Source organism: Silene latifolia, chromosome 3 (assembly GCF_048544455.1).
Source record: "Silene latifolia isolate original U9 population chromosome 3, ASM4854445v1, whole genome shotgun sequence".
Lineage (NCBI taxonomy): Eukaryota > Viridiplantae > Streptophyta > Magnoliopsida > Caryophyllales > Caryophyllaceae > Silene > Silene latifolia.
The window spans coordinates 152,515,809-152,587,446 of record NC_133528.1 but is presented as its reverse complement, the minus strand read 5'-3'; the positions used below and the strand labels follow the sequence as shown (position 1 = coordinate 152,587,446).

General features: G+C 39.9%; 4 protein-coding genes and 2 non-coding genes across 9 annotated transcripts; 2 read left to right on the top strand and 4 right to left on the bottom strand.

Moving 5' to 3' along the window:
- Positions 1-13,623: 13,623 nt before the first annotated feature.
- LOC141646484 (putative jasmonic acid carboxyl methyltransferase 2) lies at positions 13,624-16,848 on the bottom strand. The gene is made up of 4 exons (XM_074454359.1): positions 16,658-16,848; positions 15,911-16,315; positions 14,905-15,165; positions 13,624-14,080 (listed from the first exon to the last, which is right to left on the bottom strand). The coding sequence occupies exons 1-4, from the start codon at positions 16,775-16,777 to the stop codon at positions 13,736-13,738; spliced, it is 1,131 nt and encodes a 376-aa protein (XP_074310460.1). The 5' UTR covers positions 16,778-16,848; the 3' UTR covers positions 13,624-13,735.
- Positions 16,849-19,773: 2,925 nt separating this feature from the next.
- LOC141648543 (putative jasmonic acid carboxyl methyltransferase 2) lies at positions 19,774-21,846 on the bottom strand. Of its 3 annotated transcripts, none has more exons than XM_074457269.1 (4): positions 21,619-21,846; positions 20,876-21,280; positions 20,391-20,651; positions 19,774-20,269 (listed from the first exon to the last, which is right to left on the bottom strand). In XM_074457269.1, the coding sequence occupies exons 1-4, from the start codon at positions 21,691-21,693 to the stop codon at positions 20,261-20,263; spliced, it is 750 nt and encodes a 249-aa protein (XP_074313370.1). In that variant the 5' UTR covers positions 21,694-21,846; the 3' UTR covers positions 19,774-20,260. The 3 variants fall into 3 exon arrangements, with proteins under 3 accessions (XP_074313370.1, XP_074313369.1, XP_074313368.1); XM_074457268.1 differs by having other exon boundaries at positions 19,774-20,227; positions 21,619-21,845; XM_074457267.1 differs by having other exon boundaries at positions 19,774-20,242; positions 21,619-21,843.
- Positions 21,847-27,163: 5,317 nt separating this feature from the next.
- LOC141648531 (S-adenosyl-L-methionine:benzoic acid/salicylic acid carboxyl methyltransferase 3-like) lies at positions 27,164-66,530 on the bottom strand. Its single transcript, XM_074457262.1, has 4 exons — positions 65,779-66,530; positions 65,112-65,516; positions 64,660-64,920; positions 27,164-27,607 (listed from the first exon to the last, which is right to left on the bottom strand). Exons 1-4 carry the CDS (start codon positions 65,851-65,853, stop codon positions 27,263-27,265), a joined length of 1,086 nt encoding a protein of 361 aa, XP_074313363.1. The 5' UTR covers positions 65,854-66,530; the 3' UTR covers positions 27,164-27,262.
- On the top strand, positions 53,612-53,718 carry LOC141650080 (small nucleolar RNA R71). Its single transcript, XR_012546142.1, has one exon. It is a non-coding gene; the product is annotated as a small nucleolar RNA R71 (small nucleolar RNA).
- LOC141650747 (small nucleolar RNA R71) lies at positions 61,675-61,781 on the top strand. Its single transcript, XR_012546764.1, has one exon. It is a non-coding gene; the product is annotated as a small nucleolar RNA R71 (small nucleolar RNA).
- Positions 66,531-66,629: 99 nt separating the features above from the next.
- On the bottom strand, positions 66,630-70,413 carry LOC141648530 (putative jasmonic acid carboxyl methyltransferase 2). Of its 2 annotated transcripts, none has more exons than XM_074457260.1 (5): positions 69,551-70,413; positions 68,712-68,836; positions 67,691-68,095; positions 67,332-67,592; positions 66,630-67,078 (listed from the first exon to the last, which is right to left on the bottom strand). In XM_074457260.1, exons 2-5 carry the CDS (start codon positions 68,784-68,786, stop codon positions 66,734-66,736), a joined length of 1,086 nt encoding a protein of 361 aa, XP_074313361.1. In that variant the 5' UTR covers positions 68,787-68,836; positions 69,551-70,413; the 3' UTR covers positions 66,630-66,733. The 2 variants fall into 2 exon arrangements, with proteins under 2 accessions (XP_074313361.1, XP_074313362.1); XM_074457261.1 differs by having other exon boundaries at positions 69,595-70,413.
- Between the last annotated feature and the right edge of the window lie 1,225 nt (positions 70,414-71,638).

The following is a 71,638-nucleotide window of genomic DNA, read 5'->3' as shown; positions in this document are numbered from 1 at the left end:
ATAGTAAAATTTTATCGGGAACTGAAAATGAGTTAAAACTAATATTCTAAATGCAAACATATCTAACAATTACATCTAAAAATTACCGTGTTGTAGCACGGGGTCTATATTAGTTTTATATTAATAACTCGATATCGTATCTTATGAGTAACACTGACACATTTAAATATCTTAAAGGGTAATTTGATAACTTATACCTTGAATAAGTCACTTTTTCAAATCTTATACCTAAGATAACTTTCTTTAAAATCTTATACCTAAAATAACATTTTCTTCCAAACTTGATACCAAGTCTGAAAAAAAGCCTTGATTGACAATTTTAACCTTACTAATTAAACATTGTCATCATTTGCCTCACCCATTAACACACATATCTACCGTTGCCACCACTGAAAACAGTCAAATTAGTAAGGGCAAAATCGTTAATTTAGGGATTTTTATAAGATTTGGTATCAAGTTTTTAAGAAAATGTTATTTTAGGTATAAGATTTTAAGGAAAATTTTCTTAGGTATAAGATTTGAAAAAGTGAGTTATTCAAGGTATAAGTTATCAAATTACGCTATCTTTAATAATGATTTTGAACTATTCTAATGTAAAACCGTTTACTTGACCTTTTCTGCAATTCGACATTTCCTAATATAATCAGAAATATATACTCCCTCAAATTCCATATTTTCTACACATTATTTGTGGGCACGGATATTAAGGAAATGAATAAAATAAAAATAAAAAGGTTTGGTGGGGTTTGGGATAGAAGAATGGGATGAATAAAATAAGAGTAAAAGTTTCCAAAATAAGAAAGGCGAAGAAAACCCGAATAATTCGTTTTAGAAAATAGGGAAAAAAATATGTAATAGAAGAGAGTACTAAGGTAAAGTGATGAGAGGTAGACCTGCAATACAGAGTTCGTTGCATAGCTGGTGTGACCGGTACCTTTCTTCATGTGAAAAACCTTTTTTAGATCCATTTCCTTAGTAACTTCCATGTATAATTTGCTGGAAATTTAATATGAAACTTCTACGATTAACAAGATATTGATCGACAAATATGTAAAATCGGAGTAACGTACTCAATACACTCTAGAGTATATACCTTCAAAACAATTACTCGTAAATACCCCAGAGTCTCAGATAGTATCCCTAAAATAACTCTCTAAATTATTAGTTGAAAAAGCCCGCTATATCGCTTCACACACTAAAAGTCTAAATGTAGAATCAGGGATGACTCCTTAATATAGGATCAATCTTTACTATTCCTTGTTTAAACATGCAGCAAAAGTTTATTGACTTTCCCAAAAGGGTTAAGTTTTTCTTCTTGTTTCTATTGATCTTTAGGTTGTTAAGTTTAATGCATTGTGCCATCCATCATAAATCAAACTTTGATGGCTTGTATTAAAGTTTATGATAACGCAAATTAGACCATCGTATAGCACCGATTATATAAAAGTGACCATTTAAATAAATAAATAATGGTCATTTTATGTTAAAAGTGATCACTTTCACTTTTTAAAAAAACTAGGTTTGGTGTTCGGCCTTGTCCGAGCTACCTCTATTTATCATCAAATTTTATTTTTAGGAAATGAAACTGCGTTAGCCTTGCTTAACTCATACGTTTACCAATTATACTGAAATGTTAAAATTTATCAACAAATTATGAGACACATTTCCACGATTAATATTATTACGTTTACTAATTATACTAGGAGCAAAGCATTTGGCCCTGAAGAACAACCCATGTCGGCCATCATAAGGAATTCTGGCTTTAAGGTATTATAGACTTCCCTTATGCCTTCTTCAATTACCGGCCCTGTCTGTGCTGTTACATTCTCTGTTACAACGCAAAATCTTAAGATTTTAGGGCGGAAAAAAGATCGACAAAGAGATGTTTGTTCATGTTTAAGGTTAGCTAAAACTATAGCTAATTGGAGAAACTTGCATCTTTGTCATGTTTCCTGTTATAGAATATATACCAATAAATAAATCGTCACCCTTCTCGAACTATGTTAATGTAAAACCATTGTACATAACATTTTTTCAAATTAAACATTATGTTATATAAAAAGTCAATAGAGAGGTAGACCTGCACGAGAGATTTTCAATGCAATTGGTAAATACCACCAATAATACCCCACAAGAGATTTTAAATGCAGTTGACTAATTCTTTGTTTTACAGTTTTGATCAATATCAAATTTCCTAGAGAGAGAAATTTCCTTGTTTTTCAAATGTCAGGTCCTATCAATGGTCTCCCGCCGGAGGCCAGCCCTAATTTTGTTCTACCAAACGGTAACGAGTCCCATCCAGGTAGTCCAATCCCACCTTTGGTTAAGAATGCAAAAAGGAAAACAATGCATCTTAATGAGTTCCTTGCAGATCCGCCGTCTCAAACTTGTTCTGCTGAGAAACCCACAGGCTACAACTCCAATCATTTTCAACCAGAGCGTCCAGTCAGTACAACCATGTCATACAGGGAAATGGTGCAAGGTTTTTCCCCGGGGACATACTCTTTCGAAGACCCCTTGTCAGGGGATCTCGATGTCGATTCTGAAGACGATGTCGAGGTTTCAGATGAGGAAGAAGATAAAACTTGCCCACGAATCTGTCTCACGAAGCAGGAGAAGGCCCTTATTCGGAAGCCATGGCGTCATTCACTTATTGTTAAAATGTTTGACAAAAACATTGGATACCTCTCGCTAATGAGGAAATTGCAAGCCAAATGGTCGATTAAGGGTAAACTAACCTTAACTGACCTTTCGGGCTCATACTATGTTGCGAGATTTTCGTCTAAACAAGATTATGAGTTCGTCGTTACCCAAGGACCTTGGATGATAGACGACCATTATCTAACTATAAGAAAATGGGTCCCTAACTTTGTGCCATGAGAAGATAGTATTAAGTATTTGACGGCTTGGGTCAGAATCCCTAATTTGCCAGTAGAATACTTTAATGAGAATTTTCTCAGAAAAGTTGGTTCGAAGATAGGAAAGGTGATTAGAATCGACAAGAACACAGCCTCTGCCGAAAGGGGACAGTTTACAAGGTTGAGCGTCGAGGTTGATATCTCGAAACCATTGCTATCAAAGTTCCGATTATATGGCAAAGTTTACTACATCCAGTATGAAGGTCTGAAGATGATTTGTTTCAAGTGTGGGAAGATGGGTCATCAAGTTGCAGAATGTGCAAAGGAAAGTGATCTAGTCTCTACCATGAACGTTGATTCAAGTAACACAACAGCAGACTCTCCCTCCTCACATTCAGGGGGTCACTCATTGGAGGCAGGGCTTCGTCCGGAGGAGGAATCCGATTTTGGTGATTGGATGATGGTGAGAAAGACGCCACGCAGAAAAGTGCAAGGAAAGTCCACCATGCCCACGGTTCAGGCTATACAGCAACACCCTGTACAGGGTACCTTTGAGTTTGGGAGTACATCTAAGGATAAGACAGGGTCGAGGTTCGATGCCCTTAACAGTTTGGGTCAGGGTGAGAGTAATCTTGGTAAATCTCAGGGAATCTTTACCCAGCCAATCCAAGCTCAATTAGCCAAAAATACTACCTCTAATAATAATAATATTATTCCTAATTCCAATCAACTGCCCAAAAGTAGAGAATAATATCTTCCAAATATATTGCTACCAATAAATCAATCCCAACTATTCAGAAAAAATCTTCCAAAAATCAACCTATTACTATCGAAAATAATATCCTACGTGATATCACCAACAATAGCACCAATCAAACCAAAAATCAAACACCCTAAATATTGTTCAAAATTTCGGTGCAAGCAAGAAACAAGTTAATAACCCTACCAGTCCAACTATTGTGCAAAAGGAGAATTTAGTACAAAATATTGAAAGTCCTATTCTAATTCAGGATGATGAACTACTCGACAGTGGTCGAGCTTCGCCAGGATCAAGGACACTCGTTAATCGACTTAACCCAGGTCCTAATGATACCTCCTTATCAACGGTTCATGTTCACGACCTGGGAGGGGATGGCCGTACCCTTTATGGGGGTGATGGCACGGAAGTCCCCAACAATGAACTTGACATTCGAACTGGTACAGGAGAATCCAACGAGTCTGTGGATCGAAATGTCGATTCCATGGAATGTTAACGAGGTATTATCTCTCGTCAGTCGATCTTATGTTTCTCAGTTACCATCTTTACCATATTTTATGTCGGATCGAATACCGAATTTGACCCCAAACTTACCTCACATTACGTGCATGGTATGGAATTTCCAAGGCTCTGCTAGCAAGGCTAAACTTGCAGCTTTAAAAGACATTATTCGAACTTATAAACCCTCTGTTTTCGCTCTTGTTGAAACTCATATGGGTGGAGAACATGCAGATAAAGTTCAAAAGATCGTCGGATATGATAGTCACGCTAGAGTTGATGCAGTAGGTTTTCGTGGAGGTATTTGGGTGTATTGGAAATCTGATTTGGTCAATATTACCCCGATTACCAAGCACCCTCAATATATTACAATGGAGATAGCTCGAAATAGTGAAACACCTTGGTTTTTCACTGCTGTATATGCTAGTCCGGACCCCCATAATAGGAAAGAGTTATGGTCAGAATTAGAAACCTTTGCGAGGCAGAATAATCATCCTTGGATGGTCGCAGGGGATTTTAATGAGACTAGGAATCTCTCAGAGAGACATGGAGGGGATGCTAATATGGCTCGTCGATGCGATTTATTCAACAATTGGATAGAGAACTGCGAATTAGTCGAATTGGAATTCTCGGGAGCTGCACATACTTGGTTTCGTGGTAATAGTATTGAAACGAGACAAAGCGCTAGATTAGACCGAGCACTTTGTAATAGTGATTGGAGTATGCTTTTTGGTGATGCGAGTGTTAAACACCTTCCGGCAATACAATCTGATCATTGCCCACTTTTAATTTCGCCAAACGGTTTTGCCTCACTTAATTCTATTCAAAGACCGTTCCGTTTCCAAGCCGCATGGCTTACACACGAGAAATTTCAAGAGTTTGTAGAGAACAATTGGCAAACTAACGGGAGCTTAACCACCCAATTAAATCAGTTGTCTTCTAAGCTGCAGACCTGGAACGAGGAGGTTTTTGGGAATATTTTTAAGAAAAAACGAGAATTAATTGCAAGGATTAATGGCTGCCAAAAAAAATTGGCCGTTATCAGAGACAAGGGGACCATTGTTTTAGAGGCAAAGCTTCGCAAAGAGCTGGACGAGATCTTGGAACGCGAGGAAATATTGTGGTACCAGAAATCGCGGGTCGATTTTATTCGGGACGGAGACAGAAATACCTCTTATTTTCACGTTAGTACTCTAGTACGACGTTGGCGTAATCGTATTAGGTCCTTAAAGAACAGAGACGGAGTATGGGTTGAGGACAAGGAGGAACTTAAATCCTTAGTAGTTAATTTCTATAAGGAGCTTTATACACAAGAGGATGAGTACGACGAGAATGCTGATATACCATATGATCTTTTCCCCGAACTTAGTAGGGACGATTTCCAATGGCTTACTCGACCTTACACTGAGGCTGAAATTGAAAGTGTTGTACACAATATGGGGGCTCTTAAAGCGCCTGGCCCCGACGGATTTCAAGCATTGTTCTATCAAAAAAATTGGGAAGTGGTGCGTCAGTCGGTTTGTGCGACGCTAATTAAGGCTCTCGAAGGGAAGGGCTTTCCGGAGAACTTTAATGATACACACATTGTCCTCATTCCTAAGGTATCCGGCCCTGAATTCATTACTCAATTCCGCCCTATAAGTCTTTGCAATGTATCCTATAAAATCGTTAGCAAAGTGTTGGCCAACCGAATTAAACGAGTCCTACCTCGCCTAATCTCGGAAACACAAAGTGGCTTTGTGTCAGGCCGACAAATCTCCGATAATATTGTGGTTTTCCAAGAAGTAATTCATACAATGAGAAAGAAAAAGGGAAATAGAGGCTATATGGCAATAAAAATAGACCTTGAAAAAGCTTATGATCGTCTTTGTTGGAGCTTTATTCGAGACACACTTAATGACATGTGTATACCCGGCTACCTTGTTGACGTTGTCATGGAGTGTGTTACGACCTCTAGGATGCAGCTGTTGTGGAATGGTGAACCAACAGTAATGTTCGAACCTACGAGAGGAGTTCGTCAAGGGGATCCCCTTTCCTCATACCTTTTTGTTATGTGCCTAGAGAAATTGCAACAGCTTATTGACGCGGAAGTTCGAAATCATCAATGGAAGTCTATTCCGGTATGTAAAGATGGTCCTCAAATATCTAATTTATTTTTTGCGGATGACATGGTACTATTCGCAGAAGCTAATGTTGATCAAGCAATTATAATTTCTAAAGTATTAGATGTGTTTTGTCGAGCTTCAGGCGAGAAAGTAAGCATTGCCAAATCTCGTGTTTTCTTTTCATCTAACACGCGACCGGACATTCAGAATGCTGTTTCAAATACCTTGGGTTTCGATATTACTAATGACCTTGGCTCGTATTTGGGCATGCCCACCATTAATGGTAGAGTTACGAGAAATACTTTCTCTAATATTGTTGAGCGGTTTAATCAAAGATTAGCCGGTTGGAGTACCAAGCATCTTTCCCTAGCGGGTCGGGCCACACTAGTCCAGTCCACTTTATCATCCATGGCTAATTATAGCATGCAGACGGCGAAGATACCTCGGACAACTTGCGATTCGTTGGATAAAAAAACTAGAAGGTTTCTATGGGGAGGTGACGAGAATAAGAAAAAGGTTCACCTCATCTCTTGGGAAACTATTTAAAGACCTAAAGCAACAGGAGGACTCGGCATTACATCATCTCGCCAAGCCAACGCAGCCTTCTTAACGAAATTGGGATGGAGAGTATTAGCGGAACCACAGAGCCTATGGTCGCGTGTTATTCGAGCCAAATATTGTAATGGAAGGTGTGACGTTGATATGTTTAAATCCAAGGCTAACATGTGTAATGTGTGGGCGGGTATTTCATCGCAAGCTAATAATATTATCAAGGGTACAACTTCAGCGGTTGGGAATGGCCATCGAACTCTCTTTTGGGACCACTCGTGGGTCGAGGAAGGCACCCTATCTGACCGGGCAGTCATCCCTATCCCGGAGACTCTTCTCGGAGCAACGGTCAGTGACATGTGGGACGAGGCAACTGGTTGGAAGTGGGATATTTTTGCCAATTACTTACCGAGAGACAACCTACTGAAGATCGCTTCTTTCTCGCTCTCATCAGACCCCAATTTAGCGGACTCCCTCTATTGGAATGGGACATCTCATGGTAAGTTCACCATCAAATCTGCCTTGAATATCATAAAGGCATTAGACCCATTCCCGGAGGTCAATTAGGTTCAATGGCACGTCATTTGGAAGCTGTCGGTTCAACAACGAATCAAGTTTTTTATTTGGTTGGCTGCACATGGAAGAGCTATGTGTAATGTGAATAGGGTCAGACGCAACTTATCAGACGATCCTAGTTGTCCGCGATGTCAAGCAGAGGAGGAAACTATGGATCACGTCCTTCGTTACTGTCCAATCTTGCGTGAAATCTGGTCAGCTCTCGGTATTTCTGCTTCCTCTGCCTCCTTTTATCTTTCGTCTTTCTCGGATTGGATATCTTCAAATGCTACTAATAACTTAAACACGGGAATACAAGATTGGTCCATGAAATTTGCAATCACATGTTGGTGGATTTGGAGGTGGAGAAACAATGTCGCCTTTGGACGGTCTCATGAGAACCCGACCTTTCCAATTGAATTACTTCATCAGCAATTCGAAGTCTCTAAACATGCCTTCGACAAGTTCTCTCTGTTTATCCCTAGTACCGGTTCCCTACGCAAAGAAGTTTTCATTCGCTGGCATCCTCCTCCTCACGGGTGGGTCCTCCTCAATACGGACGGAGCATCTAAAGGGAACCCGGGTCCAGCTGGTTGTGGTGGATTGTTTAGGGACGAAACTGGTAACTTCATTTCAGCCTATTTGTTCTCTGCTGGCGTTTGTACCTCAGTGAGAGAGGAAATGTTGGCTCTTGTTGCAGGACTCGAAAGAGCGAAGGTGCTAAATATTGACAAACTCCTTGTTCATATGGACAATGCTACTTGTGTAAAGCTCGTTTTGGAAGACCAACTCGTCAGCAATAGCATCCGTCATCTCGTCACTAGATGCAAAGGCTTAATCCATGATCCCGGGTGGACAGTCAGGCTCTTACACGTCTATCGAGAAGCTAATAAAGCAAGTGATTGGTTAGCCAATCAAGGAATCCAGTCGTCTACTACTATCACGCACTTCGATGTTCCGCACTCTGCTCTTCGTTCCATCCTTCGCGAAGATATTATGGGTGTAGCTACTCCTCGTTTAATTACTTAGTTTCGGGCTATGCCGTGCTTGTAGTAGTGTGATGTTTAGGAGTTCGAGAGTTTTGATAGTGGCATGATGATGTTCATGAGTGTAAGTAAACTTCGAGGACGAAGTTCCTTTTAAGGGTGGTAGAATGTAACATTCCGTTTGATGTTAGGGGTATTTTGATATTGGATTGGCTCTGGGTGATGTATTACGGAGCTAGTTGGTGTGTATGGAGTTAGTGTTGAGAGAGATATAATGGAGTCGATACGATATCGCGAGCCATGTTGTGGAGGTAGGAATAGTTAGTGGGGTTGGTGTTACGAGTTCATGTTTGGGTTGGAGTTTTGTTTTGAGTTCTTAGTCACGTTGTTGTGTCTTGATCGAGTTAGTATGTTTGTTTTTGAGTATGGGTTGAACTTCGGGGACGAAGTTCCTTTTAAGGAGGGAAGACTGTAATACTCCGTATTTATAAGTCTTGGGGTACTCTATCCGAGAGGCCTTACTCGTCGAGTAAGGGTAAGTTGCGTTTTAGAAAAGTTTCGACTGTTGGGTACTCGATCGAGTAACTAGGGTACTCGATCGAGTAAGGGGGTACTCGATCGAGTACCTCGGGTACTCGATCGAGTGTCCGGTTTTACGGGGAGTTTTCTCGGGTTTTGTTAATTATGCGATTAAGGTATATAAGCTTTGTCGTCATTATTCTAAATCACTTTTGCAAAACCTAAATTATTGTTTAAGAGAGAAAGCAAGAAAGTTCTTCATCCTAATCGCATTATTAGCAATCCCCGGAGTTTGGAGGGTCAGTTCTCGTCGTTGGTCATACCGTTGAGTTCCTTGCGTCGAGGGTAAGATCTATGTACCCTTTTTATTGTCTTTCCTTTGATTTGGTTAAACCCTAATATAGGGATTTGGGGGTTTTTGAGTAGTATGTAATTGGGTAGCATTTATGTGTTGTATGATAGGAGGAGGTTTCATAGAGGAGGCTTTTTAATACAAATTTGTAGAGACCGTCGATTGTGTTCTTTGTTCCGGTAGGATTTCTACTCGGTATTAGTCCCATAATGGGATGATTGTTGATGTGTTGTGATTGGTTGTTTGATATAGTAATTGTATTGTGATTGTGATTGTGATCGTTGTCTATGGTTCGCGAGGCGTGGCCTCGGCTGAGTGAGGTCACTTGCGGGAGTGGCTTCACGCCCTAGTTTCGCCTTCTGTGGAACCCGCCACAGAAGGGATGTGCACATTAATGGACAGGGTTATCGCTCATAATGAGGAGCGGGGATTTGGTGGGTACGGCTGCGGTCCCCCATCGGGCGTAATGGTCCAGGTGGACGATCGGTGATTGAGATTGTTGGAATTGGTATGGTTGTGTGTGTGACATTAAGTCGTCTGTTTATCTTATTGTTGATATATATTGAATTGTGTGATTAGTAATCGACCCGTTTAAATGTTTTAAAAACTGTGGTGATCCATTCGGGGTGGTGAGCGATTATTGAGCGGTATGATATGACGCGTATGGGATAGCTGGGATGAGTCATCACGTGGCAGTTAGAAGTCTTCCGCTGTGTCAGACGGTGTTTTGTAGCTTTGATAGTTTTAGCAGTAGACCGTCTGAGAATCTTGTATTTCTTTTTATCAGTTTGGAATTGCTATGTAATCACCTTAAACTTTATTTACTTTTAAAGTTGTTTCGTTATTGTCTTATGAATATCATGCCTCGGGTAACCGAGATGGTGGCATCCTTATACCTAAGTGGTCCTGGTAAGGCACTTGGAGTATGGGGGTGTTACATTTGCGACTTGGGTCGAGTTCTTAGAGAGGGAATCGAAATTAACCCGAGCGTAGAATGGGGAAATATGTCGGCTGATGAGAGATTAGTAGTGAAACGGCATTTCAAACAAGATGCGACTTCGTCTGAAACTATTTTAACAAATAAATTGTCGCCTTCTTTGAAATTCTTTTTGACCTTTATTTGGACTACTATTGTTCCACGCAAAGAAGGTCGAGATAAATTTGGTGTTCATGAGATTATTATTATGAAGGCTTGGCTTGAAGGAGAAAAGGTTAGCCTACCTATGCTTGTGTTTTATAAAATTATACAAGTTAGTGTAACAGCTAAGATGGACGATCTAGTTTCTACTTTAAGTTTGCCTTATGGAAATTGGATTTCTCGTATTTTAGAGAAGAAAGGAGTTATTGGGAAGCATAGTTATGGAGTTATTGGAAGTGATGAGATGAATGATCTTTATTTAAAATATATGAAGCTTGCTATTCATGGCTCGGAATTGTGTTTTGACTCTAAAGAAGGAGAAAAAGGAGGTAAAAGTAATATGAATTTAGAGATGTTGGATTCTAAGATGGAATCAAATTTTACTTCTGTTCTTGGAAGAATTAATGATCAAGACAAGAAATTATGTGAGTTGTTTGATCTCATTGCAAAGGAGAGGAGAGTTGATTCTAGTGGACCGAGTAGTGTTAGCCCGGCGCGATTATACACCATGTTGTCGCGGTTAGACACGCAAGTCGACCACGCTCAAAAGGCGGCCATGCCCACACACTCCGAATCTACTCGTATGAGGGAAGGAATGGATAATTTGGTGAAGTATGAGGATGAGCTATTGCAATCAGGAAAGGAAATGAGGTCTGAGATGCATATAATATATGAAGCGGTCAAAGCTATGACTTTAAAGATTCTTAATTTTGATGCTCGCTTAACCGCTCAAGCCGCGGTCCTTGACCACACTGTTACGCTTGACTTGAGGACTTGGAATTTCGGACCCGTCCGATGCCTCGCCCACCGAGTCCACGTAGCCCGTTATTACCTCGCCCGAACCCGCCATGATTTCCAACCTAGCCTTAATTTTCTATTTCCTTTGCTCACAATAAAAGTTCACACTTATGGACATTAGCTTTTTCAATTCCGAATTTTCTTACTTGTGTGATTGCAGGTTTTGGATATTGTTATGCTAATTAAGAACTAGATTGCGTTTAATATAATATGTTTTTCATGATTATTTCTTGTCTCATGATATATTATTCTAGTCGTTTTATGTCTGTTCTTGTCTTTTCAATGATGTCAAGAGGGGGAATTGTTTTTATTATTTGCGACCGTCTCAAGTTGATTCTCTCAAGGCGTTCAATAGTAATTATAACTTTGAAAAGATTATTAGTTTCTGCGCTCAACTGCTCTATAATTTGGGAAGTATTGTGTTGAGGGGGAACTAGACTTAGACTCAAATCATAGGAGACTTGTCATCATCAAAAAGGGGGAATTTATTGGACCTTTAGTCCTAATTAATTGTTTTGATAATGACAGTAATGATTTGTATGTGGACTTAATATTATAAATATATGCGTGTAATTGTGTGCTCAAGTCTTAATATAGAAAGGAACAATTATAAAGACGCAAGCTTGAAATTTGGACCAAGGAGGTACAACTTCGAAGATGCAAGCTTGAAGTTTGGACCAAGAGGGTACAACTTCAAAGAACACTTGATCGTTGTATTCAAGCAAGATCAAGATCAGAAACCAATCACGAGACTCAAGATGAGAGACTTGTGAAGAGACGATTCGTGTACTGAAGATCTTTCGAAGATTAGATAGTATAGGTCGTCATCCGGTAATGGTTTTACTTTGTTTGATAAATGTTAGTAAAGTTATGCCCTCACAGCTATAACTTTACTGCTAGACAAAAATGGTGCGTTAATTTTTGGAAAATATATTTTTAAATGTATTATAAAAATGAAAGAGTATTTATATAATTGGAATTATTTAATTAGAATTTAAATTGAATGAACTATTGGTTTGTAATACGATATGTATGTCGTCATGCAACCTAGGGTTTCATTTAAATTCTATCTCGATTTGTTGTGGGCTAGAGGAGGCCGAATTGGACACAAGGAAAACCCTAGGTCCGGCCAAAACCCTAGGGCCGTCGACTTGCTTATCAAGTCGTCTAGGGTTTTGCTCCTTAAAACCCTAAATCCCTACAACAATAAATACTCTCATTCATTCAACATTTAAAGAGACTTTTGGAAAAATTATTTTTAAGCAAAAATATTCTTGTGCTTTCATTTTCATTATCTAGTGCTTAAACAAAAGTTGCGCATCAAATTTGTCAATCACTCAAAGGAAAATCGTTATAGGATACTAAGTACACATGGATATTATACTCACTCATTAACGTGAGATTAGTATTTATCGTTGTACTTTTCTTATTAACGTAAGAAGCAAAATTAGAGTATTTAGCGATACTCAATCTTAGTTATAATCATAGTGTTGATTATACGAGTGGATTGATAATTTTTGTAATCCGTAGAAAGGTACTAAAAATTATTAATCGAGAATAGTGGACGTAGGTTTCGACTTGTAAAACTGAACCACTTCAAAATCCGGTGTCTCACTCTATTTTATTGTTTTCGTAATTTTTATATTGCTTGAAATAATTATTTAGTTGATTTTAATTCATAAAATCAAGTAATTAATTATCTATCATATATTTCGAAAAAGTAGGGTTACATTTTTAATTAATACTCAATTCACCCCCCCCCCCCCTCCCCCTCTTTCGTATTCGATCAATAGACTCCACAAACTTGTAAACTTATAATTTGGGAGAGGGATTGATCCCATAATAGTGTAGCTCCTATGCTACAATACAGTATTTTTTAGATTTGATTTATAAAGAGGCAGTCTCAATAAATTTATTTGCATAATTTAATTGTACTTTTAATTTAATGTTATAATGTACTAATATAATATTAATAAGAAGTGAAAAAGAAAGTTATTTTTGCCTTAACCTATTAATATTATTATAACTTAAAGCAATTGAATTATCTTAAAGTCACAATAGTACCCAATAGGGTTCCAAAAACAACGGTCTTAGCAACATCATAAATGAATAAATATTGGGGTAGTGGACATGTCTCATAATCAAGTTGATAAATTTTATCTACCCATAATCTAAAATATGTATCATAAATTGTAAATGTATAATTTAGACAAGTAAATATAATTTTATTCTTACAAAATAAAATTTAAAAGAGTATAGATTTGTATGGCGAGTTAGGGCACTAAATTATAGGTATAAACGTATTAAGTATATATATTTATAATGATTAGATATTGTCGTGTAACATTTATTTTAGAAATTCAATGAATAACATTTTAAAATATAAAAATAAAAATAATTCCGTGAATTTTCACGGGTGTTACACTAGTTAACTAGAAAGATAAGCAAATGAATAAGACAACTTGAAATAGAAGAAAAATAGGTAAACAGATGGAATATTTGTGTAATTTTAGAACATAGTTTATAAATAAATGACAATTTACTTTGCAAGAAACATTAGAAATTCTGTTACATTTGATGATAAATCTTGCAAAGATTTTAGAAATTAAAGAAAGAAGTTCTACTCTTTCTTGGTCAGTGATACCACAATGTTAAGGTATTCACTTCTTTTTTCCGCCATTCGTTCCCTAACACGTGTTTCGAACAATAGAAACAAATCATCCATAACAGCATGACCAAATGCAATTGTAAGTAAAGGTTCTATCACTGCTCTTATGGACTTGGCTACAACCTTGGCTCGGGTTTCGAGGTTTTGCGAGGAATCTACGCCCCAATCAACTGTAAATGTTTCGAGTTTGTTAAGAGCAAACGATCCTTCAGCCTCGACTAAATTTCTAACCTCGTCAACTGTTGGAGAATATAAGGGTAAGTTGAAGTTGTCCAATTTTTCCTCCTCAATCAAACCCTGTTGATAATATAATCAAATGTAAACAGGGCCGTCTTGGAGATTTGGGGGCCCCGTATATTTTATTATTATAAAGTCAATTTAAGAGTAATATATAACTAATAAATTAAAACCACGTAAAAATATAAAATGCAAGTTCTTATTTGCGAGGGGCTTTTTTTCGTTACAAATTGTGACGGGTCCAAATATAACCATTTTAATGAGAATCGAAAATATGACCATAATTTAGTAGTTAACATTTTATGAGTGATTACTTCATCTTAAAGTGGTCACATTTAAGGCCGTCACAATTTATGACCGTCGCAAGACAGACAAACTGAATATAAAATTATATTAGTTACTTAATTTTGTGAGCCAAACTGAAAGTCATCTCCCACTTTTTTTAGGTCATTACTTAATAGAAATTATTTTAGATTGGGTTGAGCTTTTTAGAGATAAACATATTATGCTCTAATACTTATAAATTATAGGGGTCTCATTTGTTAAAATAAGAATATGGTGGAAAAATGCAATTACGAGGCCCAACTATTAAGTGCAAGAAATTAAAAAAAAAAATGGTAAAAATATGCGCATATGAAGAATTGAACCCGAGGAGATTGGCGTGAAAAGCAAATGACACACCACTGAGCGACTATGGTTTTCAATTAATCTTCAGCGCTAGTTTAATATATGTCTAGTAAGATGGACTTTTGGGCTTAAATTTTTGGGGCCCTGTGCAGCCGCACGGGCTGCACGGGCTCAAAGACGGGCCTGAATGTAAATAAATGAATGAGACGGAGAGACTGTTATGTAAAGTGTTAAAACAATAGATCAAAGTAAATAACCTCTAAAACCATGTCATGGAGGGTAGAGCCAAACAACTCGTATACCAAGTCAGGGTCATCACTATGAATGCTACCCAGGAATACCAAGACCATGCCGCCACCAGAGACCATTTCCCTTGAACGCGACCTTAGAAGCAACGTAAAATCCCTTTTAAATTGTGCATAATATGCTTTTTGTATCTTTGGAGGGCTTGTTTTTGCTATGTATATGTTCCCCTTGTTCAATGCTTCTCCGTTTTCGCTCACCAATCCTCTTGGTACCTTCCATTTCAATTAACAAAACTACACCGATAAGATCTTGGCCTAATAATTAAGACTCCGGTATCGTGGACATTATTAGGTCTGAGGTTCTAGTTCCACTCCTGCTATACGGTACTGCTTTTGGTATCTTATTTAACACAAAAAAACAAATTAATGCCCGCATTGTTTCATACTATTATTATATATCGTTTTTAAAAACACAAAATTTTCTTTTATATGTACCAATTCCAACACGTACTCTAGTAGTTAGAAGAAAGAGGTCCTTTTTGCCATTAGATTGGTGATAAAACCTTATTTTACTATTCTCAAAATACATTTTTTTACACATAATCATCAATATTTTAACATTTTCGAACACTTTCTTAATTCTTGGGAAATATTATAAAACAACGTACTTCGTATTCATTTGATGGGAAAGAGAAAAAGCAGGAGTATAATTTTATGGGTAATGATAAATACAGCCTTAGGGCTGTATTTAAGAATTAAATTACTTCCTAAAATAGAATTAAATTAGGAATTTATGATACAATTACGCGTAAATTGATGTTATTAATGCTTGATTTAAGTTTTTTTTTTCCTTTTTTGGTACCTTAAATACAGCTCTAAGGGCTGTATTTATCATTTTCCTAATTTTATTATGGGAATGATAAATATAGCTATTAGGTTTGTATTTAATCATTAAATAGTAAATATGTTCTAAATTAAGTATTAATACTTTGGTGACTTTAAAAGGGCATTTGTTTACCTGGGAAACCCAATGAACACTGTATGATGAGTGAACAAAATGAAGAAATTTGTCAGGGAAAACTCGACCATAAAATGATTTAGGGATTCCCGACACAAAACAAGGTCCGCAACTGCTTCCTTTAGCTTCTTGTAAGTCCTTATAGAAATTCGGGAGTAAGTTAAAAATGGTATTGAAATCGTTCCCGGGTAGATCATTTAAGAATACTCCGAATTGAGGGCATTGACGGTTAATACTCCGGCTAGCCTTTTCAATTACGTCAATGATTCTCGAGACTACTTGCAAAGCATTTGGTCCTGAAGAACAACCCATTTCGGTCATCATAAGGCACTCTGGCCTTAAGGTATTATAGACTTTCCTCGCGCTTTCTTCAATTATCGGTCTTGCCTTTGATGTTACTGTTCTCTGTTATAAAGCAAAAGTTTGAGATGTCCAGGTGCAATTTATAATAAAGTACTCCCTCCGACCTGACCATTTTTATGGCTAGCTAAGACTACACGTATTTGGAGAAACTTGCAATTTTAAGGTGTCACATTCATATATTTACCTTTCTATATGGAGAAACTTTTTTTTTATGAGTAATTAATTTGATCATCCAAATATGTAATGGAACAATATTGTCTACCTGTCATTCGTTAATAATCACAACCACAAATGGTAGTAATGATAAACTAATGACGGGAATAGAGGGAGTAATTTTAAGAGTCGGAGAAATATAGTAAGGCGAGGGAGGAGATGGAGGTAGACCTGCAGTAGAGAGTTCTTAGCATAGCTGGTGTGATTGACGCCTTTGTTCATATGAAAAACATTTTCGACGTCCATTTCTTTAGTATTTCTCCGTTCTCCTACGCTTGCAAGGACTAGCATGTTGTATATGCTAAGATTACTGCTACAATGTAGTATAAGATAATTAGTTTTAGTTATGTTTTGGATAGTAATATCAATCTTTTGCCTTTACTAATTTGAAAACAATCAAATTAGTAAAGGCAAAATCGTTAATTTAGGGGTTTTTATAAGATTTGGTATCAAGTTTTTAAGAAAATGTTATTTTAGGTATAAGATTTTAAGGAAAATTTTCTTAGGTATAAGAATTAAAAAAGTGAGTTATTCAAGGTACAAGTTATCAAATTACCCTATCTTTAATAATGATTTTGAACTATTCTAATGTAAAACCGTTTACTTGACCTTTTCTGCAATTCGACATTTCCTAATATAATCAGAAATATATACTCCCTCAAATTCTATATTTTCTACACATTATTTGTGGGCACGGATATTAAGGAAAGGAATAAAATAAAAATAAAAAGGTTTGGTGGGGTTTGGGATAGAAGAATGAGATGAATAAAATAAGAGTAAAAATTTCCAAAATAAGAAAGGCGAAGAAAACCCGAATAATTCTTTTTAGAAAATAGGGAAAAAAATATATAATAGAAGGGAGTATTAAGGTAAAGTGATGAGAGGTAGACCTGCAATACAGAGTTCGTTGCATAGCTGGTGTGACCGGTACCTTTCTTCATGTGAAAAACCTTTTTTAGATCCATTTCCTTAGTAACTTCCATGTATAATTTGTTGGAAATTTAATATGAAACTTCTACAATTAACAAGATATTGATCGACAAATATGTAAAATCGGAGTAACGTACTCAATACACTCTAGAGTCTAGACCTTCAAAACAATTACTCGTAAATACCCCAGAGTCTCAGATAGTATCCCTAAAGTAATTCTCTAAATTATTAGTTGAAAAGCCCGCTATATCGCTTCACACACTAAAAGTCTAAATGTAGAATCAGGGATGACTCCTTAATATAGGATCAATCTTTACTATTCCTTGTTTAAACATGCAGCAAAAGTTTATTGACTTTCCCAAAAGGGTTAAGTTTTTCTTCTTGTTTCTATTGATCTTTAGGTTGTTAAGTTTAATGCATTGTGCCATCCATCATAAATCAAACTTTGATGGCTTGTATTAAAGTTTATGATAACGCAAATTAGACCATCGTATAGCACCGATTATGTAAAAGTGACCATTTAAATAAATAAATAATGGTAATTTTATGTTAAAAGTGGTCACTTTCACTTTTTAAAAAAACTAGGTTTGGTGTTCGGTCTAGTCCAGACTACCTCTATTTATCGTCAAATTTTATTTTTAGGAAATGAAACTGCGTTAGCCTTGCTTAACTCATACGTTTACCAATTATACTGAAATGTTAAAATTTATCAAACAAATTATGAGACACATTCCCACTATTAATATTATTACGTTTACTAATTATACTAGGAGCAAAGCATTTGGCCCTAAAGAACAACCCATGTCGGCCATCATAAGGAATTCTGGCTTTAAGGTATTATAGACTTCCCTTATGCCTTCTTCAATTACCGGCCCTGTCTGTGCTGTTACATTCTTTGTGCTGTTACAACGCAAAATCTTAAGATTTCAGGGCGGGAAAAAGATCGACAAAGAGATGTTTGTTCAATGCAATTGGTAAATACCACCAATAATACCCCAGTTAAAACGTTACCTCGTTTAAAAAAAAAAAATCCGACCCCTCGTTTAACAAAAAATCGTTTTGCCTATACTCTTTTGTCTATACAAAGTGAAAAGAAAGAATGACTCAATTATATAGGAGAAATCTTTACTATTTCTTGTGCATTCTTAAAACACAAAACATGCAGCAAAACTATTCCTTAAAACAGCAAAACATTACGGACTTTTCCAGGCCTACAGTACGAAATACTCCCTCCCATCCAAACCAAACGTTACATTTGACTTTATTACGCTTGCCGAGACGTGTTTTGCAACGTGAATATCTTTAGTTACACATTATTAAAAATTATAAAAACTTAATATTTTTATAGCATTCATGACGATGAATTAAATAAGATCTCGCATGACTATATTTTCTCTTATACATTACTAATAATATCAAAGATTCTCTACAATTATGAATAGTGCCAAAAAGTCAAACGTAACCTTTGGTCTGGATGGGAGGGAGTATTACCAAATTCATACAGAGGCGGATTAATTTTGCCAGACAAAAAAAGGTACGGCCGATGTAAATGAGATGGAGAAACTATAATAATAATTTGATGATAAAAAAGATCGATTGATAAAGCGAAGTGTAACAATTTGTTAAACAAGTCTTCTTTCACCCGATTGTTATTGTTATTGTTATTATGGATGTATTTCTTACCCCGAATTTCTACTCTTATTCTAAATGGTACTTTTTTTTGTCGGATTAATAATTTGTTTTCCTTTTTGATTGAAATACCCTTTACAAAAAAAAGTCAATAAATAAACGAGACAAAAAGTGTAATAAATAACACTATTCATCAGGATGGGATGGCGTAAATAATACTGACACGATAAATTCATAAAATCCAGGTCAATTGTAGAGAATCACTCTATACCGGTCATTTGCTTACTTATTGCATTTTAGGGTGTTTCAGTCAATTGTTTACCTTTCTATTTTGGGAATACCTTTGATGGAGAATTTGATGATGCGCACTCAATTTAGTCAACTTATCATCCAATAATTAACCTATTCTCTTTTCTTAATCTTTGTGCCAAAATTAAAAATAAACAAATAACCGGAACGGAGCACAAACTACTCCGCACAAAGGTACATAGTACACCTCATAAATCATAATGAGCTTAGACTGATTATTGGGCTGTTGGGCCTGACATTGCTTGTAGCTTGCTTGGGCTTTTAGTACAAAAGACCGATTCATACATCGACTCGTTTGTACTAGTTGATTTCAATTACATTCATACTTGTTTTCTTTGATAAATTTTGTTGATACAGAATATGATCTTTATATAACAGTACAACATCATTATACATATTGTATATCGTAATGAACAGTGTCGTAAAACTCTAATATTGTGTATTTAAACATAGATTATCAATGATAATCTTTTTCACAAATAACAATAGAAATTATATTACATACTCCGTACATTTTAATTGTTAAAGAGAAGGAAAGAAGTGTCATTCTTTCTTGGTCACCGATAACACAATGGTAAAGAATTCACCTGTTTTTCTAGCAATTCGTTCCTTAACACGTGTTTCAAACAATAGAAACAAATCATCCATAATAGCATGGTTAAATGCAGTTGTAAGAAAAGGTTCTACAATTGCTCTTACGGTCTTAGCTACAAACTTGGCTCGAGTTTCAAGGTTTTGAGACGTATCTACGCTCCAATCAACTGTAAATGTTTCGAGTTTGTTGAGCGCAAATGATCCTTCAACTTCGACTAATTTTCTTACCTCCTCGACTGTTGGAGTAAAAAAGGGCATGTTGAACTTGTCCAATTTTTCCTGCTCAATTACACCCTTCCGATAACTCAAGCGTTAAAATTTCTGCTCAGGCGGTTAGCAATAACAAATGTGATTTTTTTTTCTAGAGATATTATGGTATATTGTATAATTTCATAATTTTAATTAATAATATACCGTAATATCTTTAACATTTATTAATTACCTCTAAAACCATCTCCTGAAGGGTAGAGCCAAGCAACTCAAGTATCGAGTCACGGTCATCACTATTGATGCTACCATTGAGTACGACGACCATGCCACCACCATAGACCATTTCCGTTGAACGTGACCTTAAAAACAACATGAAATCACTCTCAAATTGTGCACAATATGCATTGTATACTTCTGGAGGGCTTGTTTTTGCTATGTATATGTTTCCCTTGTTTAAGGCTTCTCCATTTTCGCTTACCAATCCTCTTGGTACCTGCCATTTCAATTAACAAAACTTCACCGACTAGATCGGCTTAATAATTAAGACTCTCTGGTATTCTGAACATTAGGTCCGAGGTTTTAATTTCACTCCCTCTATATTCTCTCTATTTCATAATATATGTCGATTTAGAAAAACACAAAATTTTCTTTTTAAATGTCGTTTTACATTGTTGACGAGGTTTTCATTTTGGTGACTTCAAAAGGGCTTTTGTTTACCTGAGAAAGCCAATGAACACTGTACGATGAGTGAACAAAATGAAGAAATTTGTCAGGGAAAACTCGTCCATAAAATGATTTAGGGATTCCCAACACAAAACAAGGTCCGCAACTGCTTCCTTTAGCTTCTTGTAAGTCCTTGTTGAAATTCGGGAGTAAGTTAAACATGGTATTGAAATCGTTTCCGAGTAGATCATTTAAGAATACACCGAATTGAGGGCATTGACGGTTAATACTCCGGCTAGTCTCTTCAATTACGTCAATGATTCTCGAGACTACTTGCAAAGCATTTGGTCCTGAAGAACAACCCATTTCAGCCATCATAAGGCACTCTGGCCTTAAGGTATTATAGACTTTTTTTGCGCTTTCTTCAATTATCGGCCCTGCCTTTGATGTTACTGTTCTCTGTTATAATGCAAAAGTTTGAGATGTCAAGTGCAATCTATAATAAAGTACTCCCTCCGTTCTGACCATTTTTATGGCTAGCTAAGAGTGTAGGTACTTGGAGAAACTTGCATTTTTAAGGTGTCGCATTCATATATTTACCTTTCTATATTGAAAAAGTTTTTTTTTATGAGTAATTAATTTGATCATCCAAATATCTAATGGAACACTATTATCTACTTATCATCCATTAACCATAACCATAAATGATAGTAAAGATAAACTAATGACCGGAATAGAAGGAGTAATTTAAAGAGTCGGAGAAATATAGTAAGGCGAGGGAGGAGATGGAGGTAGACCTGCATTAGAGAGTTCTTTGCGTAGCTGGTGTGGTCGACGCCTTTGTTCATATGAAAAACATTTTCGACTTCCATTTCTTTAGTATTTCTCCGTTATCCTACGCTTATAACGACCTGCATGTTGTATATGCTAGGATAGTTATGTTAGTTTTAGACTTTTAGTTGTGTTTTGGGAAAGTAATGTAAATCTTTCACATTTACTTGTATAAGAAAGAAGGGACCAATTATATAGGAGCAATATTTACTATTCCTTTACATTGTTAAAACATGCATTACAACTTTACAGACTTTTCTTCTTGTTTGTATTGAATTATTGATCCCATCCCATCGGGATTAAATTGTACCTAGTACGACCGTACTTCTTGTCGGTATCAATTATGCCAAAGGTTAAAAAGGATCAATTATGTTCTTCTTCATTTAATTTCTCTCCAATTTCTCTCACAAACCCATTTAATAATATTATCCTCTCCATACTCTATTGAGCCTTTTTTTTCTATGCATAAATCGTGAACCGTTCGATGTTGATAGAATTCAATCTTGTCCGTTGATAGGAAATGGACTCACGCACAGAGACAGTATAATATTTCAACTATACAATAGACCGAGTCACATACCACACGTAACCACTACTACAAAACTTGTGATGGACATCGGACTTTTCGCTATATGGACATCGGATACACAACCGATGTAGAGTTTGGTCATGTCCATTGTGGATTAATGGACATCGGATTTTAAACCGATGTCCATTAAAATTTGCACATCGGATTTTTAGGAAAACTGATGTCTATTTGATCAATGGACATCGGATTTTTAGGAAAACCGATGTCTATTTGATCAATGGACATCCGTTTTTTGCAAAAATCCGATGTCTATAATTATTATTTTTTATAAAAAAAAAAATATTACGCTGTTGCCCATATTAGTCGTACACATGATGACAATGCAAAATGATTCCATAATCAACAAAAAAAATCTGTATACAATCAATCGGTTATCCAAAGCCAATTACAAAAAAATTTCTTCTACATAATGTGTCAAATTTACTTAGACGAGTAACCTATACAAAAATATAAATCGATATGTAAACTAACTAATTGTTTAAAAAAAAGGCCGAAGAGACAAGACTACTTGACAGCCTCAGATTTGCTCATCTCCCATTGGGCATATTACCAAGAGAATCTGGTTCAACACAACAAAGTTAACGAGAAAACAAAATAACAACATAGAAGATATTATATAACTAACGAGACACATACACCACTCAGCCTAACTATAGACATGTCGTAACCTTAGGGGTTCAATAGTGGCTTCCTTTTCAGTTAATGGTTAAAAAAGAACACTGTTACTAGAAACTTAAAAAAGTACACATACTGATGGACAAGGGTTAAATAATTTTCTAATCATAAGATATAAATTCAATGAGTACTATTCGAAGCTTACCATTTAAAATTCTCCTTCGTATAGCAAATTAAACTACTTGAATGTTTAGCCAGCTGTAAATACAATGGTTCATCTCAATCTTATTCGAATTAAAAACGTCCAAAAACACAAGGTAGAAGAGAACTTAAATCAAAGCTTACCAAGGACAATGTAGAATGCATTATGGTTTCGAAATTATTGTCCAGTAGAAGAGACTTGTGAAAGTCGCCCTAACAAACTAATGCGCCTAGTTTAGCCAAATACATGTATTATAACATTCTTCATTATTTCCTCAGGAAAAAAACATTTCGCATTAATTTCAAGGTAAAATCAAATTATTAATTCGAAATTATACTCCCTCCCCATTACAAACATTTGTTTACCCTTGGTTAAGATAACTCTCACAAAGAATAAAAAAACGTAAATAAATGATTGACATGGAGGGAGTACTCTGGAGAGAAGAGTAGAACGAAATTAAACATATACTCAGTGTATAAGAAAGTAAACTTACAGTGTGCAGCTTGTAAAGGAAACGATCAACGTGTGGATCGGACATGGTGTGGATTATTAACTTGTAAGCTTAAAAATCAGGTAATACTTTTAGACTGATTTTCTTAGGAAATAAAGATATATTGTATTATTACCTTATAGAATAAGAAAATGTTCTAAAATTAGAGTTAGGGTTTCATTACCAATTTACCATATTTCTATATAATCACAACAATTAACATTATTATTATTATTATTATTATTATTATTATTATTATTATTGTTATTTTAAAAAAAAAAAAAAGGATGCGCGCAGCTTTCATTAAAATGAAAATAAAAATTTACATGAAATTGGTGGGGAGCCGAGAGACAAGATGGGCTCCCACACCCTTAGCAACAGCAAAGCTAAGTCTAGTAAAAATGTAAGCGGCCACCCGAACCCCCGCATCCTGAGATACCGAGAATTTCTAGATCCGCTTGAGCAAGGCAACAACATCCGACCCCAGCTCCCCAAGTGAAGAGAAAGAGAAAGGAAGGAAACCATAACCCGCTGACGCGCACAAATCCCCGTACTTAGCACACATACGCTGAGCAGCATCTGCGACAACCCGGCCAGGCACAAAATCCGACATCCCAGTCTGAGTCAAAGGAGAAGATCATGTCAAGTCAACGCACACATCCCGCCCTCTGTCCCAAGAATAAAGCAGCAAATCCGCAGGACGAAGAGAGCCACCATGCCCATCCACCAAACCGATATCAACCTCCTTTCCCGTAATAATACCAGATCTATAACATATGTCGAAAAGAGTGTCCCGGACGAGGTTATGCCGATGTTTAACGCCCACAGTACCAGTACAAGAGACAGCGTGGTCCCCAAAAACATCATCAGCGAAAATCCGAGAGCAAGCAGTACAGGGCCTAGATACCGTGAATAACGGAACACCCAGACGATACCCAAGCACACTACGGTAAGTCCTCCCGTTCATAGTCTGACCCAACCCCGAGATAGGAACCGCACGTAACCAATCAGAGGAGTGAGACCCTGCGCGAGACGCCATAAAGCAAGTCAAGGCGTGGTGTCAAAGAGAAAACAGACTCTGAGGCAGCAGCAACCGTCGCGAAATAAATGTCTGCCAATTTCTTCAAAAGTTTGGGGGCAGCAATTTCACTAGGGTTACCTAAGATACTAGAACCTGTAGTCGCGGTAAACACCCGCGCGGCATCATCAAAAGCAGGGCCAGCAGCTACAATACCAGAAGGGCCGAGGAGCTTAGCCTGCAAACGGGATGCAATAAAAGCATAGAATAAAATATCTCCCGCCGCATAGACACCAAGACCACCACGGTGAAAAGGGAAAGTAGCAAGGCGCCACTGCCAATCCCCAAAACCCGGCCCAGACGCGGTGACAATATGTTCCAAGCTGGAACGAAGAGCGACATTAAAAATAAGATGGACTGACCCAAAAACACTAGGAGAGTAAGTACGAAGTGAGAAATAGAGTTTAGAAATACCAGTACAAGCTCGAAGTAAAAGCAACTCACACTGCGGGTCCTCAATCCTCGCAACAAAGTCCATTAGCTCAATGGTCTTAGTTACTCTCTTCGCCACAATCTGACTGCTAAAACCAGGACAAGTACTGACAGGTCCACCCAAAACTGTAACATCACGCAATGGCCGATAAATAGAAGGGGAGAAAACCCCAGGAAGCCGACTCCGAGGATCCTCAACAGGCCAAAAGACCTCCGTCTTGGAGACATTAAGATGTAACCCAAAACGAGGGTCATCCACCATAATCAAATCCAAAACCTTCTCCACCTCCAAAGTATCACCCACGATGGTGCCATCATCTAAGTACCACGCCTGCATAGTGAGGTCAAAAGTGTCCCGGATCTTGCAAAGTAAAGGATGCAAAACCAAAGCGAAAAGCAAAGGGCCCAACGGACCTGCTGAACACCCTGACAAGACCACAAGCAGTGTTCCCTATAAAAAAGACGGGCAGGGCTGGAATAACAAAACTCCACCCAACGGGAAAGAACCGGGCAACGACGGCGGACCTCCTGAAAAATGATCGAACGATCAACAAGGTTGAACGCATTCTGGAAATCAACCAGCAACATAGAAAGCCCCACCTGAGTCCCCCGAACCTCAATGAGCCGGTTCAAGGCATGCAAGATAGCCTCTCCTCCACCGGACACACCCACCCCAAACTGAAGCTTATCAAAATAATAAGATAAAGAAGGACCAACCATAAAAGCACCAACCTTAGAGACAAGCCGTCTTCAGACCGTACCAACAACAATAGGACAAACCCCATCACCCGGTTTAACGAGTGACGTGAGAGGAGCGCTGGCAATGTACTCACCCAGAAGAAGAGGACACCGGCCCTCAAGAAAAAAAATTAACCACCCTAGTAATAGAAGTGATCAAATCATCAGAGATAGCCACAGCAGCGCCACTCAAACAGTCCATAAGGTGCTGGGCACGAAAACCATCCCTCCCACAGGAAGTACCACGTGGGAAGCTCTGAATCATATCCAAGACCACAGCCGAAGAGGCAACCAGAGGATGATGATCCCCAGACAAAGGAGCCAATGAAGGAGGCGGGGCGATAGGATGCTTCTCACGCAGGGCCACAAGAGTGGCATCGGAGTAGGGGGCGACCCCAGAGGAAGAAAGCACCCAGACAGCAGTAGTATAGTGGCCATCACAAATCTTCCGCCGACATTGGCGGAGGTTAAGCTCACTCAAAATTATTATTATTATTATTATTATTATTATTATTATTATTATTATTATTATTATTATTATTATTATTATTATTATTATTATTATTATTATTATTATTATTATTATTATTATTATTATTATTATTATTATTATTATTATTATTATTATTATTATTATTATTATTATTATTATTATTATTATTATTATTATTATTATTATTATTATTATTATTATTATTATTATTATTATTATTATTATTATTATTATTATTATTATTATTATTATTATTATTATTATTATTATTATTATTATTATTATTATTATTATTATGGTATCAAAATTGCTCAGTTCTAAATTCCGCTAACCTATCGGGCCAGGATTCGAACCCGTGACCTATGGTCACACTGGCTCTGATACCATGATAGATGAACCATCTCAACCAAAACCTTAAGGTGGTGGTTGAGACCCAACTATTATAAATATTCCTATTAGTAATACCCTTCAATTGTTAATCATCTACTCAAATTATTTTTAGCTAATAAAATAAATACTTTTTGTTATGGTAGTGTACGTAAAGTAGTATATAAATACATTACCAATTTACCATATTTTTATGTAATCACAACAATTATTTGATCTTTCACGTTTATTAGTGTCTACTTATCAACAGCTAGTCTTGCTTGTGACGGGTTAATCCCGTCACAAGCTTGTGACCTCTCACAAAAAGGGAGAGGGAACAAGGTGGGGCACCCCCCATGTGCTTCCCACTCACCTCTCAATGGGAATTCTGTGAGAGGAAACGGTATCCGTCACTAGCTTGTGACGAATATCGCCCGTCTTCAATGAGATTTTGTGACTTATCAATCAATACTATATACTCCGTATATAATTACATAAAAATCATCCATAGCACAATGTTAAATTATTAACTAGAAAATAATGTGATCTATCGGTCTCTATACATGATACAGAGTACTAGTTTCCAAGACTTATAAAGAACAATGTTCTACTCTTTCATAGTCACTGATAGCACAATGTTAACATATTCACCATCTTTTACAACGATTCGTTCCTTAATACGAGCTTCGAACCGTAGAAACAAATCATCCATGACTGCATGGGAAAATCTCGTTTCAAGTAAAGCTTCTGTCACTACTCTTAAGCTCTTTGCCGCAAATTTGGCTCGCGTTTCAAGGTCTTGAGACGTATCCATGCTCCAACCAATTGTAATTGTTTCAAGTTTGTCAAGAGCAAATGATGTTTCAGCCTCGACTAATTGTCTTACCTCCTCAACTGTCGGATTATAGAAAGGCATGTTGAACTCTTCCAGCTTTTCCGGCTCAATCGCGCCCTGGTAATAACTGAAGAGTTAAATTTTACGAAAGAAAGGGACAATAAAATTAAGATAGCGGTAATTAATAACAACAACACAATCCTCAAGCTAGCCGTTGGAAAAGATACAATTCACACTCAAAACTAGCTGTTGCAAAGGATTCATTCACACTTGTAATTGCTGTAAATAAGGCAACAGATTATTGCCCTTTCCTTTCTTAGCTTATTACTTTATTTCCTGCCATTCATTTGTACATGTATAAATAGCATAGGTTGTATTCATTCAAGGACACATTCATTCAATATCATATAATAATCAGATGCAATATTCCTCAAAGCTTAATATGGTATCAGTGTCTTGTTAAACGATCCCCTACTCATTTTTTTTCAAAAACAGAGTATTTACTCTGCCAAAAAAAGCAAAGCAGCCATGACGAATGGCGCTATCCAAACAACTGAGCAATTTAACCCTCCAAACAATATTCATGTCGAAAATCCCGGTGCCAAAATCACCCTGACTACTTTTAACGGGAATAATTACGACGAATGGTCTCACGATTTTCAACTCGCCATTCTCGCTAAAGGCAAATCAGCCTATATCGATGGCACTATCAAGAAACCAAAAACGACTGACTCTACTTTCGAAACATGGCGTTCAACGAACGCCTTAGTTACTGCTTGGATTTACAATTCGATCGAATATACTCTACGCAAGCAGATTTCTCGACGACCAGAGGCGAAACTCCTTTGGGATGATATCAAAAATCGCTTCTGCCAAACTAATGATGCTCGCATCTATAAACTTCAAGCCGATCTCATGGCTTGTCGTCAAGGTCCAACGGAGTCACTAATGAACTACTATGGCCGTCTGATACAAATATGGGACGAAATTCTGGAATCTGATCCTTTACCGGAATGCTCTTGCAATCCCTGTGTTTGTAACTTGGTAAGTCTTCTCGACTCTTGTAGAGAAAAGAAGAAAGTTCGTGATTTTTTAATGGGTCTCGATGACCGTTACGAAAATACCCGATCCCAAATACTTGCTATTCGACCTCTACCCTCTTTAGATCTCGTATATAATCGTCTTTTACAAGACGAAGATATGCGTAATATATCTAACGCTCGTAATGACACACGGCCTGATTCCATGGTATTTGCTGCCCGCGTCCAGACCGGGTCTAGACAGAACGGGGGGAAGGAACATACCCCTGCTCGGACCAATAACGGTCCTCCTCGTGACCCGACTAAAACCTATTGCATAGCTTGCAAGAAACCTGGCCATTATTTTCAGAGTTGTTTCCGTGTCACTGGCGCTTTTCCTGATTAGTGGGGAGAACTTCCACGTGATCGAATTTTTGTTAACCCGAATGACACCGATTTGAGCAATGTCGTCTTCGTACCCGATGTACAAGGACGGGCTAATTGGGAACGTTTAAAGAACAAGGGGACTGCCCCTGGTGCGAAAAGTGGGAACCATTCCAATTTTGCAGGTACAAATGCTAGTAGTTCCTCGGGATTCGCAAGCACACATGCTGGCAGCTCCTCGACAAATGGTAATCAGACCCTCGGTTTTGCGGGTACTACGGCTGTCCATGGCCAGCCTTCTGTCTCTTCCCTTGATAATATTGATCTAAATAAACTAAGTCCACAACAATTGGAAACAATTGCCTCCATGTGGCAGGCGCGTCAAGCTCAAAACGATCTCGTCAATGGTAATTTTTCTTCCTTGTCATGGATAATCGATACCGGTGCATCTAACCATATGTCAGGATGTTTATTTCATTTTTCCAATTTAAAAACTATTGCTCCTTTATCAGTAGGATTACCGAATGGGGAAGTCACTATCGTCACTCAAAGTGGCGATATACATCTATCCCCTCGTTTAATTTTGCGTAATGTGCTATATGCTCCTACTTTAACTTGTCATTTAATATCCGTCTCAAGTCTCTTGCTTGACTCCTCACTAATCATTCAATTTTCACATAAACTTTGTTTGATACAGGACCGTTCCTTGAAAACGGTGATTGGTGTGGGTGAGCAACGCGAGGGACTGTATTTCTTACAAGAGGTGCGAACCATTAAGGCCAAAATACATGCTGTCACCACCCTTGATCCTACGGAACTTTGGCATCGACGCTTAGGACATCCGTCGTCAAGTATCTCCCGTTTTCTACCTTTTTTTAACAATAAAACTACTAGTTCATCCTTTCATAGCAAACATTGCGATATCTGCCTTCGTGCAAAACAAACTCGCAAACCTTTTACTTTAAGTTTAAACATTGCTTCAGATATTTTTGATTTAATTCACTGCGATTTATGGGGGCCATACTCCGAAAATGCCTCATGCGGTTCTCATTTTTTTCTAACGATCGTCGATGATTTCTCACGCTCTACATGGATTTATTTGCTTCGTTATAAAAGTGATGTTCGTCAAACTTTATTAAATTTTTTCGCTTTGGTAGAACGACAATTTAATAAAAAGATTAAAGTTTTACGTAGCGACAATGGCAATGAATTCAGTTGCCTTCAACAATTTTTTACGGAAAACGGTATTTTTTATCAAACCTCTATGGTTGACACCCCTCAACAAAACGGTCGGGTAGAAAGGAAACACCGTCACATTTTAAACGTGGCTCGAGCACTCCTCTTTCAAGCTAGTTTACCCATTACCTTTTGGGGTGAGTGCGTTTTGGGTGCCGTTTATCTAATTAATCGAACACCCTCTACGATTCACAAAGGCAAAACACCTTATGAAATTCTTTTTCAAAAACCTCCACCCACAACCCACCTTCGTATTTTCGGGTGTCTATGTTACGCCAAAAACATAAACCGATCTCGAGACAAATTTGCATCTCGAAGTGGGAAATGCGTTCTTAGGATATCCTTTTGGCAAAAAAGGGTGGAAGGCCTTCGATTTAGAAACCGAAACGTATTTCAACTCTTGCGACGTGGTCTTTGTCGAGCATGAATTTCCGTATCAATCCCTACCACAACATGACACCACCCTCGACACTTCCTCCTTTTTAACCGATACCCTTATTCCCGTCACTCAGCCTCACATACCCAACCCTACGTCCGCACCAACACAACCCCAATCTCCCTCCTCTTCCATCGAACCACCACCATTACCTACCTCTCAAAACGCCTCCACCACCAACGACACCAACAACGACAACAACACCCCCCCACCTAACAACACAACCTCTCACGACACAACTCCCTCCAACCCGACTCCTACCCCTACCGAGAACATGGGAAAAGGACACCGTACCAAATTCCCAAATTCTCGCCTAACTGGTTACGTCCGACCCCCAATCGGTCCTTCGACACACGTTCTCACGACATCATCCCCGTCTAAAGGTACAAGGTATCCTATTTCTAATTTTGTCAACTATAATAAGTTTTCTACTAACCATCGCGCTTTTCTATCGGCCGTGACTAAACATCACGAGCCTAGTTCCTTTAAAGAAGCCTCACAGGTACCACAATGGCGTGACGTAATGGACAAGGAGATCGCGGCCCTCGAACGAAACAACACATGGTCACTTGAACCACTTCCGCCAAACAAGAAAGCGATCGCATCGAAATGGGTCTACAAAATTAAATATCACGCAGACGGAACAATTGAATGACATAAAGCACGCCTCGTCGTTATGGGTAATCGACAGGTTGAAGGCGTGGATTACACCGAAACCTTTGCTCCCAATGTCAAACTCGTCACAGTTCGAACACTTCTCGCAATTGCCGCCATCAAAAACTGGGAACTCCATCAGATGGACGTTCACAATGCCTTCCTTCACGGGGATCTTCAAGAAGGAAGCTACCTCCGGGCTATGATACAAACAAAGATGGGAAAGTCTATCGTCTTCGAAAATCACTCTATGGTCTCCGACAAGCACCTCGGTGTTGGTACGCAAAGCTTGCGTCTGCCCTCAAAACGTACGGGTTCAAACAAAATGCCTACGACCACTCTCTGTTTTCGTTTAAAAAAGACAACACCGAGGTACACATTCTTATCTACGTAGATGATCTCGTCATTTGCGGAAATAATTCTACTTTCATTACGGAATTCAAAAAATATTTAAGCACATGCTTCCATATGAAAGACCTCGGGAATTTGAAATATTTTTTGGGCCTTGAAATCGCTCGCAATAAAACCGGATTATTTATTTCTCAACGGAAATACGCTCTCGATATACTTACGGAATCCGGCTTACTTGGCTCTAAACCCGCCTCCGTACCCATGGAACCCAATCACCATCTTGCTACTTCCGAATCTGCCCCACTTAATGACCCGCAACCATACAGACGGCTGATTGGGCAACTTGTGTACCTCACTATCACTCGACCCGAACTCCTCTATTCGGTACACATTTTGGCACAATTCATGAATAACCCACGGCTCGACCACTGGCAAGCTGCCCTTAATGTTGTGCGGTATATAAAGGGAAACCCGGGACAGGGCCTTTTGTTTCGATCCGACAGTCAGCTCTCACTTAATGCTTACTGTGATGCAAGCTATGCCTCGTGCCCAACAACCCGTCGCTCTATATCGGCATACATTGTTTTTCTTGGCAACTCCCCTATATCTTGGAAAACGAAGAAACAACAAACAGTATCTTTATCCTCCGCCGAATCTGAATACCGAGCTATGGCATACACGGTATGTGAACTAAAGTGGCTCAAAGGCTTACTATCATCTCTCGGGATACTTCACACATCACCCATCGACCTCTACTCCGACAGTCAATCCGCACTATATATTACCCGCAATCCCATCTTCCACGAGCGCACAAAACACATAGAGGTGGATTGTCACTTTATTCGAGATGAGATATTAAAAGGAGTTATCAAACCCGGGTACGTCCATACAAAACAACAACTAACGGACATATTTACCAAAGCCCTGGGAAGGACGACATTTGCAGATCTTCTGTCCAAGTTGGGCGTCTCAAGCCTCCACGCTCCAACTTGAGGGGGGGTAATAACAACAACACAATCCTCAAGCTAGCCGTTGGAAAAGATACAATTCACACTCAAAACTAGCTGTTGCAAAGGATTCATTAACACTTGTAATTGCTGTAAATAAGGCAACAGATTATTGCCCTTTCCTTTCTTAGCTTATGATGGTATCAAGCTATACCTCGCAAGTGCACGATTTTATCGTTGTACACTATTAAGGGTCGATCCCACAAGGAGTTGAAAAGACTACTAATTGTTCTAATCCTATCGTTTAGCTAATTCGGCAATAAGGGATGAAAATGATTATACTAGAACTACCAACAACAAGAGAAAACAAACTAAATAAGAAATAGGTGAATGAGCAAGATAAAATGAAAAGTTGTAAATCAAATAGATTAAAAACCTAAGACTCGGTTCTTCCCAAACAATTCGTAACTCCACACAATTAAATCTCTAGGCTAATCATAAGGGTAGCTAGGTGAGGAGGTGACGGCTCTACTTCGCCTAAGACCCCCCTCTCGGGTTCGAAAAAGGACACTAGTACTACCCACCAACCACCCTCTCGGGTTCGAAGGTCGGAATCCCTAACTCAATACCCGACTGCCCCAAAAACATGCATTTTCCCAAGGTAGTCCAATATTTGCTAAGGTCATTAAGCCCCATCAATTTCCGGGTCATCCCACTCCCTCTCTCGAGGGTCGATTTCAAACGCTAGTTTAGAGGTGTCCTACCCCGGTTCTCCCTTTCGGTCTCAACCAAGGTTAACAATAGGGTCAAATCTCGGGTATCCAAATCACAACCTAACCAACTCTCGTTGGTGGACAAGGGTCGTATGTCAACACTACCCAAAAATCAATCCATAAACCCAAATCATTCCTCCAAACTACCCTCACCAATTTCCCCAAATAATTAGCCTTTATGAGATTCAATTAGTGAAATTACTCATGTTTGGTCAAATCGAGCCCTAGTGGAAGACTACTCACTAATCATGGTCCTAATTGCAAAATAGACAATAAAGATGAAAACTTTGGTCATAAATATGGTGAGAAGATGAATCCTACTACTAAACATGCAACAATCCAACAATAGTTGTAAAGAAAGATAAATTAATCTAATAACAAGGTTGGTTAAACTAAAAGACACAATCTTTAACCCAATCAACTCAAAGATTAAGTCTTTGAGGACAACTAGCAAAAGATGAACAAAGGAAAGAGAATCAAAGAAAAGATAAACAATAAAAAGATGAACAATGATGAAAACAACAACAACAAACCAACAACAACAACAATTTTAACATAAACAATCAAACAAACTTGAAGGAAGAACAAAATGTAAACAAATGAAAATAGGGAGAGAATTAATACCAACTCAATAGCAAAAGAGGAATTTGGATAGAAATAATAAAGAAGGAGAACCTTCAATCTTCTTACAAACCCAAATTCAATTACTAATTAATTATAGAACTTCTCTAATTAAGGAAAGATTAACAAAGAGATTAACAAAGTTTTAAACTTGAAAGGGGAAATATTCTGGATCTAGGGTTGTGTGTACAAAAGGGTTTAAGAGGGGGTATTTATAGTTTCCACAAGGATTAGGATAGAATTTGGAATGGGCTTTTGAAACACGTATTTGCACTCCCGGCCGGTCAACCGGCCGCCGGTCCTCTTGCCGGCTGGGAGATCTCTGGAAGTTTAAACAAACTTTGGAAGTCATCAGGTAGGCTTGGCCGGTCGACCGGCTGCCGGTCCCTGACCGGCTGGGACGCCTTTGACTTTGGACTTGACTTTAGCCTTTGGGGGAACTCCCAGTCGGCTGGCCGGCTGCCGGTCATTTGACCGGCTGGGAGATTCCTGTAACTTTCTTCATTTCTTGTGTTTCCTCAGCTCATGCGTTTTCCCAGCCGGCTAGCCGGCCGCCGGGCCACCGGCTGGGGATGCTCCTTCCTTGCTTCTTCCTTCATTTCCATATAAACGTACTCCCGGTACCAATTTGGTGCGGTCTTACCGCCCTACCTACTGGGGATACTCTCAGCATGTTTTCCTTCATCTTTCATGCGTAGCTTAGTAATCCCGTCTTCCTAGCTTCATTTCGCCCGTTCCCGCCTCAATTTCTGCAAGGGGGCCACAGTGTCATAGTAAAGGGAATCGGGACAAGAAATTAGAGAAAGGAAGTACAAAACCGACTCAAATGGAGTCGAAATGCATGAAAATAAAGGGGAAAAAGGGTGCAAAAGGGTCATATATCAACCTCCCCACACTTGAGCCTTACTCGTCCCCGAGTAAGTCCCAAAACCAATGTACAAAGCATTATTATGATAGAAATGGAGAGTGGGTGCACAATATAAGCATCACTCAACTAAACTACTACCTAAGACGATCGAGTATTAGCGCACTCAACGCCCCTTCAACTCGCAATTTGACACTCATGAGGGAAGAGTGCCCTATTGCAAGGCAAGTTGGGTCTTGCTACAAAACTTTCGACACAACCATCATGAAAGCACGTAATCAATAAATAGAATGCATCTAGCAAAATGATCCACTTTCCTCATCTAAGTGGCCGAATTTTTCAAACAACAAAACACGGTCTTGGTTGAGAGTACCGTCTCAGAAGTGCCAATTGAGGTGCCAACCCCCTAAACGTGACTAAAGCAACCCATGCGTGACCAATGCTCAAGAAACAAATTCAAGAGCGGGGAAAGGGAAGAAAGGACAAGACCGCCGAGAATTACAAAGCCGACACAAGATTCAACCAAAGGACCCATGACTAAGGGGACCAAGGCAACGACATCCTCATGGTTTTCACTCGTCACTCAATGAAAGAACAAGGTGATTTTTGTGACAAATAGTAACCAAAATCACTCGACTAACTCAACTAGCGAAAACGTGCCCGCAATCTAATGTGTAAGATCGTCCTATGTCCTATGAAATGCAACAATGGTAGAATGCACACGAAATGAAGCGAGGGTTAAAACGGGGCTAAGGAGAAGGTCGAAATGGGATTGGTGCAAGCACCATTTGGACATGTGGGGCTCAAATCAAGAATCGTCGACACATCACATCCCATCTCTTATTGCAACACATGAGACACGTCTATGCCCTAACATAGCAATGATGACCAAAACTATGCAAAAATTGCATAAACCCAACTCAAGTAGGAAAAATTTGATAAAACTCCTTTTATTTCAACAAGTGGTAACGTCTACACCGTAACAACGGCTCGATTTTCCAAGCCATGCAAAAAATGTGTAAACCCGACTCATCATTGAAAAAACATCAATTTGCCCTTTTTATTTAGCAACGGCTTTTTCTACCCCATTTAATGATGAGGAGGGGTGTTGCTTGCCTTTTTCTTTACTTTATAACATATATACAACACGACTTACTATTTTTTGATTTTTCACGACATTTTCACTTTTCTATTTTGCTTTTCATTACAATTTTACAACCTCTTGTTTATATACAAAACCAAATTCACAACGAAATCCGAACCTAGTGGACGTGCAAGCCATCCACCGTCACGACCCAAATCACCTCCTACAACACAACTACAAAAACCGACCAATTCTTGATTAAGGAAGGGTGGTTATGGAAATGTAGCTATTTTAGGCGGGTTTGCCAAATGAAAAGGCTAAGCTCAAAGGGGGTGAATAAAAAAGGGGAACGATGTAGGGGAGAAAACAAGGCTATTTGGCTAAGTGAGGTTCATAAAAACTGATTTTTGCTTCATATCATGTGCACAAAAATGTAATGCAATTTCACGGCCTAAGGACGATGCGACACACTTATGCGTAGTGATGTGACACGTCTCGCAAGGAGACCTACTCTCGAACCTAGATGAGGGCGGGGTATGAATGTACCCACCCTAGGAGGCTCTACCCTTACCTTTGAGTGGCTAAGTCGAGCCAAAGGTCTAGTCTACGGCCCTCGGTCTCACAAGATCGGTCTAAACTCATTGGTCAAGCCCCCCTTCCTCGGCTAACTAAGAGGCCACGGGTGCGAGTCGCGAGGAGGGGAAAGGCACAATTGGGCACATTAGCTCATCATGGGGGTACTGGGTTCCCTTCCTTGACCATGTTCTCCCTTAAAAATTTATATACAAACTCAATGCAAAATGAAGGAAATACAACATATATTTACATGTGAACAAATGCATGCGGAATTTTACACAAACATGAAATGAAACGTGCAACAAGTTGGCTAATCCTAGCAGCACATCAACACCAACAATCCAAACGGTCTCCCAAGGAGACACCCAAGGCAACAAAATTCTCATTCTCCTTCAAAATATCCAGGATACCAAAAAGAAAGAATAGTAAAAGGGGCAAGAGATAGGAAGGATTATACCAAGCGGTCTTCTAGCTCCTTTTTGCCTCAAGTGGTCAATGCGTCATGCCAAAGATTAGACAAAACATATATATATAATGCAAATTTTTTTTTTTGAATTTTTCAGAAATTTTTCAATTTTTAGGCATTTTATCTAATTTATAAGCATTTACAATTATAAACAAATATTCACAAGAGTGGATATTTCTCTCCCCACACTTGAGATGTACATTGTCCTCAATGGACAAAAGCGTAGGGAGTGAATAACAAAAAGAAATGAACATATTTTTTGATTTTTTTTTGATTTTTCAAAAGAAAAATAACATATTTTTGAGATTTTTGTTTTTGAAAAATTAAAAAGACATATTTTTTTGTTTTTTAAAAATATGAATCTCATCCCCACACTTATTTATTTACATTACTTCCAAATGGAAATAAATGTGTGGAGGAAATTAAAATGAAAAGACATGTTTTTGGGTTTTTCTCATTTTTTTTTAGGCCCTCTCCACACTTATTTATAGACATGGGAGGGCATATTAGGGAAAGAAATTAACATGTTTTTGGTGGTTTTTGTCATTTTTTCAGTTTTTTTTTGTGATTTTTAGAATAAGAATGCAATGCATGCTCTATTCTATATGCAATATTTAAATTACAATGCAATTTATGCTAAGTGAATGCAATTACTAAATGTAACAATATATTACAAATTGAAATCTAATGCAATCCTATATGAATGCAACTAAATGAGCTAGCAACTAAATGCATGCGGAAAATTAAACATGAAGGAGAGAATTTGGATAAAAGGGAGAGATCGTACTTGTCATTTGGATTGAATATGGGGAGCATACCGAAGGATTTGGATTGAAAAGGGAGGTAGTGGAGCCCTCATTACTAGGCTCTACTCATACTCGTCATCACCATCACCGTTTCCATCACCATCTCCATCATCATCATCACCTTCACCATCACCTTGAGTCGCCCCGAACTCGGACTCACGGATGAAATCGTCCGTGTTCAAATGGGCATCCGAACTAAAATCCTCCATCCCCGAGCTCATGCCGACAAACATCTCCGGGTGCCCTCCGGCACCACTAGACCCGCCCTCAGTGAAGAAAGAAGGGGCACCCCCGAACCACCTCGTGTCATGTCCCTCCCCTTGAGTGGTAGGCGGGGTGGGAAAGACCGGGGCGCTAAAGCAGTCAGGCCGCAAATTAATATCTCCGTAACGGATGGTCCCATCTTCCGGATGTCCGCCATCCGGGAATAAATACTAAGAGGGGTGAAGCTTGGAGGGGTGTTTGTATTGGTGCCTCATCATATCATCATAACTCGGGAATTGACCAAGGGAATGGTCATACTAAATCCGGTCAAGCCGCTGTTGAAGCCCATGCCGCTCACTCGCGGCGTTTGCCATATTAAGTTTCATATCCTCCATGAAGGAAATGAGGTCGGCGTGGAGAGGGGGCGGTTGTTGTGGTTGGTGACTAGAGGACCCATCCCCTTGTTGGAAGGGCCCGGGAACGAAGGGAGTAGATGGTGTAGCATACCGAAAAGTAGACCTCGCGGGAATGATAGGTCGGCCACGAGTATACCGAAGATTTGGGTTTATTTGTTGGGGAATTGAGGGGTCTTCAAGGTTTTCAATTTCAAGCAAATAGTACTCCGAGTTAGGCACTACTTTCATCTTGTCGGGGTTAGGGAGAGGGATAGAATTTCTGTCAACACCATCCACCCGAATTTGCCAATAGTCAAGGCCATCATTCGGGTTGGTCTTCAACCAACCGAGGTTGTGGTGGATATAGTTCTTGAAAAGCATCGTATCACCAATCATATAACGCATTCCACTCAATTTGACTCTCCGATTAAGCCTCTTAATCAAATGGGTGATGAGTCCACCCACGACAACTGCCGTCGAAGAAGCCGGAGAGTTGCTAAGTCTTTGCAATGTAAGGGTCAAGTGGTGGGCAATGTCAATTTTGAATGTAGTGGGGTTGGAACGAAGATAAGAGCCGAGAATTTCCAACTCCTCCGTTCGGAAATTGTGATTTTCCTCACGGTCAAAAACAGTCCACCCCATAAACCGATGCCAAACCCGAATAGCCGCGTTATGGACAGTGTTTGCGGCTCTCTTGACCCCCGGAACATCATCTAAACCCGTAATGGCCTTCCATAAGGCCCCATGGTCAAAGGTGTCGGGTGCCTTATGAGGAGGGCTTGTGTCAAGCCCGAAATGGGAAGCAAAGGTCGGAAGGGTCAAGGAGTAGTCCTTGTTCATCAATCGGAAATGCAAAAAGGCAACCTTTTGGGATTGGCGATGCTTGTCAAGACGAAGGGAGCTCAAAAACTCCCAAGTGAGACGGGCATAGGTTTTCTCGTGTATCCCGTACATCAATTTCATTCCCACCCCCTCAAACAATTCAAGAGTAACTTGGTCTAGCCCTAACTCCCGCATGGATTGTCTATCAATAAATCGGGTGGGGGCAATGGGGCGTCTCTTGAATAAAACAAATTTACCTTTCATTGTGATGGAAGTGAATTGGACATCCGGGAAGTCGGGATCGGTGCTCATGTCGGTCGCCGCCGCCGCCACCGCCTCCGCTTGTTGAAGTGCCAAATCCCCCTTTCTCACTCTTTTCTTTGGGGCCATTTTTTGTGATTTGATGGAGGGTTAATGGTAGGAAAGAGGTTGTTGTGGGTTTGAGGGTGGTAGGGTGGTGGTAGGGGGTGGTGGGAGTGGTTGTTGGTGGGAATGAAGGAGGGGGGTTAGGGTTAGAGTGAGAGAAGAGAGGAGAGTAGTCGAAAAAAAATGAAAGGGTAGGGTGTTTGTCGTGTAAATTTAGGCTTCAGAATACTCCCAGCCGGTCAGGAGACCGGCCGCCGGTCACTCGGCTGGGAAAACGTGTTAATTTGAATTTTTTTGGAAATTTACAGAAGACTCCCAGCCGGTCAGAAGACCGGCCGCCGGTCACCCGGCTGGGAGGACACCCTAGCTTCAATTTCTTCTATACATGCATTCCCAGCCGGTGGGCCGGCTGCCGGCCTGCCGGCTGGGACTTCTCTTAAGGGTCAATTTGACACAAATCCCATGTATACGTACTCCCAGTCGGTGGACCGGCTGCCGGCCTGCCGGCTGGGACTACTCTCCCTTGTGAATTCGTCACAATTCCTTTGATTTTACAGGAACTTCCTAGCCGGTCAGAAGACCGGCCGCCGGTCGCCCGGCTGGGAATACGTTTCATCACATTTTCTTCAATATGCCCCTATTCCATTTCCCATCATCTATTGGCCTCGACTTCCGTGTTTTCGACTTTCAAACCCAACTCATGATGTCGGATAAAGGCCAATAGATGGTAATTCGCTTGTTCTTCATACAAAAATCCCAAATTCTTCAACAATCGTAACCGACATCAATCAAAACGACAAGTACCATACGTCCAAAATTCCTCATTTTCTACCTAAATGCAAGATATTTACAAACTTGCATGGGGTGCCTCCCATGTAGCGCCCTTGTTTTATGTCGTAGGCTCGACGGAGTTAAGAATCACAATCAATAATTTGGAAGATAGGTAGCGATGGAGCTCACATTCTTGATGATAGGGGTTTCGGCAACGTAGTGCTTGAGCCTTTGCCCGTTTACCTTGAAGGATTGATCTCCATCGGATATTTCAATCGCGCCATGTGGAAAGACTCAGACCACGATGAAGGGTCCCGACCACTTAGACTTGAGCTTCCCCGCAAACAACTTGAACCTTGAGTTAAAGAGGAGAACCAACTCTCCCTCCTTGAACTCTCTCCGAATTATGGCCTTGTCATGGAATCTTTTGGTCCTCTCCTTATACAATCTAGAGCTCTCATAAGCCTCTAGCCTAAATTCTTCAATTTCATTGATGTCAAGTAGTCGCTTCTCTCCGGCGCTCTTCAAGTCAAAGTTAAGGAGTCGTATTGCCCAATGCGCCTTGTGCTCCAACTCGACCGGCAAATGACAAGGCTTCCCGTACACCAACCGGAACGGTGAAGTTCCTATCGGTGTTTTGAAAGCGGTCCGGTAAGCCCACAATGCATCATTGAGCTTGGTTGACCAATCTTTCCTTGACCGGCTCACGGTCTTCTCAAGGATCATCTTGATCTCGCGGTTAGAGATTTCGGCTTGGCCGTTAGCTTGTGGGTGGTAGGTAAGACTACGCCTATGTTGCACCCCATGTTTCTTAAGTAGAGCATCAAGAGTCCTTTTCCGAAAATGAGTTCCACGATCACTAATCACAATTCGTGGAACCCCAAACCTTGGGAATATGATCGTCTCCATGAGTTTGGTCACCGATTTTGCGTCACAAGTCTTTGTTGGGATGGCTTCAATCCATTTGCTCACGTAGTCCACCGCAACAAGGATATACTCATTCCCATGTGATGAGGGGAAAGGGCCTTGATAGTCAATGCCCCATACATCGAATACCTCCACTTCAAGTATGTAGTTCATTGGCATTTCATGCCTCTTTGAAATGTTACCACTTCTTTGGCATTTGTCACACCCCTTGACGTAGGTTGCCACATCATGAAATAGGGAAGGCCAAAAGAAACCACATTGGAGTACCCTTGCGGCGGTTTTTCGTGAACTACCATGCCCTCCACTTGGCATGTCATGGCAATGAGAGATTATGGGTTGTACTTCTTCGTTCGGGATGCATCTTCTAATTATCCCATCCGCACAAGACTTGTAAAGGCATGGTTCTTCCCAAAAATATTGCTTAAGATCGTGAAATAATTTCTTCCTCTTATGGGAGTCATAACCATGTGGGATGACCCCGGATACCAAGTAATTGACATAATCCGCGTACCAAGGGACATCCATTAAAGCAAGTGCGAATAATTGATCATCCGGCAAGGAGTCATCAATTGGCAATCCATCCTTACCCTTGACATGGAATAGCCGAGAAAGATGATCGGCTACCACATTTTCCACACCCTTCTTGTCTCTAATTTCAATATCAAACTCTTGTAGCAAAAGTATCCACCGAATCAAGCGTGGTTTTGACCCCTTCTTGATTAGCAAGTGCCTCAATGCCGTGTGATCGGTGTGCACAATTACTTTAGAGTCCACTGATGGTCTCAAGTTAAACCTCGCAAGTGCACGATTTTATCGTTGTACACTCTAGAGGGTCGATCCACAAGGAGTAGGGGTGAATACTAATTGTCTATATTCTTGAGCTTAGCTAAGTCGATAGATAACAAAGGTGGGGGTAACAAACTAGCACTAAACTAACCAATTAAAAGACTATAAACTAGGCAAGACAAGAACAAACTAAAAGATAAGGGATAGATCAAATAAAGAGAAGGACTAGAACTCGGTCCGACCATGAACATGAGTAATTCCACATACTAATTGTCTAGGCTAATCAAAAGGGGTAAGTAGGTGAGGGGGAGATGGCTCTAATTCGCCTAAGACCTCCCTCTCGGGTTCGAAATAGGACACTAGCTACCCCGGCTAACCCCCCTCTCGGGTTCGAAAGTCGGTATCCCCAACTCAAAACCCGACAACCCCAAGAACATGCATTTTCCCAAGGAGGTCAAGTAAATGGTCAAGGTCATTAAACCCTCATCGTATTCCGGGTCATCCCACTCCCTCTCTCGAGGGTCGATTTCAAACACTAATCTAGAGGCACCCTTCCTCGGTTCTCCCTTTCGGTCTCAACCTTAGTCGGTGACAAGGGTCGGTTCCCAAATATCCAACTAACAACCTAACCAACTCTCGTTGGTGGTCAAGGGTCAAGAGCCGACAATACCCAAGAACCAAACCTTAAACATGAAATTCCTCTAAACTACCCTCACCAATTTCCCCCACAAAATTAGCCCTTAATGATAATTAGTTAGTGAAATTACCCACATCGGGTCAAACCGAGTCCTAGAAGGAGACTACTCACTAATCATGTTCTTAATAGCAAGATAAACAACAAAGATGGAAACTTTGAACACAAACATGGGTGGAAGATGGATTTTACTACTAAACATGCAACAATCCAACAATAGTTGTAAAGAAAGATGATTTCATCTTATAACAAGGTTGATTAAACTAAAAGACACAATCTTTAACCAAATCAACTCAAAGATTAAGTCTTTGAGGACAACTATCCAAGTATGAACAAATTAAAGAGAACCAAAGGAAAGATGAACAATGAAAAGAAGAACAATGATGAAAATAACAACCACAAACAAACAACAACAACAATTTTAACATAAACAATCAAACAAACTTGAAGGAAGAACAAAATATAAACAAATGAAAATAAGGAGATAATTAATAACAACTCAATAGCAAAAGAGGAATTTGGATAGAAATAATAAAGAAGGAGAACCTTCAATCTTCTTACAAACCCAAATTCAATCACTATTTAATTGAAGAACTTCTCTAATTAAGGAAAGATTAACAAAGAGATTAACAAAGTTTTAAACTTGAAAGGGGAAATATTCTGGATCTAGGGTTCTGTGTACAAAAGGGTTTAAGAGGGGGTATTTATAGGCTTGTACAAGATTAGGAAGAAAAGAGGAAAAAAAGAGAGAAAAGCCCAAATCTCGCTGCTGCTGCGTTTTGCCGGTGCACCGGCGGCCGGTGCTCCTACCGGCAAAACCGCGCAAGGAATTAAAATATCCGGCATTCGTGTTTTGCCGGTGGGCCGGCTGCCGGCCTACCGACAAAACACCTTCTTCAGGACTTCTTCTTCTTCTTTGTGGTGCGTAATACCGGTTGACCGGCTGCCGGTGCTCCTACCGGCAGCGAGGTCAAGCTTGTTTTTCACCAAATTCTTCAATTAAATCCTCTAGCTGTGTTCTACCGGTGGGCCGGTAGCCGGCCTGCCGGCAAAACACAGTCTTCAGCTTTTCTTCAACTTCTTAAGTAATTCTCTGGGGTGTGTTACTGCGGTGGCTAGACCAGTGCCGCGGTCTCGCCGTGAGAACACAATGTTTACCATTTCTTCACCTCTTCTTCATGTAAAGGCAATGGGGTGCCTTTCTTGCCCCAATTTCTCTATACTTGGATCGTTTCCTACAAAAGGATACACAAGGTAACAAGTACGGGCATTGGGCACAAAATGCAAGGAAAAACACCCGAAACCGACTCGATACGAGTCGGTATGCATAAAAGAAAGAGGGGAATTAGAAGTAAATTAATCGTATATCAAACCTCCCCACACTTAAACCTTACTCGTCCCCGAGTAAGTCCCAAAACCAAATGTACAAAGCATTATTATGATAGATATGGAGAGTGGATGCACAATATAAGCATCACTCAACTAAACTACTACTTAAGCCGATCGAGTATTAGCGCACTCAACGCCCCTTCAACTCACAATTTGACACTCATGAGGGGAGAGTGCCCTATTGCAAGGCAAGTTGGGTCTTGCTACAAAAATTTCGACACATTCATCATGAAAGCACGTAATCAACAAATAGAATGCATCTAACAAAATGATCCACTTTCCTCATCTAAGTGGCCGAATTTTTCAAATAACAAAACACGGTCTTGGTCTGGGAGTACTGTCTCGAAGTGCCAATTGAGGTGCCAATCCCCTAAATGTGACAAAAGCAACCCTTGTGTGACCAATGCTCAAGAAACAAATTCAAGAGCGGGGAAAGGGAAGAAAGGGCAAGTCCGCCGAGAATTACAAAACCGACACAAGATTCAACCAAAGGACCCATGACTAAGGGGACCAAGGCAACGACATCCTCACGGTTTTCACTCGTCACTCAATGAAAGAACAAGGTGATTTTTGTGACAAAAAGTAACCAAAATCACTCAACTAGCGAAAACGTGCCCGCAATCTAATGTGTAAAACCGTCCTATGTCCAATGAAATGCAAACAATGGTAAAATGCACACAAAAATGAAGCAAGGGATACAACGGGGCTAAGGAGTAGGTCGAAACGGGATTGGTGCAAGCACCGTTTGGACATGTGGGGCTCAAATCAAGAATCGTCGACACATCACATCCCATCTCTTATTGCAACACATGAGACACGTCTATGCCCTAACATAGCATTGATGACCAAAACTATGCAAAAATTGCATAAACCCAACTCAAGTAGGAAAAATTTGATAAAACTCCTTTTATTTCAACAAATGGTAACGTCTACACCGTAACAACGACTCGGTTTCCCAAGCCATGCAAAAAATGTGTAAACCCGACTCATATTTGGAAAAACATCAATTTGCCCCTTTTTATTTAGCAATGGCTTTTTCTACCCCATTTATTGATGTGGAGGGGTGTTGCTTTGCCTTTTTCTCTCTTTTTTTTTTTTTTTTTTTTTTTCTTGACAACAAACAAATATATACAACACAACTCATTTTTTTTTGATTTTTCATGACTTTTTCACTTTTCTATTTTGCTTTTCATTTCTTTTTCAAAACCTCTTATTTATATACAAAACCAAATTTACATCGAAATCCGACCCAAGTGGACGTGCAAGCCATCCACCGTCACGACCCAAATCACCTCCTACAACACAACTACAAAAACCAACCAATTCTTGATTAGGGAAGGGTGGTTATGGGAATGTAGCTATTTAGGTGGGTTTGCCAAATGAAAAGGCTAAGCTCAAAGGGGGTGAATTAAAAAGGGAAACAATGTAGGGGAGAAAACGAGGCTATTTGGCTATGTGAGGTTTTTAAAAACTGATTTTTGCTTCATATCATATGCACAAAAATGTAATGCAATTTCATGGTCTAAGGACGATGCGACACACTTATGCGTAATGATGTGACACGCCTCGCGAGGAGGCCTACTCTCAAACCTAGATGAGGGCGGGGTATGAATGTACCGACCCTAGGAGGCTCTACCCTTACCTTTGAGTAGCTAAGTCGAGCCAAAGGTCTAGTCTACGGCCCTAGGTCTCACAAGATCGGTCTAAACTCATTGGTCAAGCCCTCCTTCCTCGGCTAACTAAGAGGCCACGGGTGCGAGTCACGAGGAGGGGAAAGGCACAATTGGGCACATAAGTTCATCATGGGGGTACTTGGTTCCCTTCCTTGACCATGTTCTTCCTTAAATATTTATATACAAACTCAATGCAAAAAGAAAGAAATGCAACATGTATTTACATGTGAACAAATGCATGCGGAATTTTACACAAACATGAAATGAAACGTGCAACAAATTGGCTAATCCTAGCAGCACATCAACACCAAAATTCCAAACGGTCTCCCAAGGAGACACCCAAAGCAACAAAATTCCCATTCTCCTTCAAAATATCCAAGATACCAAAAAGAAAGAATAGTTAAAGGAGCGAGAGGTAGGAAGGATTATACCAAGCGGTCTTCTAGCTCCTTTTTGCCTCAAGTGGTCAATGTGCCATGCCAAAGGTTAGACAAAACATATATATACAATGCAATTTTTTTGAATTTTTCAGAAATTTTTCAATTTTTAGGCATTTTATCTAATTTATAAACATTTACAATTATAAACAAATATTCATAAGAGTGGATATTTCCCTCCCCACACTTGAGATGTACATTGTCCTCAATGGACAAAAGCATAGGGAGTGAATAAGAAAAAGAAAGGAACATATTTTTTTTGATTTTTTGATTTTTCAAAGGGAAAATAACATATTTTTGTGATTTTTGGTTTTGAAAAATTAAAAAGACATATTTTTGTTGATTTTTGATATAAGAACTCCCTCCCCACACTTATTTATTTACATCATTTCCAAATGGAAATAAATGTGTGGAGGGAATTCAAACTAAAAGACATGTTTTTGTTTTTTTTAGGCCCTCCCCACACTTATTTATAGACATGGGAGGGCAATTTAGTGAAATAAAATAACATGTTTTTGCTGTTTTTTTTTTTTATCATTTTTCAATTTTTAGTTGGTTTTTTTTTTATTTTGAAAATGCAATGCATGCTCTGTTCTATATGCAAAATTTAAATGACAATGCAAGTTATGCTAAGTGAATGCAATTACTAAATGTGACAATATAATACAAATTGGAAATCTAATGTAATCCTATATGAATGCAACTAAATGAATTATCAACTAAATGCGTGCGAAAAATTAAACGTGAAGGAGAGAATTTGGATAAAAGGGAGAGATCGTACTTGTCATTTGGATTGAATATGAGGAGCATACCAAAGGCTTTGGATTGAAAAGGGAGGATAATAAGCCATCAACTCGGGGACTAAGACCCCATCTCATCATCATAATCTTCATCATTGTTATCTCCGGTAGTAAAGTCGGAGCTTTGAATCAAATCCTCGGGGTTGAAGGTGAAATTACCTCCACTACCGCCGACACCCGGGAAACCTCCCTTGAAATCCCCACTCATATTCATCACACCGCTATCTCCTCCCGTGAAACCACCACCGGGTCCCGACGCACCCGCATCACTAGCAAAATATGGCCGGTGTTTGGTAATCTTAAGACTACTCAAAAATTCCCAAGTAATGCGAGGGTAAGTATACTCATGCATTGTAAATATCCCCCTCATACCACACCCCGTAAATAAAGCTTCCGTCTCCCTAGCAATCCCAAGGGTAGACAAAGACGGATGATGAAGAAACTTAGTAGGGGTGAGGGGACGATTTTTGAAGAGAATAAACTTACCCTTCTGAGTTGGTGTGGCAAACTCGACTGTAGGAAAGTCCGGATCGGGGTATGTATCAGTTGCCGCTTGAGCAATCAATGCCGCTTGGTCCCTTGCTATATCTGCTCTTGTTCTTCTTCCGGCCATCTTGATGATTGGAGGAGATTGGTGAAGGTTGAGGGAAGTTTGATTGAGATTTGAGGGAGTTAGGGTTAGAAAGGGGGAAAAATAAGGAGGAAAGATGAAGGAGAAATGAAGAAATGATTTGGGAAAAGGGGTGTCTCGTGTTTTAATTTGTGTTCTGCGGGTGTGTTTTGCCGGTTGGCGAACCGGCAGCCGGTCTGCCGGTAAAACACATTCTCCCTTTTTCTAATTTTTCGAATTTTTCCCCCAAAATTTTGACCTCGCTACCGGTGGACCAACCGGCTGCCGGTCCACCGGCAAATCACTCTCCTCAATTAATTTTCCCATATGCCAGGTGTGTTCTGCCGGTGAGCCGGCTGCCGGCCTACCGGCGAAACACACTCCTCACTAAAAAATCAACTTCCCAGCTTCAAGGAATGAGTGCCTTTGCCGGTGAGCCGGCTGCCGGCCTACCGGCAAAACACTCCTCTTCACCAATTTTTCAAATTCTTCCAAGTCATCAGGTGTGTTCTGCCGGTGGGCCGGCTGCCGGTGGGCCGGCTGCCGGCCTGCCGGCTGCCGGCCTGCCGGCAAAACACACTCCTCATCATCAATTCTTCGTGTGTTCAGCTTTGGCAGGTGTGTTCTGCCGGTGAGCCGGCTGCCGGCCTACCGGCAAAACACACCATTACTTCAATTTTTCAACAATTTGGTTTGGCCTCGCTACCGGTGGACCAACCGGCTGCCGGTCCACCGGTAAAACACAACACTCAGCTATTTTTCGTTGTCTTCTTCCAATTTGCTCAATTTATCTTCAACTCGGGATTCGAGCTTTTTCATTGACCCCGGGATTCGTGTTTTCCACAACTACTCCGACGCATGATATCGGGATTTCGGGTCAACGAAAATAATGCTTGTGTTCTTCAAAAGTGACCTCCGTCACCAATCCAAATAGACAAAATACGACTCCAAATCTCTCACTACTAGTCTAGAATGCAAGCTATATACAAAGATGCATGGGTTGCCTCCCATGAAGCGCCCTTGTTTTATGTCGTAGGCTCGACGGAGTTAAAAATCACAATCAATAATTTGGAAGCGAGGTAGCGATGGAGCTCACATTCTTTATGATAGGGGTTCCGGCAACGTAGTGCTTGAGCCTTTGCCCGTTTACCTTGAAGGATTGATCTCCATCGGATATTTCAATCGCACCATGTGGAAAGACTCGGACCACGGTGAAGGGTCCCGACCACTTAGACTTGAGCTTCCCCGCAAACAACTTGAACCTTGAGTTAAAGAGGAGAACCAACTCTCCCTCCTTGAACTCTCTCCGAATTATAGCCTTGTCATGGAATCTTTTGGTCCTCTCCTTATACAATCTAGAGCTCTCATAAGCCTCTAGCCTAAACTCTTCAAGCTCATTTATGTCAAGTAGTCGCTTCTCTCCGGCGCTCTTCAAGTCGAAGTTAAGGAGTCGGGTTGCCCAATGCGCCTTATGCTCCAACTCGACCGGCAAATGACAAGGCTTCCCGTACACCAACCGGAACGGTGAGGTTCCTATCGGTGTTTTGAAAGCGGTCCGGTAAGCCCACAATGCATCATTGAGCTTGGTTGACCAATCTTTCCTTGACCGGCTCACGGTCTTCTCAAGAATCATCTTGATCTCGCGGTTAGAGATCTCGGCTTGGCCGTTAGCTTGTGGGTGGTAGGCAAGACTCCGCCTATGTTGCACCCCATGTTTCTTAAGTAGAGCATCAAGAGTCCTTTCCCGAAAATGATTCCCACGATCACTAATCACAATTCTTGGAACACCAAACCTTGGAAATATGATAGTTTCCATGAGTTTTGTCACCGACTTTGCATCACAAGTTTTTGTTGGGATAGCTTCAACCCATTTACTCACATAATCCACCGCAACGAGTATGTACTCATATCCATTGGACGATGGGAAAGGACCTTGATAGTCAATTCCCCATACATCAAACAACTCTACCTCTAGAATGTAGTTCATTGGCATCTCATGCCTCCTTGAAATATTGCCGCTGCGTTGACACTTATCACACCCCTTGACGTAGGTCGCCACATCATGGAATAGGGAAGGCCAATAAAAACCGCATTGGAGCACCCTTGCGGCGGTCTTTCTTGAACTACCATGCCCTCCACTTGGCATATCATGGCAATGTGAAATTATCGGCTTCACCTCTTCACTTGGAATGCATCTCCGGATTATCCCATCCGCACAAGATTTGTATAAACAAGGCTCATCCCAAAAATATTGCCTTAGATCATGAAAGAATTTCTTCTTCTTATGTGAATCATAATCATATGGGATTATCCCGGAGACCAAATAATTCACTATATCCGCATAACACGGTGCTTCACCCAAGCTTAGGGACAACAAGTGGTCATCGGGTAAGTAATCATTGATAGGAAGCCCATTGTCAACATTGAGGTTGATGAGCCGAGATAAATGGTCGGCCACCACATTTTCAACTCCTTTCCTATCCCTAATTTCCATATCAAACTCTTGGAGAAGAAGTATCCACCTAATCAATCGAGGCTTGGACTCCTTCTTGATGAGCAAGTGTCTCAAAGCAACATGATCGGTGAACACTATAACCTTAGCTCCCACCAAATAGGTCCGGAACTTCTCCATTGCAAAGACCACGGCCAAGAGCTCCTTTTCCGTTGTTGAGTAATTTGTTTGAGCATCATCAAGAGTTTTGCTTGCATAATGAATTGCATGCACCTTTCCATCCTTCCTTTGGCCTAAAACCGCGCCCAAGGCATGATCGCTCGCATCGCACATTAACTCAAACGGCAAGCTCCAATCCGGAGGTTGTATAATCGGAGCACTTGTCAAGGCTTCCTTCAACCTATTAAAAGCATCAAGACATCGGTTAGAGAACACGAAAGGAGTATCTTTGGCTAACAACTCGGTCAAAGGTCTCGCAATCTTAGAGAAGTCCTTGATGAAGCGGCGATAAAATCCCGCATGTCCAAGGAAACTTCTCACCCCCTTGACATTGGTGGAGGGTGGGAGACTAGCAATGACCTCTATCTTAGCCTTATCAACTTCTATGCCATGGTTGGACACTATGTGCCCCAACATAACACCTTCTTGTACCATGAAATGGCACTTCTCCCAATTAAGCACAAGGTTAGACTCTTGACACTTGCTCAAAACTTTCTCCAAATTCATTAAACAACTTTCAAAACTTTTCCCAACAACCGAGAAATCATCCATGAAAACTTCCATTTCTTGTTCAATGAAATCGGAGAAAATCGACATCATAGCTCTTTGAAAGGTAGAGGGAGCATTACATAGCCCAAATGGCATCCTCCTATATGCATAGGTGCCAAATGGGCAAGTAAAGGTGGTCTTTTCTTGGTCACTTGGATGGATAGGGATTTGGAAAAATCCCGAATAGCCATCCAAGAAGCAAAAATAGTTGTGTTGAGCTAATCTTTCTAGCATTTGATCCATGAACGGTAAGGGAAAGTGATCCTTCCGGGTGGATTTGTTCAACTTCCTATAGTCCACGCACATTCTCCACCCGGTTACCGTCCTTGTAGGAATCAATTCATTCTTGTCATTTCGCACTACCGTCATGCCTCCCTTTTTGGGAACTACATGAACCGGGCTTACCCACCTACTATCCGAAATAGGATAGATAATGCCCGCGTCAAGTAGCTTAAGGACTTCTTTCCTTACAACCTCTTTCATGATGGGGTTAAGCCTTCTTTGTGGCTCAATTGAGGACGCATCCTCATTTTCAAGAAGAATTTTATGAGTACACAAAGAGGGACTAATCCCCTTGAGGTCACCAATAGTGTACCCAAGGACACCCTTGAACCTCTTGAGCAAAGAAATGAGTTTTGAGGTTTGGGTGTCATCAAGTGCACTATTGATGATGACGGGAAAAGTGGAATTGTCACCTAGAAATTCATACTTCAAAGAAGAGGGAAGAGGTTTAAGTTCAACCGTAGGAGGAGGCGTGGAACTCTCCTCCTTCTTACCGACTTCCAACAGTTCAAATTTGGGAGCTTGTTCATGAATAGGAGCCGAATCCAACATCCATACATATGCAAGAGTCTCAACATCTTTGTCATCGACCTCATACCCACTAACAAGACAAGTTTCCAAAGGATCCATAGAGGAAGCTTTTGGGTCATGCTCCTCCATGGGATTCTCAAGAATGTCTACGATGCAACAAGTGTCACCTAGAGATGGAGCTTCCATGGACTTGTGGAGTTCAAATTCCACTCTATCTTCACCCACTTGTAAAGACAACTTGCCACTCTTTACATCGATCATAGCTCCACCGGTAGCAAGACAAGGCCGCCCCAAAATAATAGGCACATTGTAATCCTCGGGCATATCCATAACAAAGAAATCACAAGGTATGACAAGCTTCCCAACAACCAAGGGTACATCTTCAATCACACCAATGGGAAATTTGACCGAACGATCGGCAAGTTGAAGTGAAACTCTAGTTGGTTTCAAATCTCCCAAATCAAGCCTCTTGAAGATTGAAAGTGGCATGAGGCTCACACTAGCCACCAAATCACACAATGCTCTCTTAATAGCCACCCCTTGGATAGAATAAGGGATTGAGAAGCTACCCGGGTCTTCTAACTTGTTTGGAAGCTTGTTGGTGTGAGTAAGAATAGCACTACATTCCTTGGAGAGGTTGATGGTTTGCACCTCTCCATTCTTCTTCTTCAAGGTGACAAGTTCCTTAAGAAACTTGCCATAAGATGGAATTTCGGTAATCATATCAAGGAAAGGAATAGTGACATTCATTCCCTTCAAGATCTCAACAAACTTCTCATATTTCTTTTCAATTCTAGGCCTTGCAAGCCTTTGTGGAAAGGGCACCGGTGCTACATACTCCCTTGGTGGTGGAGTACATTCTTTGGCCTTAGTTGCAATAGGCTCATCTTGCTTTGGAGGATCAACCATCTCCACCTCTTTAGACTTCTCCACCACAATCTCATCTTCTTTCACAATCTCAACCGGGTGCTCTTTCACAACTTCATTAGTCACCCTCTTTCTCTTCCACTTAGGAGATTTCTCAATCTCCTCCAATTGCTTCCCACTCCTCAAAAATACCGCATTCATCTCCCTTGGGTTAACCGTATTACCCGGAAACTTCCCCGGATTTTGAGCCAATTGACTCAATTGTTGAGAAATTTGGGCCACATGAGTTTCCGTAGCCTTTTGTGATGCCCGTATTTCATCATTCACCCGGTTTTGTGAGGCAATGTGGTTATCAAGCTTTGAGTCGGATTTTTGATTTGCAATAACCAATTGTTCAAAGGCTTGTTCCCAAGATGGTTTTTGAGGGGTTTGGAAGTTTTGGTTTTGTGGTTGGAAATTTTGGGTTTGTTGTTGATTGAAATTTTGCCCCTTGAAACCCCCAAATGGTTGTTGGTTTTGGGTGATGAATTGTTTCCCTTGGAAACCGGGTGGAATTTGTCTTTGGAATTGAGAGTTTTAATTGAACCTTTGTTGTTGTTGTGGTTGGGAAGTGGTGAGATTTTGAATGTTTTGTGAAGCATAAGATAAGAAAGGGTGAGTTCTTTTTCCATTGACAAATTGGTTGTTGCTATTATTGTTGAACCCTTGCCTTGCACTAGTTGATTCCCAAACTCCATTTGCTTGCTCATAGCATTCCTCTTAGAGGGGTGCAATCAAGGGACACCCAATGGGAGTGTGCCCTTGTTCACCACACAACTCACAAGACAAGACTTGCCTCATATCGGAGCCTTTAGGTTTTGAATTTAGCAAAGCAACTTGTTGGGTGAGTTCATCTAGCATGCCCTTAACCTCCACATTCAAAACCGAATTAGAATCTTTGCTCTTGCCCTTCCTCATTTGCCTATCACTTCCCCATTCCATAGTTCTTGAGGCCATCTCCTCAATTAATTCCTTTGCCGCTTTATGCCCCAAAATGTCTAAGGCACCTTTTCCCGATCCCGCATCCAATGAAAGTCTAAGCTCTTGAGTCAACCCTTTGTAAAAATTGTTCACTAGCTCGGCCTCGGAGATGCCATGGTGAGGGCATAACCGTTGGAGCTTCTTATACCGTTCCCATGCCTCATATAATGTCTCATCCTCTTCTTGAGTAAAGCTTTGTAGTTCATTCTTGACTTTGGCCGTTCTTGAGGGTGGGAAATACTTGTTCAAAAATGCCGAAGCCAACTCATCCCATGTCTTGAAGGAATCCGGGTCACAATTCTTCAACCAATCCTTGGCCGAACCCCTACGAGAACGGGGGAACAACCTAAGGCGAACCGCGTCATCGAAAACCCCATTTGATTTGTACATATCACAATTTTCAAGGAAATCATTTAGATGATCATTTGGGTTCTCCAAGGGACCTCCTCCAAATTGGTTGTCTTGAACAAGGTTGAGCAAGGCATTTTTAATCTCAAAGTTATTAGCTTGAATTCGTGGCCTTTGGATGCTTGGATTGACTATGTGCTTAGGAGCCATAGTGTCTCTTATCGGAACCGGATCACCCATGGTGTTAGGTTCTTCTTCTAAAACCCCAAAAGGATTTTCAAAAACTTCGGTAGCTTCTTGGTGATTAACTTCTTCAATAGGTGGAATATCAAGTAAACCCCTTCTTCTTAGAGAATTAAGTCTTCTTGCCGTGGCTTCAATTTCGCGGTCAAGTTGATATATCGGTTGACCTCGTCTTCGTCGCCTACTCATGCAAAAGACCTAAGCACTTGAAAGAAAGGATTAGTAACAAAGGACTTAGTCTAAACTAGAACAAAAACGATTAATATCAAGCCGTACTCCCCGGCAACGGCGCCAAAAACTTGATGGTCTCAAGTTAAACCTCGCAAGTGCACGATTTTATCGTTGTACACTCTAGAGGGTCGATCCACAAGGAGTAGGGGTGAATACTAATTGTCTATATTCTTGAGCTTAGCTAAGTCGATAGATAACAAAGGTGGGGGTAACAAACTAGCACTAAACTAACCAATTAAAAGACTATAAACTAGGCAAGACAAGAACAAACTAAAAGATAAGGGATAGATCAAATAAAGAGAAGGACTAGAACTCGGTCCGACCATGAACATGAGTAATTCCACATACTAATCGTCTAGGCTAATCAAAAGGGGTAAGTAGGTGAGGGGGAGATGGCTCTAATTCGCCTAAGACCTCCCTCTCGGGTTCGAAATAGGACACTAGCTACCCCGGCTAACCCCCCTCTCGGGTTCGAAAGCCGGTATCCCCAACTCAAAACCCGACAACCCCAAGAACATGCATTTTCCCAAGGAGGTCAAGTAAATGGTCAAGGTCATTAAACCCTCATCGTATTCCGGGTCATCCCACTCCCTCTCTCGAGGTTCGATTTCAAACACTAATCTAGAGGCACCTTTCCTCGGTTCTCCCTTTCGGTCTCAACCTTAGTCGGTGACAAGGGTCGGTTCCCAAATATCCAACTAACAACCTAACCAACTCTCGTTGGTGGTCAAGGGTCAAGAGCCGACAATACCCAAGAACCAAACCTTAAACATGAAATTCCTCTAAACTACCCTCACCAATTTCCCCCACAAAATTAGCCCTTAATGATAATTAGTTAGTGAAATTACCCACATCGGGTCAAACCGAGTCCTAGAAGGAGACTACTCACTAATCATGTTCTTAATAGCAAGATAAACAACAAAGATGGAAACTTTGAACACAAACATGGGTGGAAGATGGATTTTACTACTAAACATGCAACAATCCAACAATAGTTGTAAAGAAAGATGATTTAATCTTATAACAAGGTTGATTAAACTAAAAGACACAATCTTTAACCAAATCAACTCAAAGATTAAGTCTTTGAGGACAACTATCCAAGTATGAACAAATTAAAGAGAACCAAAGGAAAGATGAACAATGAAAAGAAGAACAATGATGAAAATAACAACCACAAACAAACAACAACAACAATTTTAACATAAACAATCAAACAAACTTGAAGGAAGAACAAAATGTAAACAAATGAAAATAAGGAGAGAATTAATACCAACTCAATAGCAAAAGAGGAATTCACTACTACAGATACAACCTATAACAACGGTCAAAAACCGTTGTTATATAAAAAAGCGGACGTTGTTAAAGCGTCCGTTGTAAAAGGTTTTAACAACGGTTGGTTTTTTTAAGGAAACCGTTGTTAAAAATATTAACAACGGTTTTAAGTATAAAAACCCGTTGTGGAAAGTGTGACTCAATTTTGGGGGGAAAGTTATAACAACGGGTTATTTATAAATAACCGTTGTTGTTTGTTCTTAAAAAATAAAAAATAAAAAAATTAAATATTACTAGCTATAAATATTAAAGCATCCTTTACTAACATATTAAAGCATCCTTTACTAACATTCATTAATTGAAACAACATGGCAATGAACCCTAATTTTATCAACAACGAAGAATGGCTTACACAAACGATTGAAGATGATGGGAAGGTTCTCGCCAAGCTTCCGCCGATCAACACCCATTAATCAAAGCATCCCTTGAACATCAACGGAATTATTGGATTAAGAGGCGTGAAGCGGTCCGGCTTGTCAACAAAGCCTCATCATCATCATCATCTTCATACCCTCGTCGGCCGATACTCGAACTTGGTCAAAAGAGATATGTTGAGTTGTACTCTTCCAACCTTATCTCCACATGCAAGTCGTGTCCTTGCATATATTCAATCTGTTATTGCAAAATATGAAGCCAATGACCCGAAGTTAGCGGTATACCGAGTGGCGTGATTGGTGGCGGGTTGAGAAGCGTTTTTACGCTTAACCGGGTTGTTCCGCTTATTATACATCTTTTGATTTCGATAATTCTTTGTAATGTATTTGGTTTAAAATTAAATGAAATGATCATTTTGAAAGTGTTGAGTTATGCTTGTTTGATTTGCTTCCATTTTTTCAACTCCATAGATCTATCACTCATCATCAAGATCTGATTATGGCACAACTTCCTAACATATATGGCACAACTTCCTAACATATATATTAATTAAAAAACAACTCAACCCACACATTAGTATAAATACATTGCATTATCTCAACTAACATGCATTTCCATTATCTCAATATATTCTCCAAACCCTAATCGCTAAAACATGCTCGATCCGTCTCAAGGACGCCAAAGAAGATGGAAATGAAATAATTAGAAACACATACATGGAAATGAAATAATTAGCAGATCTTTGAACGGAACCTAATGGTCGATAAAAACACATACATTGAAATGAAATAATTAGAACAATAAAATAATGACGATGAAACAAACCTGATAATTACAGAACGTACGTAAAGAGACGATGAAATCAACGATGACGGCGAGAAAGATAAAGCGGCGATGAGAAAGAGAGAAAGAGACGATGAGAAAGTGTGTGTTTTGTGTTTGTGTTTGGCTTTCTTCTTTGGGTTTGTGTTTGTGTATTAAGGTTTGTGTTTTGTGGCTGCAGCAGACTTGTGTTTGTGTGGTTTATAGTATGGAAGGTATTGACAACGGTTATTAAACAACAACCGTTGTGAAATATGTTTTAACAACGGTTGTAGAAAACACCCGTTGTTAAATAAGTTTTAACAACGGGTTTCAAAAATAACCGTTGTTATTACTTTTCACTAACTTTGCGCCAATTTTGCGCCAAATTATTAACAACGGTTGTTCATGTGTGACCCGTTGTTAAAACGAATAACAACGGTTTTTATAACCATACCCGTTGTAATTGATTTTAGTAAAATTCGCGCCATGCATTCTACAACGTTTATTGTGATTTTCGTGAATATTCGTTGTTAAAGGGGCGTTGTAGTTGCCTGGATTTGTAGTAGTGATTTGGATAGAAATAATAAAGAAGGAGAACCTTCAATCTTCTTACAAACCCAAATTCAATCACTATTTAATTGAAGAACTTCTCTAATTAAGGAAAGATTAACAAAGTTTTAAACTTGAAAGGGGAAATATTCTGGATCTAGGGTTCTGTGTACAAAAGGGTTTAAGAGGGGGTATTTATAGGCTTGTACAAGATTAGGAAGAAAAGAGGAAGAAAAGAGAGAAAAGCCCAAATCTCGCTGCTGCTGCGTTTTGCCGGTGCACCGGCGGCCGGTGCTCCTACTGGCAAAACCGCGCATGGAATTAAAATATCTGGCATTCGTGTTTTGCCGGTGGGCCGGCTTCCGGCCTACCGGCAAAACACCTTCTTCAGGACTTCTTCTTCTTCTTTGTGGTGCGTAATACCGGTTGACCGGCTGCCGGTGCTCCTACCGGCAGCGAGGTCAAGCTTGTTTTTCACCAAATTCTTCAATTAAATCCTCTAGCTGTGTTCTAACGGTGGGCCGGTAGCCGGCCTACCGGCAAAACACAGTCTTCAGCTTTTCTTCAACTTCTTAAGTAATTCTCTGGGGTGTGTTCTGCCGGTGGCTAGACCGGCCACGGTCTCCGCGAACACAATGTTTACCATTTCTTCACCTCTTCTTCATGTAAAGGCAATGGGGTGCCTTTGTTGCCCCAATTTCTCTATACTTGGATCGTTTCCTACAAAAGGATACACAAGGTAACAAGTACGGGCATTGGGCACAAAATGCAAGGAAAAACACCCGAAACCGACTCGATACGAGTCGGTATGCATAAAAGAAAGAGGGGAATTAGAAGTAAATTAATCGTATATCACCCACCAAGTAAGAACAAAACTTGTTCATGGCATATATGACCGCCAAAAGCTCCTTTTCGGTGGTGGTGTAGTGTGATTGAGCTTCATCCAAGGTTTTGCTTGCATAATATATGGCATGGAGTTTACCATTCTTCTTTTGTCCAAGCACCGCTCCCACCGCTACATCACTAGCATCGCACATCAACTCAAAAGGTTCTCCCCAAGTGGGAGGTTGCATAATTGGAGCGGTGAAGAGAGCTTCTTTCAACCTATTAAAAGAATCCAAACACTCATTAGTAAATTCAAATGGCACATCTTTTCCAAGCAACAATGTTAAAGGTCGGGCAATCAAAGAAAAATCCTTGATAAATCTCCGGTAAAAACCGGCATGCCCAAGAAAACTTCTAACTCCTTTGACATTAGTGGGAGGGGGTAAAGTTTTAATCACTTCTATCTTGGCTTGATCAACTTCCAAGCCTTTACTTGACACTACATGACCCAAAACAACCCCGGATGTCACCATGAAGTGACATTTCTCCCAATTCAAGACTAGACCGCTCTCTTGACATCTTTTCAAGACCTTACCCAAATTAGCTAGACATTCATCAAATGAGGTGCCTACAACGGAGAAATCGTCCATAAACACCTCCATGATATTCTCAACATATTCGGAAAATATAGCTAGCATGCATCTTTGAAATGTGGTCGGCGCATTGCAAAGCCCAAAGGGCATGCGCCTATAAGCAAAGGTGCCAAACGGGCACGTAAAGGTGGTCTTTTCTTGGTCATTAGGGTGAATCGGGATTTGGAAAAATCCCGAAAACCCATCAAGGTAGCAAAAATGAGAGTGTTGGGCAAGTCTTTCCAACATTTGGTCAAGGAAAGAGAGGGGGAAATGGTCTTTCCTAGTTGCCTTGTTGAGGCGTCTATAGTCTATACACATTCTCCACCCGGTTGTGACTCTTGTTGGAATTAGCTCATTCTTGTCATTGGTGACTACCGTGACCCCGCCCTTCTTTGGCACAACATGCACCGGGCTCACCCATGCACTATCGGAGATAGGGTAAATTATGCTTGCATCATAGAGTTTCAACACCTCCTTCCTAACCACTTCTTTCATAGCGGGGTTAAGGCGGCGTTGAGGCTCAATGGAAGATGCACTCTCATCCTCCAAATGAATGCGATGGGTGTAAAAAGAAGGGCTAATCCCCTTGATATCATCAATTGAGTACCCAATGACATCCTTGTATTTTCTCACAACATCAAGTAACTTTTGAAGTTCGGTGTCATTGAGTGCACTATTGACAATAATAGGATAACTGCCATTAGGGCCAAGGAAAGCATGTTTAAGAGTAGAGGGAAGAGGTTTCAACTCCACTTGAGGAGGCGTAGATCTCTCCTCCTTTTTACCATCTCCTCTCAAGCTTTCAAATTCTTTATCCGGGTCTTCTTCAATTGTTGCTTCCATAGCTAAAGCATACTCCCGGTGCTCGTTGCAATCTTTTACCTTGCCCTCAAGGAACCCTTGCAAACCCTTGTCTTCATCAAATTTCTTCATATCAACCCATTTTTCTACCACATCAATCATATAACAAGACTTTTCTTCCGAAGGCTCTTTCATAGCCTTGTTCAAGGAGAATTCAACCTTATCTTCACCCACTTGTAAGGAAAGCTTCCCATTCTTCACATCAATCATGGCACCCCCCGTAGCAAGGCAAGGGCGCCCCAATATGATGGGAATATTTGAGTCCTCGGGGATGTCCATTACATAGAAATCACATGGGAATGCAAGTTTCCCCACCGTGAGCGGGACATCCTCCACAAGACCAATTGGGTATCTTACCGACCTATCCGCAAGTTGGAGAGAAACCCTTGTTGGTGAAAGCTCATAACCTTTCAATTTCTTGAAAATTTTGAGGGGCATAAGACTAATGCTTGCCCCCAAATCACACAAGGCTCTCTCAATATGCACGGTCCCAATCTTACAAGGTATGGAAAAGCTCCCCGGGTCTTCAAGCTTTTGAGGAGCCTCATTCATAAGAATTGCACTACACTCCTTGGATAAGTTCACCGTAGTTGTCGGGCTCAAAGAGTTTTTGTTTGAGATGAGCTCCTTCAAGAACTTTCCATAGCTTGGAATCTCCTTTACGGCATCAATGAAAGGCATGGTAATGTTGATACCCTTCATCATGTCCATGAACTTCCCATACTTTTGTTCAAGTTTGGCTCTTGCCAACCTTTGTGGAAAAGGAATTGGTGGCACATAAGTTCTTACAACTTGTTGTTGAGGCTCTTCAACCACCCTTGTTGGTTCATCAATCACTTTTGGAGTTTCCACAACAACTTCCACAAGTTCATCTTCTCCCTCCTTTTCTTCAATTACCTTAGGAGGTTCAACCACAATTTGAGGTTCAACGACATCACCCGGTCTACTACTCTTCCTCTTCTTGACAAATTCCCGGTCTTCCAAATCTCTACCACTCCTCAAGTGGATAGCATTCATGGTTTTCGGATTTTCCTCGGTTTTACCCGGGAATTTCCCTTGGGAGGCTTGTAGTTGGCTCATTTGGGTAGCCAATTGGGAGATTTGGTTGTCCGTCATCCGTTGAGAAGCTTGCATTTGGGTCCTAAGTTGGTTGATGGATGAGGTTGTCTCGTCATGTTTTTGAGTGGAATGGTTGATGAATTGTGTTTGAGTATTGACAAGTTGGTTTTGGGAAGTCATCAATTGTTCCATCATGAGTTCCAAGCTTGACTTTGGTTGGGTGTTTTGTTGGAAAGGTTGGGTGTTTTGTTGGAAAGGCGGGTTGTTTGGTGGGTTGAGTGGTTGAAATTGTTGTTGTCTTGGTTGGAAGGTTCTTCCTTGGAAACCCGGTGGACCTTGATTGAATGTTGTGTTTTGTTTTTGAGTTTGAAAGTTTGGTTGTTGTGACTTTTGTTGGAAGGTTGGGTTTTGGACATTTTGAGAGCCATAGGAGAAGTTTGGGTGGGCTCTCATCCCGGGGTGATATTGGTTGTTGTTAAATGCTTGCTTGGCCGGACTAGACTCCCATATCCCGTTCACTTGCTCCATACCATTGCCATCTCCAACCACCAAAGGACACTCATTGGGTGGGTGTCCTTGGTCTCCACAAAGCTCACAACTATAGACTTGGTTCCTCATAGAAGAATTGCTAGATGTTTTGCTTGAGCTCATCAAGGCAACTTGTTTCTTAAGCTCTTCTATCATCTCTTTTACCTCCACATTGTTGGCCGATTCGACCGTTGACTTCCCTTTCCTCTTGTGCCTATCATTGTTCCAATGAAAGGTACGAGAAGCCATTTCTTCAATAAGCTCTTTCGCCATCTTGTGATCTATCTTATCCAATGCTCCCTTCCCCGAGCCGGAATCAAGGTTCATCTTCATCTCATTGTTTAACCCTTCATAGAAATTGTTGATGAGCTCATCATCCCCAATACCGTGGTGAGGACATAGCCTTTGGAGGCCCTTGTACCTCTCCCATGCTTCATAAAGGGTCTCATCTTCTTGTTGGGTGAAGCCTTGGAGCTCACTCTTGATTCTTGTGGTTCGTTGGGGTGGGAAATACTTGTTTAGGAAAGCCTTAGAGACGTCGTCCTAAGTCCGAAGAGAGTCGGGTTCACAACTTTTAAGCCACTCCTTGGCACTTCCCCTCAAGGAGTAAGGGAAAAGCTTAAGGCGTACGACATCCTCCGTCACTCCATTGGCCTTGAACATGTCACAACTATCCAAGAACTCGTTGAGATGCTCGTTGGGGTTTTCGGTGGCTCCCCCTCCGAATTGGTTCCCTTGGACAAGTTGAAGCAAGGTGGCTTTCACATCAAAATTGTTGGCTTGAATAGGTGGCTAGACAATACTCGGATTCACCACCTTTTTCGGAGCCAAGTTATCTCGCATAGGAACCGCGGCCATTGTTACTTCCGTTTCCGGTGTTGCAAAAGGATTATCGAAAGTTTCAAAAGCACGTGGTTCTTCTCGAAGGTCCTCAATTACTAAATTTTCTTGAGGAATTGGTGTTTCTATAAGCCCTCTTCTACGGATTGAATTTAGTCTTCTTGCGGTAGCTTCGATCTCGTGGTCAATCGGACGAATTGGTTGACCTCTTCGAGCTCTCCTAACCATGCAAAAATCCCTACATACTTAAGAGAGGGATTAGTAACACAAAAGACTTAGTCTAAACAAGAACGAAAACAATTAATATCTAGCCGAACTCCCCGGCAACGGCGCCAAAAACTTGATGGTATCAAGCTATACCTCGCAAGTGCACGATTTTATCGTTGTACACTATTAAGGGTCGATCCCACAAGGAGTTGAAAAGACTACTAATTGTTCTAATCCTATCGTTTAGCTAAGTCGGCAATAAGGGATGAAAATGATTATACTAGAACTACCAACAACAAGAGAAAACAAACTAAATAAGAAATAGGTGAATGAGCAAGATAAAATGAAAAGTTGTAAATCAAATAGATTAAAAACCTAAGACTCGGTTCTTCCCAAACAATTCGTAACTTCACACAATTAAATCTCTAGGCTAATCATAAGGGTAGCTAGGTGAGGAGGTGACGGCTCTAATTCGCCTAAGACCCCTCTCTCGGGTTCGAAATAGGACACTAGTACTACCCACCAACCCCCCTCTCGGGTTCGAAGGTCGGAATCCCTAACTCAATACCCGACTACCCCAAAAACATGCATTTTCCCAAGGTAGTCCAATATTTGCTAAGGTCATTAAGCCCCATCAATTTCCGGGTCATCCCACTCCCTCTCTCGAGGGTCGATTTCAAACGCTAGTTTAGAGGTGTCCTACCCCGGTTCTCCCTTTCGGTCTCAACCAAGGTTAACAATAGGGTCAAATCTCGGGTATCCAAATCACAACCTAACCAACTCTCGTTGGTGGACAAGGGTCGTAAGTCAACACTACCCAAAAATCAATCCATAAACCCAAATCATTCCTCCAAACTACCCTCACCAATTTCCCCAAATAATTAACCTTTATGAGATTCAATTAGTGAAATTACTCATGTTGGGTCAAATCGAGCCCTAGTGGAAGACTACTCACTAATCATGGTCCTAATTGCAAAATAGACAATAAAGATGGAAACTTTGGTCATAAACATGGTGAGAAGATGAATCCTACTACTAAACATGCAACAATCCAACAATAGTTGTAAAGAAAGATAAATTAATCTAATAACAAAGTTGGTTAAACTAAAAGACACAATCTTTAACCCAATCAACTCAAAGATTAAGTCTTTGAGGACAACTAGCAAAAGATGAACAAAGGAAAGAGAATCAAAGAAAAGATAAACAATAAAAAGATGAACAATGATGAAAACAACAACAACAAACCAACAACAACAACAATATTAACATAAACAATCAAACAAACTTAAAGGAAGAACAAAATGTAAACAAATGATAATAGGGAGAGAATTAATACCAACTCAATAGCAAAAGAGGAATTTGGATAGAAATAATAAAGAAGGAGAACCTTCAATCTTCTTACAAACCCAAATTCAATTACTAATTAATTGAAGAACTTCTCTAATTAAGGAAAGATTAACAAAGAGATTAACAAAGGGGAAATATTCTGGATCTAGGGTTGTGTGTACAAAAGGGTTTAAGAGGGGGTATTTATAGTTTCCACAAGGATTAGGATAGAATTTGGAATGGGCTTTTGAAACACGTATTTGCACTCCCGGCCGGTCAACCGGCCGCCGGTCCTCTGGCCGGTTGGGAGATCTCTGGAAGTTTAAACAAACTTTGGAAGTCATCAGGTAGGCTTGACCGGTCGACCGGCTGCCGGTCCCTGACCGGCTGGGACGCCTTTGACTTTGGACTTGACTTTAGCCTTTGGGGGAACTCTCAGTCGGCTGGCCGGCTGCCGGTCATTTGACCGGCTGGGAGATTCCTGTAACTTTCTTCATTTCATGTGTTTCCTCAGCTCATGCGTTTTCCCCGGTGGCTAGCTAGCGCCACCTACTGGGATGCTCCTTCCTTGCTTCTTCCTTCATTTCCATATATACGTACTCCCGGTAAATTGGCCAGCCATCACCCCTACCGGCTAGGGATACTCTCAGCATGTTTTCCTTCATCTTTCATGCGTAGCTTAGTAATCCCGTCTTCCTAGCTTCATTTCGCCCGTTCCCGCCTCAATTTCTGCAAGGGGCCACAGTGTCATAGTAAAGGGAATCGGGACAAGAAATTAGAGAAAGGAAGTACAAAACCGACTCAAATGGAGTCGAAATGCATGAAAATAGAAGGGAAAAAGGGTGCAAAAGGGTCATATATCAGCTTATTACTTTATTTCCTGCCATTCATTTGTACATGTATAAATAGCATAGGTTGTATTCATTCAAGGACACATTCATTCAATATCATATAATAATCAGATGCAATATTCCTCAAAGCTTAATAGTAATACCTCTAAAACCATGTCGTGGAGGGTAGAGCCAAGCAACTCCATTAACGAGTCAGGTTCATTACTATTAGAACAACCCAAATATATTAAGACCATGCGACCACCAAAGACCATTTCCCTCGAACGTGACCTTAAAAACAACGTGAAGTCCCTCTTAAATTGCTCATAGTATGCCTTATGGACTTCTGGAGGGCTTGTTTTTGCTACGCATATGTTTCCTTTGTTCAACGCTTCTCCATTTTCGTTCACTAATCCTCTTGGTACCTGCCATCTCATTAACATGACTTCACTTACGAGTAATAGGAATAAATATAATAGCTCGCTCTGTTACCATGTTGAATTAACCATTTCAACCAGAACCCTAAGATAATGGTTGAGGTCTAACTTTTATATCTATTAAAAATTCTCATAAGAGTAGAATTTGTGAGACCGTCAAATTAAAAAAATTCGTTTACCTGAGAAAGCCAATGAAGACTGTAAGAGGAGTGAACAAAATGAAGAAATTTGTCAGGAAAGACTCTTCCATAAAACGACTTGGCGACTCCCGACACAAAACAAGGTCCGAAACTCCTTCCTTTACCTTCTTCTAAGTCCTTTTCAAAACTCGACAGCTGGTTAAACAAGCCATTAAAATCATTTCCAGGTAGATCATTTAAGAACACTCCGAATTGAGGGCATTGTCGATTTATACCCCAGCTAGCCTCGTCAATTATGTCTATGATTCTCGAGACTAGTAGGAAAGCATTTGGCCCAGAAGAACAACCCATGTCCGCCATCATAAAGCATTCTGGCCTTAAGGTAGTATAGACTTCCTTTATGCTTTCTTCTATTATCGGTCCGGCCTGTGTTGTTACTGTTCTCTGTTACACATCAAAAGCTTGAGATTTTAGGGTTTTGTTGGGTGATGTTCTAAATTTCTAAATTTGTCATAACTCATAATTTGAAAGGGAGGAATTCATAAAAAAGTTGTATATACTAGATAAGCCAGCCGAGAGTGACATGCTTAAAGTCTAGAAGACATAGGCTCAGGCCATAATGATAGTATGAGCAAATGATTGTTAATGCAATTTAAACGTAAAACAAATCTCTCCTGCATGCAATTAGACGGAGGAGGGACGTCACCTGAATAAGAGAGTTCGTTGCATAGCTAGTGTCGTCGACGCCTTTATTCATATGAAGAACCTTTTCAATTTCCATATCTTTAGTAGTATCTCTCTTTTCTCTTACGTTTTTGCAGCAACGGCCAACGAGTGGGATGTTGTGATAGGATCGATTATCGGTACATAGTATAAGATGGTTGGGAAATTAACTGTCAATCTCCCCCACACAACGAGATACGAATCGACAAAAAATAAATGAAGAATTAGTGGATGAAATTGACTATACATTTATTAAGCAATCAAATGCGAAGATGAAATGTCGGCAAGTTTGTCATTGACGACGTATAAGGTTAATATGCAAACTAAATCGTAATTTCTCAGTCATTTGTCTACCTATGGATTCGACTCATAAGTGCTACCAATAACACCGTGCATGTGCGGTTTAAAAACTAATTACCAGTCCGCTTTCGGCCAAATCCAAGATTTAGATAACCGCTTGAGCTTGAACCCAAAAGCGGACAATATCATATTATTATCGATCACGGACATCGGTACAACAAATGCCCAACAAAAGGTATCAACGCTTCCACACAACAAATTAAACAGACAATTGTTTTAGTCTTGAAATGATACTGAGTAAGGATATGACCATCTTATATATGAGTACATCGACAACATCTACATTGTATCTTGAGATAAATACTAACAAATCTCCGATACTCCCTCCGTCTTAGTCAATTTTTACTTTTGGTTTTGGCGTCAAGGCCTAGTGGAGGGGATCATTTGTAAATATTCTTGCTAAATGACAAGTAGACAAAGCTGGATATTTTATGTAAGTGATCAAATTATCTATTAAATAGAAAGATAGGCAAATAAATAAGACACCTTGAAATAGAATAGGTAAACAAATGGAATATTTGTGTAATTTTAGAACATTTGATGATAAATCTGGCAAAGATTTTAAAAAGAAAGAAGTACTACTCTTTCTTGGTCAATGATACCACAATGTTAACGTATTCACTTCTTTTTTCCGCCATTCGTGCCTTGACACGTGTTTCGAACAATAGAAACAAATCATCCATAACAGCATGACCAAATGCAATTGTAAGTAAAGGTTCTATCACTGCTCTTAAGGTCTTAGCTACAAACTCTGCTTGGGTGTCAAGGTTTTGAGAGGTATCTACGCCCCAATCAACTGTAATTGTTTCGAGTTTGTTAAGAGCAAACGATCCTTCAACCTCGACTAATTTTCTAACCTCGTCAACTGTTGGAGAATATAAGGGTAAGTTGAAGTTGTCCAATTTTTCCTCCTCAATCAAACCCTGTTGATAATTCATATAGGAGTAGTTATAATCTCTCTAAATTCTTATTATTGAAGCATATAGTTAATTGAATTAATTTTATCTTGTAGATCGATTTGCAAATCTCTCTTTCAAAGAAAATATTTTCTCTGTCTGAGTTATTTGTTTATATTTTATAAACTATGAATGTTATTTTAATCAAATGTAAGCAAATGAATTAAGCGGATGAAGTATTACGTAAATTGTTAAACAATAGATTAAAAGTTATAATAACCTCTAAAACCATGTCATGAAGGGTAGAGCCAAACAACTCGTACACCAAGTCAGGGTCGTGACTATCAATGCTACCCAGGATTACCAAGACCATGCCACCACCGAAGACAATTTCCCTTGAACGCGACCTTAAAAACAACGTAAAATCCCTCTTAAATTGTGCATAATATGCTATGTATATCTCTGGAGGGCTTGTTTTTGCTATGCATATGTTCCCTTTGTTCAGTGCTTCTCCGTTTTTGTTCACCAACCCGCTTGGTACCTACCATTTCAAATAACAGAACTTTACCGAAGAGATCTTAGCCTAATGGTTAAGATGCAGGTATTGTCGAAACCCCACCCTAAAGGGTTTTTGTTTACCTGCGAAAGCCAGTGAACACAATTAGAGCAGTGAACAAAATGAAGAAACTTGTCAGGAAAGACTCTTCCGTAAAATGACTTGGGTATTCCCGACACAGAACAAAGCCTGAGCCTGTTTTCATTTCCTTCTTCTGCTGCCTGTTCAAAACTTGGGAGCATGCTGAATAAGGTATTGAAGTCGTTTCCAGGGAGATCATTAAGAAAGACCCCGAATTGAGGGAATTGTCGGTTTATGCTCCGGCTAGCGTCTTCAATTACGTCAATCATTCGTGAGACTGCTAGTAATGCAGTTGGCCCTGAAGAACAACCCATGTCTGCCATCATAAGACATTCTGGCCTTAAGGTATCATAGACTTGCCTTGTACTTTCGTCGATTATCGGACCTGCCTGTGTTATTATTGCTCTCTGTTACAAACCAAATTAAATGATTGAGATTTGAGGGTCAATGCAAAATAAGAGACTTAGCTTGGGGCAAAAAGACTAAACCTAATTTTAATAAGAGACTTTGGCAAAAATATTTATAAAAGAGATGTTTATTATTCCCTCCGTCCCGGTCATTTGTTGTCCTTTGGTTTTGGCACAAAGACCAAAGAAAAGGGAGGGGGCAATTACTAAATGACAAGTGGAATGAATTGAGTGTGAATGATCAAATTACTCATTAAATTCTTTCTTAAAATAGAAAGGACAACAAATGACTGAGACACCTCAAAATGAAAAAAGACAACAAATGACCGGGAGAGAGGGAGTAGTTTTTAAGGTTAGTAACGACCGTAGTGATAATATGGATATGATATCGGTTATTTGTTTAACTTTGATTTTGACACAAACACTAAAGGAGATGAGAGATGACTATTTATGGTTATGTCATAGAATGACAAGTGGTTTTTAATGGATATGGATGTTCAAATCACTTATTAAAAGTATCGCTATATAAAAAGGTAAATAAATGACCGATCGAGGCAGAAGGAATATAAAGAGTTAGAGAATGAAAGACAATAAAGGAGAGGGAGAAGGAGTAGACCTGCAATAGAGAGTTCCTTGCATAACTGGTATGACCAACGCCTTTTTTCATATGAAAAACCTTTTCAACTTCCATTTCTACTATGTTTGCAAGGACTTTTTATGTTGTATAGGACAAGATTAGTGCTACAAGGTAGTACAAGATAGTTGCGTTAGTTTTAGAGTATTTGTTAGCGTGTAAACTCATGTATCACGTTGATGGTGTAAAGATGGAAAATCATTTTTAGTGAACGTGACCTTTGAAAATGAGTCCAAAACTAAATTCGTGATGAGGGTAAGTGCGGATTTCGAGGGGGAATGGGAGGGCACTTGCCTACCCTCAAATTTCATAAATAATTTGTTATTGGTACTTAATATTAGGAATAATCTTCTAACATCTGAATGCATGGTTAGAGCTTCACTTTCTAAACAAGACTATTACGGTTCAAATTCCACAAGGGCACATTAGTTTTAGCATTATTTGTTGGTTTTTGGCCATAGCGTAGCCCATGTGTTATGCAATTTCTACGCCGGTTCCTGGGTAAAGATTTGGCCCAAAGCGAATAATATCGTACTATTATGCACCATGAACACTGACGCATCAAAGGCCCAACAAGAAATACCAACGGTTCCGCACAACAGTATTTTGGGAAATAAAAGTCGATCTCCACATGTAATTTGTTGAAAGATTAACAACAAATCTCCTACCTACAAGCAACAAGATGCCAATCGCTAAATAATGTAAAAGGAAACTAAGTTGTAAAAGGAGTGATATAGTTCAACTAGGGCAAACTAATACCCTCTAGACCTTTTAAGCATAATAATTGGTAAATACCATATATTGTTTGAGTAGCGACATACCTAGAGCGAGGAAGCTTCTTTCTGTAGGGACGGTGAAACGTTACCTATATCCGACCCCTTGTTCGTCAAAAACCGTGAGATTGGCCTTGTACCAAAGCAAAACTCACTAAAACACAGTAAATTCTTAATTCTTTGGCTATAGTACTCTTTTGTCTCTGCCAAATGAAAAGATAGAATGACTCCATTATATAGGACAAAATCTTTAAGATAGGCATTAACCATTTTAAGGTTAAGACGAGTCAAATATACCCATGTGGGATGCACCGGGTGGCGTCGTATCATTATCCTATAGAAAATCCCTTTTGCCCCAATCTCGACGCCACCCTCTCATATACAATAAGTGGGGGTCCCAATAATAATGAGTATATCACAAACATATGATGGGGACCACAATAATATAGGGTGCATATAAGAAGGTGGTATCGAGATTGGGCGCCACCGGGTGGCGCCGTATCATTATCCTTTTTTATATATCTATGTGGGATGATATTTGATCCGTTTTAAACTTAAAACGGATAATGCCGTCCTAAATAAGACTGGCTGCTACATTATTGTTAAAACAGCTAACATTATGGATTTTTCCCAAACAAACAATCTTATGTGAGGCCACGCTGTTCTTCTTGTTTGACAAGGACGGAGCGGTGATAAGGAATTAGCGGTCTGTAATTAATAAGTACTGTTTTAGTGTCGGTTTTTACTTATTTATACTTTTTACTAGCTTAGTATCGGCTTTTTCTTATTTATATTTTTACTAGCTTAGTATCTGAAGGAAACCATTGATGAAGGAAGCCATTGATGTTATAACAAGAAAGCTTGAAAATAAAGGAAGATTCTAGAGAGAGGAAGTAAATAGAAAGAGAGTTTTTATTGATATTATGAATGAATGTATAATAAGTTACAAAGACAATTGTTATATATACACACAGTAAGTAAAGCTAATAACAATACAACAAACTTGTAATTGACTCAAGTTATTCCAACATCCCCCCTCAAGTTGGAGGGTGTTGAAGTAGACACACCCAACTTGTGCATGAGCTGATGATGAAGTGTGCCAGAAAGAGACTTAGTAAAAACATCAGCTGGCTGTTCAGTAGTAGGAACATGGGATAGAGTAATCAGACCAGCCTGTAGTTGCTCACGTACAAAATGACAGTCGAGATCGATGTGTTTAGTCCGCTCGTGGAAAACAGGATTCTTAGCTATATGTATAGCAGCCTGGCTGTCACACTTCACAGGAATGGGTGTGATATCAGGCACATTTAATTCAGTAAGAAGTCTTGTTAGCCATGCCAATTCTGCAGTTAACCTTCGTAAGGATCTATATTCTGCCTCTGCCGAAGAAAGAGAGACAGTTTGTTGCTTTTTCGACTTCCATGAGATCAAGCTACCACCAAGGAAAACAACATATCCACTGACAGACCTCCTAGAATGTGGACACGCTGCCCAATCAGCATCACAATATGCCATTAAAGAGTAATTGGGAGCAGAATTTAACAATATCCCTTGTGATGGTGATTTGGACAGATATTGTAGAACATGTATAGCACCTTGCCAATGAAGATCAGTGGGAGAAGAGAGAAACTGACTCAAGTGCTGGATGGCAAAACATATATCTGGTCTTGTGTGTGTCAAAAAATTAAGCTTACCAACGAGCCTTCTATAAGGAGTGGGATCAGATAAAGGAACCCCAACATCAGCCAAGAGTTTAACATTGTTGTTAAGAGGAGTAGACACAACTGGTTTGTCTTGACAATGAAACTCACTCAACAGATCATAAATGTATTTGGATTGAGTAATTGCTATACCATAAGAGACTGTAGTGAATTCCAGACCTAAGAAATAATGTAAGTTCCCAAGGTCTTTGTTCTTGAAGACATCATCCAGGAAAGATTTGAGAGAATTAATTTCTGCTTTATTGTCACCAGTGATCAAGATATCGTCCACATAGACAGCTATAAAAACATGTGAGCAGCCGGAAGTCTTGTGGAATAAAGAATAATCATTTAAAGATTGAATGTATCCTCTTGACTTAAGGGCTGTACTAAGCTTAGAGTACCATTGTCGAGAAGCCTGTTTCAAACCATATAA

Excerpts from the sequence above, each read along its gene's own strand:
- LOC141646484 (XM_074454359.1), bottom strand. The coding sequence starts at position 16,777 with ATGCTAGTCCTTGCAAGCGTAGGAGAACGGAGAAATACTAAAGAAATG. Across the intron at positions 16,316-16,657 it reads CTAAGAACTCTCTACTGCAG|AGAACAGTAACATCAAAGGC; the intron begins GTCTACCTCCAT and ends GCTTTATAACAG. Across the intron at positions 14,081-14,904 it reads TCCATGACATGGTTTTAGAG|GGTTTGATTGAGGAGGAAAA; the intron begins GTTATTTACTTT and ends TATTATCAACAG.
- LOC141648543 (XM_074457267.1), bottom strand. The coding sequence starts at position 21,693 with ATGGAAGTCGAAAATGTTTTTCATATGAACAAAGGCGTCGACCACACC. Across the intron at positions 21,281-21,618 it reads CAAAGAACTCTCTAATGCAG|AGAACAGTAACATCAAAGGC; the intron begins GTCTACCTCCAT and ends GCATTATAACAG. Across the intron at positions 20,652-20,875 it reads GTGTTCATTGGCTTTCTCAG|GTACCAAGAGGATTGGTAAG; the intron begins GTAAACAAAAGC and ends TTGAAATGGCAG.
- LOC141648531 (XM_074457262.1), bottom strand. The coding sequence starts at position 65,853 with ATGGAAATTGAAAAGGTTCTTCATATGAATAAAGGCGTCGACGACACT. Across the intron at positions 64,921-65,111 it reads GTCTTCATTGGCTTTCTCAG|GTACCAAGAGGATTAGTGAA; the intron begins GTAAACGAATTT and ends ATGAGATGGCAG. Across the intron at positions 27,608-64,659 it reads TCCACGACATGGTTTTAGAG|GGCGCGATTGAGCCGGAAAA; the intron begins GTATTACTATTA and ends AGTTATTACCAG.
- LOC141648530 (XM_074457260.1), bottom strand. The coding sequence starts at position 68,786 with ATGGAAGTTGAAAAGGTTTTTCATATGAAAAAAGGCGTTGGTCATACC. Across the intron at positions 67,593-67,690 it reads GTGTTCACTGGCTTTCGCAG|GTACCAAGCGGGTTGGTGAA; the intron begins GTAAACAAAAAC and ends TTGAAATGGTAG. Across the intron at positions 67,079-67,331 it reads TTCATGACATGGTTTTAGAG|GGTTTGATTGAGGAGGAAAA; the intron begins GTTATTATAACT and ends AATTATCAACAG.